At 38.0% G+C, this 72089-nt stretch overlaps 7 protein-coding genes across 7 annotated transcripts in view; 6 read left to right on the forward strand and 1 right to left on the reverse strand.

Annotated features, from left to right (window-relative positions):
• Window positions 1–720, forward strand: part of LOC121381280 — a 42914-nt gene extending 42194 nt beyond the window's left edge. The window contains exon 9 of the mRNA XM_041510526.1: window positions 426–720. Within this exon, the coding sequence (XP_041366460.1) occupies window positions 426–683 (258 nt within the window). The 3' untranslated portion in view covers window positions 684–720. The remainder of the gene's footprint in view (window positions 1–425) is intronic.
• A 4293-nt stretch (window positions 721–5013) lies between these two features.
• On the forward strand, window positions 5014–17545 carry LOC121382299 (kielin/chordin-like protein). Its single transcript, XM_041511870.1, has 8 exons — window positions 5014–5128; window positions 7963–7983; window positions 8823–8954; window positions 10680–10823; window positions 12110–12238; window positions 14005–14142; window positions 15354–15566; window positions 17356–17545. The coding sequence occupies exons 1-8, from the start codon at window positions 5062–5064 to the stop codon at window positions 17496–17498; spliced, it is 987 nt and encodes a 328-aa protein (XP_041367804.1). The 5' UTR covers window positions 5014–5061; the 3' UTR covers window positions 17499–17545.
• Window positions 17546–29003: 11458 nt separating this feature from the next.
• LOC121381666 lies at window positions 29004–29558 on the forward strand. Its single transcript, XM_041511010.1, has one exon. It carries the CDS (start codon window positions 29004–29006, stop codon window positions 29556–29558), a length of 555 nt encoding a protein of 184 aa, XP_041366944.1.
• A 33-nt stretch (window positions 29559–29591) lies between these two features.
• On the forward strand, window positions 29592–33139 carry LOC121381667 (coiled-coil domain-containing protein 177-like). The gene is made up of 3 exons (XM_041511011.1): window positions 29592–29658; window positions 30807–30961; window positions 33005–33139. The coding sequence occupies exons 1-3, from the start codon at window positions 29592–29594 to the stop codon at window positions 33137–33139; spliced, it is 357 nt and encodes a 118-aa protein (XP_041366945.1).
• A 6979-nt stretch (window positions 33140–40118) lies between these two features.
• Window positions 40119–44600, reverse strand: LOC121382357. The gene is made up of 4 exons (XM_041511943.1): window positions 44541–44600; window positions 43687–43774; window positions 41309–41477; window positions 40119–40228 (listed from the first exon to the last, which is right to left on the reverse strand). The coding sequence occupies exons 2-4, from the start codon at window positions 43760–43762 to the stop codon at window positions 40180–40182; spliced, it is 294 nt and encodes a 97-aa protein (XP_041367877.1). The 5' UTR covers window positions 43763–43774; window positions 44541–44600; the 3' UTR covers window positions 40119–40179.
• A 2095-nt stretch (window positions 44601–46695) lies between these two features.
• Window positions 46696–54297, forward strand: LOC121382170 (von Willebrand factor C domain-containing protein 2-like). Its single transcript, XM_041511684.1, has 2 exons — window positions 46696–47035; window positions 54101–54297. Exons 1-2 carry the CDS (start codon window positions 46783–46785, stop codon window positions 54247–54249), a joined length of 402 nt encoding a protein of 133 aa, XP_041367618.1. The 5' UTR covers window positions 46696–46782; the 3' UTR covers window positions 54250–54297.
• Window positions 54298–55327: 1030 nt separating this feature from the next.
• Window positions 55328–65620, forward strand: LOC121382112. Its single transcript, XM_041511614.1, has 6 exons — window positions 55328–55414; window positions 55803–55834; window positions 58629–58748; window positions 60980–61159; window positions 64158–64317; window positions 65549–65620. Exons 1-5 carry the CDS (start codon window positions 55384–55386, stop codon window positions 64314–64316), a joined length of 522 nt encoding a protein of 173 aa, XP_041367548.1. The 5' UTR covers window positions 55328–55383; the 3' UTR covers window position 64317; window positions 65549–65620.
• Window positions 65621–72089: the final 6469 nt, after the last annotated feature.

Genomic DNA, 72089 nt, shown 5'->3' on the forward strand with positions numbered 1-72089 from the left:
TAATTTGCAGTAGTTTAGAATGTCGGCACAAATTAAGATGGTTCACCAAAAATAAAACGCAGACGATAAAAATATTAATCCAGAACAGTAGTCTGAAATATGCCCGTCAATAAGAACTTAAAATTAGCCCAGCAGCTAGTTGCTTTTTGTACACACAATTTGCAAGGCGTTTGTAGAACTATAGTCCGTGCCATCATTCAATAAAAATGTTTTTTAGTAAATAATTTCAGTTTGGTTTGACGTAAGAAGAAAAGAAAAATGTTATGGAAATATTAATAAAACAAAAATACAATTTGTGTGTCCAATTTACAAATCAGTCGGCTCAGAAATAAATAATTTGTAGTAAATTCCACAGTATGAAAAAAGACTGTAAATATAATTTGATATTAATAAATATTTTGTTTCTTTTTAATATATATTTTCAGCACGAGATTGAAAGGCAGCCGAAACCTGGCGGAAAGGTGTGGATCAAAAAGAAACTGTGTCAGATACACGCCAGCCCAGTTCAGATCAAAGGTCACGAACACATCAGGTATCGCATTGTGGACGAGCTCAGGGGGTTTGACAACGTGAAGAAAACCTCCGAACGAGTCATGTCGTTCCTCATGCAGAGTCAGCAGCTCAAGGACCATAACTCTCCCATGCTTAGCACTAGCCCTGCCAATAAACTCTACCCGCCATAACATTTTTGTTTTGTACACATTTGTAAATATAGTTCAGAATATATTGCTGTGTTGTGTTGTGTTTTTTAATGTCATAGAGGGTAGTTTCAATTCCAATAGGCCCCGTTTTACGAAGCAATCTTAGCTCTTTGATTACCTTAAGTGCATACGGTAAAATTGGAATTAAGGTGATCTTAGCGCTAAACCGGCCTCGGTGGCTTAGTGGTTAGGCCATCGGTCTACAGGCTGGTAGGTACTGGGTTCGGATCCCAGTCGAGGCATGGGATTTTTAATCCAGATACCGACTCCAAACCCTGAGTGAGTGCTCCGCAAGGCTCAGTGGGTAGGTGTAAACCACTTGCACCGACCAGTGATCCATAACTGGTCCAACAAAGGCCATGGTTTGTGCTATCCTGCCTGTGGGAAGCGCAAATAAAAGATTCCTTGCTGCATGTCGTAAAAGAGTAGCCTATGTGGCGACAGTGGGTTTCCTCTATAAAACAGTGTCAGAATGACAATGTGTTTGACGTCCAATAGCCGATGATAAGATAAAAAAAATCAATGTGCTCTAGTGGCGTCGTTAAATAAAACTAACTTTTTCTTAGCGCTAAGATCGCCTTGTGAAACGGGGCCCTGGACTCCATAAGAAAGGCTATGACAATGTTACTGGTTTGAAGGTACCTCAACACGTTTTGAACTACAGCTAGTTAATGTTTGAGGCACGCAGAGTTCGACAAATACACTAGCCCTCGATCTCTGCCAGTGAATATTTGGTCTGGGCTAGTAGAAATTATCAACTGTAATACTATATTACATAGAACACTAGCCAAAGTTTCTGTGAGGGCTAGTGGAAATTATCAACTGTAATACTATATTACATAGGACACTAGCCAAAGTTTCCGTGAGGGCTAGTGGAAATTATCAACTGTAATACTATATTACATAGGACACTAGCCAAAGCTTCAGTGAGGGCTGGTAGAAATTATCAACTAATACTATATTACATAGGACACTAGCTAAAGCTTCTGTGAGGTCTAGTGGAAATTATCAGCTGTATTACTATAATACATAGGACACTAGCCAAAGCTTCTGTGAGGGCTAGTGGAAATTATCAGCTGTATTACTATAATACATAGGACACTAGCCAAAGCTTCTGTGAGGGCTGGTGACCTTCTCAAACATTTGTCAAACACTGACACATGATTATTTCAATGTATAGAGACAAGACAGCCCACTGCTGTAAGCTAAGCTACCAGTACCGAATAGCAGCGATGGATATTTTATATGCACTTTTCCACAGACAGGAACGCACATACCACGCTCGTTGATGTTGCGGTCACTAATTGGAGATAAAACTCGAAGGGTCCACTGAAGCCAATCGATCGTACAACCCATCGCACCTCGGGTAAGCGCTCTTTCATCGAGTTATATCCCACACCTAGAGTCCATAAGAATGGACAATGCAAGGTGAGGCATACTGGTTATACTCGCAGAACCTAGTTTCAACCTGTAAAACCTGAAACACCGTTTGGTTAATGTACAAACATGTAACACATTGGGATACATTTACATTAGAGTAAGAGTTTGTAACGTTGAAATTAAAATCCCCTTAAATTGTATATTAGAGCTCGTATCCATGACTATTCATTCTCAGAGGTACCTGCATTGTTAAACATGAAAAATACATTTTGTGGTATAAAAAAACACCAGGATGACCAAAAATACTTCGAATGTATGGAAATGAATAAGCAATGTCTGATTTCAATTATCAAAAATGGCTCTAATAGTGAAAAATACGCAGTAGTGTTAAAACAAATTAAGGTCTGTCACTTTAATCGAAAAAGAGCACGACCATATCTTTGCAATTGTTATGCTGGACTGAATAGTATCCGGAATGTGATTGGTTAACTCGACATGTAAACAACTTTACTAAACGTTCATTGGTTTCATCAATGCTATAATACTATACTAACAATATATTATACAATATTGACTGACAGTAACCATGAAACTGGAAACAGAATGTTTAAAGAAACACTTCAGTTTCCTTCCATCACAGTATTTTCAACTAATAGAGAGACTTTTCGACGATACAATCTAAAATACATTTTCTCGTTCAGAATATCAGTATCTGTATATTAAGTGTGTTTTTCATGTTCTTAAATTTTATTCTGCTTTTACATATATATAGTTGATCGTACGTACAGAGTAGACTAATATTAGTCGTTGAAAATACTATTTTAGTTGAAAATATGTTACAATGACAAGAAATTCAGGACAGTCGATCTCTTTTTTGTCAATGGGTCGTGCTATGGAGCAACAGATAAAACGTGGTGAGAAAAAAAATGATGATATGATTGGAGAGGGTGTCATGACCCCATTGTTGAAACTAGTGACTACACCAGTACTAGGATAGGCACATGCATATAATACAATACATGCATGTTCATTATGTGACGGTTTCATACAAGGTTTTGACATTCTTGCACATAATTTATTGGAACAGTCAGTTGTAACAATACTAGTAAATAATTATATATTTCCAGTAGGCGCTACAATACTGACCATTCCAGATGTGCAGTATGTCATTATTTTTATCATGTACATGCTATCTAAATTGAGGTTACCAAATGTTTGACATCCAATAACCGATGATTAATAAATCAATGTGCTCTAGTGGTGTCGTTAAACAAAACAAACTTTATATTTTTATTGTGGTTAACCGTGTACGCTATTTCAGGTTAAAAAGTACAAGTTCATGCTTAGAACATCCGTGCTTTTCTTTGTAGTCCTAGTGTTTAGTGAAGCTCATGAGTGTCATGATGTAACAACTTGACGAGTGCCAGAATGTTGACATTTTATTCGTTTATTTTAAATTTTACAAAATATAAATATATCTTACTAAAACGTTAACTTACCAATTCAGAATACGTTGGATTAACATTTAAGGCGACGCCATACTAGAATAGCCGATTGTAACAAGACAACATTACGATTTCATCGGTTGCTATGCAATCCACTATTTTCGTTCAATGCACTCGTATCGTGTGGCGTGGCCTTTACTCGTGTTGAAATAAAATTTGTGGATCGCCGGGCGAAACTTGCAGATGATACACTCAGAACTCAATTATACATAGCTACTGTTTCAAACAAGAAAGTACATTACTCAATTATGCATAGCTACCGTTTCAAACAAGAAAGTACATTACTCAATTATACATAGCTACCGTTTCAAACAAGAACGTACATTACTCAATTATACATAGCTACCGTTTCAAACAAGAAAGTACATTTTAACAACAAAAAATACCACACATGGTTGTTACATGTTAAAATGTTCACGACACCACTAGAGCACATTCGATTATTAATCATCGCGGCTATTGGATGTCAAATATTTGGTAATATTTCTGAGGAAAGCAGCTGCATGTTTCTGTTAATAAAATGAAGAAAGGAATGTTTTATTTAAAGACGCACGCACTCAGCGCATGTTAATTACGGTTATAGTAGTGTTGTCAAACAAAACAAACTGAGACAAAACAACTTACTTGTAAACTCCAGTATGGGCTACTATTAAAAGGTCGACGAGAAACACATTTTAGATACAGAAATTGATGTTCAAGAACATGTATTTAATATGTAATTTTAGTCATTAAAATGCTCTGTTAATCTAAAACATGTTTCCATGGCAACAAACTCAGAACAGTCTCTTAATAGTATAGAACATGGAGGGTTTAATAGACCAAATCAATTCCTATTGCTGATAATGTTAATGTTTACTAATAAAACTGATATAAGCAGCGTATCAACACATTCAGGAAGTACAGCAATAAAACGTGTGGCACCTCACGTCTAATCTACCTCCAAGAAAATCGTGTGTGTGTGTGTGTGTGTGTGTGTGTGTGTGTGTGTGTGTGTGAGAGAGTGAGTGTGTGTGTGTGTGTGTGTGTGTGTGTTACATACCATTTAAGAGATTTAATTAATGTTTTTAATACCAACCATCATTTTTGCTGAAAATTGCAGTTTAATTTTTGGGGGTACCCCGCATTAGTTTCAACCTCTGGTATATACTGCATAACAACTGTATAAGAAATAAAAAATTATTTATTTATTTATTGTCAATGTATTTGCACAAATAATCAATGTCACTTATTACTATCAATCACACCAACAGTTGTTTTAACTCCGTAAATATTTGACACGGAACTCTCTTCTTTGGTACCATGCAACCTGAAACAACTATTTATGATACAGTGAAGCCTGTGGTGCTATATTTTGACTAAGTTACTGCGTTATCTTATCTGCGCATTTTAAATATGGGAGACCAGTTATCTTCTGCAGTGAACGCGCCATCTGGTGTTTTCGTTTCTCCCCACATACCACACCCGATTTCGCCAAGATGTCTATTCAAGTATTGAGTGTTTTTATTTCATTTTATTTCTCCGCCTACGGAGTGCATATACACGGTAAGAGTTGAAAAATATTTTAATTTTATGTTAGTGAAATAATAAAACCAATTCTTTTGAGTAAATCGAATTAATAAAACTATTTGTAAACAGGAACTTCTACACCACGTGGCGTTAAAGGGATTGTCCTTAGTTTATAGTCTCTAGGCAGAATCCAAAAAAGTGGCCAAAAATGAAATTTCGTTCTACTCGAGAGTCAGTACTTTTTATGTGGGATTACTTATAAACATAAACATTACATTGAAACCGTTGCTTTAAATTTTGATTTGCATATAGGATATACAGAGAGAGAGAGAGAGAGAGAGAGAGAGAGAGAGAGAGAGAGAGAGAGAGAGAGAGAGAGAGAGAGAGAGAGAGAGAGAGAGAGAGAGAGAGAGAGGTTATTCCATGTATGGTTTGATGTGATTTTAGAAGTTAGTATATGTTTAATAGTTTAATATGTTAAACTATACCTGTGTACCAAATGATGTGCTATTGTAGCAAACGCAATTTCTCACGATTAAGATACAAATAAAGTATACATACTTTGATCCCATGTTGTGGTCACTTTGCACAGCCTAAACGTACTTAAAATCTCTAAAAAAAAATTGTGTGGTTGTTTTTGTAGTTGCTTAAATATATTATATTTGAGATTTTGTATTAATTACTGTGCACATTAACCATTTAAAGCAATAGTTTGGCTAATTCAGTGTGTGGTTGTGTTTATAAGTAATCCCATATAAACGGTATGACTTCGAAGATATTTATAATGACTTTGACTCTCTCTCACACACACACACACACACACACACACACACACACACACACACACACACACACACACACACTCTTTAATGACCTCGATTGGTTTGATTGCCCAAATGAATATTTGAGTAGATCCATTTTAAACGTTTAACGAATAGTCCTGTGCTTATAAAACCTTTAAAAGTTGAGACCCGAGGCTGTTTCATAGAGCTGACTGTTCAGAAGATTTGGCTGTTAATAACATCTGTTTCTAAAAGAGGTGGCTGTATAATAGACGTGGCTGTTTAACATACAACTCTATTTAATAGATGTGGCTGTTTAACATACGACTGTATTTAATAGATGTGGCTGTTTAACGTACAACTCTATTTAATAGATGTGGCTGTTTAACATACGACTGTATTTAATAAATGTGGCTGTTTAACATACAACTCTATTTAATAGATGTGGCTGTTTAACGTACGACTGTATTTAATAGATGTGGCTGTTTAACGTACAACTCTATTTAATAGATGTGGATGTTTAACATACGACTGTATTTAATAAATGTGGCTGTTTATCATACAACTCTATTTAATAGATGTGGCTGTTTAACGTACGACTGTATTTAATAGATGTGGCTGTTTAACGTACAACTCTATTTAACAGATGTGGATGTTTAACGTACGACTCTATTTAATAGATGTGGCTGTTTAACATACAACTCTGTTTAATAGATGTGGCTGTTTAACATACAACGCTATTTAATATATGTGGCTGTTTAACATACAACTCTATTTAATAGATGTGGCTGTTTAACATACAACGCTATTTAATATATGTGGCTGTTTAACATACAACGCTATTTTAATAGATGTGGCTGTTTAACATACAACGCTATTTAATAGATGTGGCTGTTTAACGTACAACTCTTGTTTAATAGATGCGGCTGTTTAACGTACTACTCGATTATATTGATGTGGCTTTTTAAAGTACAACTCTAGTTAATATATGTGGCTGTTTAACGCACACATATGTGGCTGTTTAACGTACAACTCTGTTTAATAGATGCGGCTGTTTAACGTACAACTCTGTTTAATAGATGTGGCTGTTTAACGCACACATATGTGGCTGTTTAACGTACACAGATGTAGTTGTTCAACATACAACTTTATTTAATAGATGTGGTTGTTTAACGTACAACTCTGTTTAATAGATGTGGCTGTTTAACATACAACTCTATTTAATAGATGTGGTTGTTTAACATACAACTCTTGTTTAATAGATGCGGCTGTTTAACGTGCTACTCGATTATATTGATTTGGCTGTTTAAAGTACAACTCTATTTAATAAATGCGGCTGTTTAACGTACAACTCTGTTTAATAGATGTGGCTGTTTAACGCACACATATGTGGCTGTTTAACGTACACAGATGTGACTGTTAAATATATAACTCTATTTTATAGATGTGGCTGTTTAACACATTACTCTGTTTAATATATGTGGCTGTTTAATTCGTTTCTGCTGGTTTGACATATGTGACTGATAGAGGTGTAAGTTTAATAGAGGTGATCGCTTGAGTAGGGGCTGTTAAGTAAAGATGTCTATTTAAAAGAGGTGGTATCTTGAGTAGGGGCTGTTTAATAAAGAGGTATATATAATAGAGGTGTCGCTTGAGTAGGGGCTGTTTAATAAAGAGGTATATATAATAGAGGTGTCGCTTGAGTTGGGGATCTTCAATAAAGATGGCTGTTTAATAGAGGAGGTCGCTATAGTAGTGGATTTATAAAATATGCCCGTTTAATAGAGGAGGTCGCAATACTAGGGCTGTTTAATAAAATTGTCTGTTTAATAGTGGTGGTTTCTATAGTAGGGGCTGTTTAACAAAGATGTTCGTTTAAAAGAGGAGGTCGCAATAGTAAGGGCTGTTTAATAAAGATGTTTGTTTAATAGATGTGGTTGCTATAGTAGGGGCTGTTTAACTCATGTTTGTTTATTAGAGATGGTCGCTATAATAGAGGCTGTTTAACAAAGATGTTTGCTTTATAGAGGTGGTCGTTTGAGTAGTATTGACTATATTTATTTATATTTATATTTATTACAATTTTAGGTCTTACAAGAAGAGATGGTGGTAAGTTATTAATATATTATTATGTAGATCTTAAGTTTGCTATTGTAAAACGTATCCTACTATAAAGATCTTTAAACGACAAAATTACATAGGGCATACATTGTTTGTTCTTTGCATTTGCATAATTACAGATAACAAAAGGACAGGAAATGAAAAAGAGAAATAGATAACGATTTGAAATCTAGTTTCCATAAAGTCTGTAAGGCGCCACACACCGCCGCACATTTGGCAACAGAAATGTTTTGGAATCTTTTAAATTCCACCCAGAATTACTTTTAAAGTTTTTAAAACACTTTGATTTCTCAACAAAGTTTTAAAATATAGTTACTTTGATTTATGTATTGTATTATACTGTTTCCCACAATTCCTTACACTGTGGTTTTACATAACTATATAAATAATATTTTCATATACTTACCATTTGTGACACCCAAATAGCCGATGTGTATTTTTGTGCTGGGGTATCGTTAAACATTCATTCATTCATGCATTCATGCATTCATTCATTCATGCATGCATGCATGCATTCATGCATTCATGCATTCATTCATTCATGCATGCATGCATGCATTCATTAATTCATTCATTAATTCATTCATCGGCAAACATCATGTACAGTATCCAGATCCTTCGCCGATCTGCGTTGATCTGCACTGTGATACATATTTTATTGAAACCAAGATTAATTTAAATAATTACTGAGACATCTTCATGTTTTGCCTTTACCATAGTTTGGCACCCAATAGCCGAGGCATTTTTCGTGCTGGGGTGTCGTTAAGCATTCATCCATTCTTACTCAGACACAGGCTGTCACTGCTAACCAACAACCTGGTTTTCAGATCTGGGATGTTTGTACGGGAACGTGTTTGAGCGCGTCGGGACAACGTTCGCCAGCAGAGACGGGTGTAACACGTGCACGTGTTCCTACACAGGCATGTCGTGCACGACCAACATCTGTTCAGGTTCAGGCGGTAAGTACTCTAGAGTAGTGATGTTCCAATCATCGATTATAATCGAAAATTGATCGGTTTGTGATGATCGATTTAAAAATCCATAATCGATTGTGTGTGAGAAAATGTTACCTATAATTGTTCCTCCAGCTTAGATGATCGAATTGTTGGGTTTGACATTTGGCTTCATATATAAATAAAAAAGAAAGAAAGAAATGTTTTATTTAACGACGCACTCAACACATTTTATTTACAGTTATATGGCGTCAGACATATGGTTAAGGGCCACACAGATAGAGAGAGGAAACCCGCTGTAATCACTTCATGGGCTACTGTTTTCGATTCGCAGCAAGGGTTCTTTTATATGCACCATCCTACAGACAGGGTAGTACATACCATGGCCTTTGATATACCATTTGTGGTGCACTGGCTGGAACGAGAAATAGCCCAATGGGCCCACCGACGGGGATCGATCCCAGACCGACCGCGCATCAAGCGAGCACTTTACTACTGGCTACGTCCCACCCCTTCATATATACATAAAGAAAAGAGATATTAAATAGTCATTAAAGGTAGTACTAAACCAAATAACTTCCGGCTGGGTCAAAGTTCGAGGTGCACCGAACTTTTGATAAAGAAGTGAACACCACAAGTCCTGTGATTGGTTATAAATGTGAGTGTGTTGGTTGTCAAAAATAATAGTTTCATCTGGGTAAAAAAAAAATGCAATTTTATTTCATCTAGTACCACTGTGTCAAGTAGCCTTGTGCTTGAAACATGTATGGGGTACCTGTAAAAAAAAGTACTCGAATTTTGTGCGGAACTAGGGTAGTCATAGACGCTACCCGTTATCTCAGAAACGAGCAGCTTGACCCCCAATTTTTTCTGATTCACTTTAAGTGTGAGGGGTGGTAGTATTTATATCCGTGGCGTTTATGTCGGTTGATACGTTGCAGGTAGGAGTTTAGCCACATATGCATGGGCGTCATTTGCAAAAAAAAAGTGGGGGGGGGGGGGGGGGGGGGGGGGAATTGGGTTCTAACAATATTTCGTGCGACTAATCGCGAGCGCCCTAGGCGTGAAGCGACTCTAGGGGGGTCTGGGGGCATGCCCCACCAGTAAATTTTGAAAAATGAAGGTCATTGTGGCTGTCTGAGAACATTATTTAGAGTAGTGCACCACCATGTACACAGAATATTTTTCTGAAATATATACTGCAATTTACATTCACATAGTTTCCATCGAGTCATTGTAAAATTGGGGAGGGGGGGGACATCAGATATTCTGTCCTCCCCACTGCTAAAAGTGGGGGGGGGGGGGACATGTCCCCCCGTCCCCTGCCAAATGACGCCCATGCACATATGTTACTATTGTCGTCTATGGGATTTGATTTGGTAGTATACACCCTAAAGGGTAAAATTAGCCATTTGTAGGGTCTAGATTCCAGTGAACACGACACTCGGTGCATGGTGCTGATAATTCAAATCCTTATGTTCATGTAATTCTAACCGATTATATAATTGAAAGTTGATCGGTTGGTGCCAACCGATTATAACCGATGATCGATGATAAAACTTCAACCGATTCCAAACACTACTCAGGTCAGGTTATATATAACACAGTAGATGTTTAAAATAGCACAGAAGTGTTAATATCTGTTTTAATTCTCCGGTTTTATTCAACTTTCATCATTAAAGGAATTCTTTTCAATATGTCTAAGTAATTGTTCTTTATTATGTTACTTAGTACTGGGAAACTGCAACATAAACGGAATTGTACAACAGGCAGGAACAACATGGCTGGCGGCAGATGGCTGTAATACATGCACGTGCACTGGAGGCCAGGTGGCGTGCACACAGTTTACATGTGGGGTCACGCAGGCACTACCGGGTGCGTGCTTATCTATCTGTCTATTTATCCATGCATCCATGCATCCATCCATCCATCCATCCATTTTGTATGTATGTACGTACCTATCTATATATCTGTCTGTCTGTCTGTCTATCAACTAAATGCGTGTGCATGTGTTTCTCTCTCTCTCTCTCTCTCTCTCTCTCTCTCTCTCTCTCTCTCTCTCTCTCTCTCTCTCTCTCTCTCTCTCTCTCTCTCTCTCTCACACACTTTCTCTTTATGAGTTTGCGTGCGTGCGTGTGTGCGTATGCGCTGTCCATTACATTTTACTTAACGGTTTAACATCTGTTACATGTTAGTTATATTTTGTGATGAATTTTTAGGATTTGTTGTTGTTTACATATTTTTATGCAGGTTTAAAATAAATGTATACGTCTTTTCGAACTAAAGCGTATTTACGGCGCTTGCGTATGTGCTTGCATTTAACTAAAGCTGGATTCATACTTCACCACCGACTCTTGTTGGCGACTAGTTGACTTGCCCAGTTTTGCTTCTGTTGAAACCAAATCCTCATTTTTTTCAGTGAATTCAGTGTGGTTTTAACACAGTTCATATTAAATTTTGGTGCGCGTTCGTTCAACGCTTTTTCGTTTACCTAGTAAAAAATAATGTTTAGTTTCACATGAGGTCGGCAATCAAAGTATGAACTGCGCCACAGAGCACAGAGCACTACTTTCAAGTTAACTTATACGTCACAGAACAATCAAAGTATGAACTGTGCCACAGAGCAACTAGTTTCAAGTTAACTTGTATGTCACAGAACAATCAATGTATGAACTGCGCCACAGAGCAACTAGTTTCAAGTTAACTTATACGTCACAGAACAATCAATGTATGAACTGCGCCACAGAGCAACTAGTTTCAAGTTAACTTACACGTCACAGAACAATCAAAGTATGAACTGCGCCACAGAGCAACTAGTTTCAAGTTAACTTATACGTCACAGAACAATCAATGCCGATTGTGGGTTTTTTTTATTAGATGGTATGGCTGGGTCGACTGGGTTATCACCTAGCAACAACCAATCATATTATCTTTATTTAAACTTTTAGTGTCTGCACTTTCTTTTCAAGATGGCTTTAATACTTGGCGTAGTGCTCAATAAGATAGTTTCTCACCAGTCCCACGGATCTGACCCTAGGCAATATCAAGGTCATACAATCGCACATGCGAACAATAAAATAATACATTTTACTTTTCTAAACGTCTCATTTTGACATTTTGCTAAAATATGTTTGAAATAAATAGTTTCTTCTTTTGGACAGTTAGCACGTGCACCACATTGGGTATCACTTATCAATCTGGTCAGACTTGGAAAGCAAGGGACAGATGCAACACCTGCACGTGCATCCGTGGACAAATCACGTGCACACAGTTCGCCTGTACAACTACAAGTAAGTAGGCGCAGGCGCGGATCCAGTGGAAGTGTGCTTGGTATCCACACACCCTCCTCGAAATTTTTAAAGTGCCCCGAGAATGCCCTTTTAACTTTTGCGCCCCCCCTCCGTGAATAGTGTAGGTTCCCGTTTTAAACGTGACGCACCTCTCCCGTGAAAACATCCCGTATCCGCTCCTGAAACGTTATCTTCATTAGTAACCGATCACACTATTATATACTCAACAACATTAATTAAGAGCCAGCCATATTTGTGGCATTTTTGTTATGTGACAAAATACATTTGTTTTTTGTTTCACAAAATCAAACAAAGCTTGCATTTTTGTACCTGATGTGCGGTCAGTCTGGGATCGATCCTCGTCAGTGAACCAATTGGGCTATTTCTAATTCTAGCCAGTGCACCGCGACTGACATATAAAAAAGGGCGTGGTATATGCTATCTTGTCTTTAGGGTGGTGCATATAAAAGACCTCTTGCTACTAATGGGTAGTGATGATTCATACATCAATGTGCGCCAGTTAAACAGAATAAAGTTAACATTTTGTATTTTTATTCATTGTTAATATTGGTAAAAATTTACTCAAACAACATTTATAAATAATCTGTCATCAAAGCTTTCTAAGATGTAATACTACGAAAACAACTAATCAAAAGGTCTAATGGCCCTTAGTTAATTTTGTTGAGTATATTTTAGTAATAAATATTTTAAAGATATTTCTCTCAAATATATAATACATCAACTGACCTGTCTTGGTGATGTTCATGCTGTAGAACATTACGGAAATAGCAGCTAACAGTTTTGACAGCTTCGCCAACTTAAATATATATTATAAATGCATAGCAATTTAATCTATTTTCTTGTACTCATTAAATATGCTAATAGACGTCAAATCGCGATACCGTTAACATATTTCTGAATTTAAACTAAATTCAAAAAAATGTACATAGAGCTACTTTGCCGTCCATAATCATATTAAACGTCATCGTATTGTTGACGCAATAGTTGTTTCCGGCAACGTCCGTAATATACGGACACTATCGAAGTGTCATTCAAAGTTTTGTTTTGGTTTTTTAATGTGTCAGTACTCTGTGAAATAGCGAATAATAAAATTTTCAAGTGATGTATTTTGTGAGTATTATAACCAATTAATAACCAAACGATATCGAATAATGTCATTCGACAGAAAGAAAATTAATATTAATAGTCCAGGTCCGAATGAAATAGGTGTTCCTACTATATATAAAGATAAAATCTGGGTTTGTGCTACCCCCACTAGAGATTGTGCTCCCTTCAAATATTGCTATGGGCCTGTAATCTATTCTAAGTTGTTAAATAAATAACTAAAAATACACCCGAGACTGCAGCTTTAAAACATTTTTGTTTAACGACACCACTAGAGCACATTGATTTATTAAATATCGACTATTGGATGTCAAACATTTGGTAATTTTTAAATATAGTCTTAGAGGAAACCCGCTACATTTTTCCAGTGGTAGCAAGGCATATTTTATATGTACCATCCCACAGACAGGATAGGACATACCGCGGCCGTTGATATACCAGTCGTGGTGCACTGGCTGGAACTAGAAATAGCCCACTGGGACCACCGACCATGATCGATCCTAGACTGAACGCGCATCAGACGAGCGCTTCACCACTGGGTTACGTATTGCACACAGCTTTCAAATGTGCTAGTCAGTCGTTGAACACACATTCCTTTTTGATCGATCTACCCGTCTAATTATACCCACGTTTAATTGCAGCGCCACGCACGTGTTATGTGAAGGGAGTGCAGATGCAGTCGGGCCAATCATGGACTGCGCCTGACGGATGTAACCGATGCACGTGCAGAAACGGTTTCAGCTCGTGCATGAACACAAACTGCAACACAAACCCGAACAGTAAGTTGTAGTTAAAAGGACAATCCTGGGTTTGTATTCAGTGTAAAAACACGTTTTTGGCCAATATAGACAGTTTTAATTACAATTAAACTTATCATATACAGACAGTGACTTGTTTGTATTTAGAATATTTAATTTCTGGCCATTCTGTATTAGTAGGTAGGTTTGGACTTCTACCAAAAATATTCTCATACGTAACAATTTATGTTTAATTCAAACCAACACCACATTTGAAGTAACTGGGTCAGAGACAATCGCGAATATATTCATTGATATATGATGCCTTATATTTCAAAATCTGTACACGTTTTACAAACCAAATATATTGTGTAGTTTAAACTACCGCTATTGTGTTTATAAACGCCTACAAACCCAGGATAGCCTAGTGCACATAATCAGGTTGTGGTGTTTTATTTCTGGTCATTTCTTCAAACCATTGATCCATGAACTGCTGGTCCTAGGTTTGTGCTAAATATTATAACCTTTTAACCGTTAACTTACAATGTGTGTGTGTGTGTGTGTGTGTGTGTGTGTGTAAATGTGTGCAAATGTGTATGGTTGTGCGCGTGTGTGTGGTTTTGTTTATGTGTGTACGTGTGTGTGTGAGAGAGAGAGAGAGAGAGAGAGAGAGAGAGAGAGAGAGAGAGAGAGAGAGAGAGAGAGAGAGAGAGAGAGAGAGTGTATATCTATCTATATCTATAAATTATATATGTGTGTGCGTACGTACGTGCGTGCGTGTGTGTGTGTGTGTGTTCAGGCAATACAGGGAGGTCACTGGCTCCTTTTCCCAGTCAGTGCATCACGACTGGTATATCAAAGGCCGTGGTATGTACTACTCTGTCTGTGGGATGGTGCATATAAAAGATCCCTTGCTGGTAATCGAAAAGAGTAGCCCATGAAGTGGCGACAGCGGGTTTCCTCTCTCAATATCTGTGTGGTCCTTAACCATATGTCTGACGCCATATAACCGTAAATAAAATGTGTTGAGTGCGTTGTTAAATAAAACATTTCTTTCTTTCTTTCCTTTTCCCAGGTCAAAATAGTATACATAGTGACATAGTGATATCCTGTAATAAATTAGCACTCCAAAATTTAATTGAAAGACGACTTAGTATATATCTGCGCAAAACCCTCCCACCCCACCCTAGTCGCTGGCATCTCCCAACGCCTGTATATAGAATATACTACCATGACTGACGTTGTTTTTGCAGACCCTAACAGCCACACTGGGGTGACGTGTTACGACAACATCGCACACCTGTTTCACCCAGAAGGACACACCTGGACCAACAAATGTGGGACATGCAACTGCAACCTGGGCATCACCACGTGCACCAACCCCAGCGTCAGTAACCACTGCCCTGGTTATTACGGCACTGGAGGGACCGGAACTGGGACTGGGACAGGGACAGGGTCCGGAGGAGGTAATATTAATTACAGATATATCATAAATGACAAGATAAAAAAAACAAAACAATTTTAGACACGCCCGTAGGAACGATATCTGGAGTGGTGGGGAACATTCCCTAGTTGGTGGGTCACAGCCCCAAGTGACGGGTGGTGGGGTGGTGGAGGGGGGCATAAGCCATATTTGTTATCTTTATTTATATACAGTAAGACAAAAATCCGGGCCTGTTATTACAAAAGGAACAATAATTTTATTTTTAACGTTTTGTGTATATAACTGTAAGATATATGAACCAAGCCAATTTTGGGAGTGGCAGTCTTCCTGCTGACGGATACGGAAATACATGTACGTATCGTTCTGGGGAGTGGCTGTTCACTACAAGGATTTCACAGGGTCATTGCTTAGAGTTAATAAGTAAAAACTAATAACTCTATGCTCCATATACTGAACAAGAAAAGAAACGCAAATCAGGGGTCTGATTAGTTTGTAATTAGAATAGGTTGATGGAGTACAGACGCTCTGTTCAGTGAAATTATAGACGGACTATGAACGGGTAATTCTCCGAAATCTCAATATGTTAATCCTTTTTTTTTGGGGGGGGGGGGGCGGGGGTGTTCAGTATACATGTACAAGAAACTAGTCCGTGCACTGTTACGAAAAGAAAGAAAAAAGAAAAAGGAAGAAAGAAAAAATAACGAGCTACTCTCGGCATACTAAGTTCAAAAATCATATGTCGTTCCCTTTTTTACTTTCGGCAGACAGGTCAAAAATCATATGTTTTTACTTTCGGCAGACAGGTCAAAAATCATATATCGTTCCCTTTTTTACTTTCGGCAGACAGGTCAAAAATCATATGTCGTTCCCTTTTTTACTTTCGGCAGACAGGTCAAAAATCATATGTCGTTCCCTTTTTTACTTTCGGCAGACAGGTCAAAAATCATATATCGTTCCCTTTTTTACTTTCGGCAGACAGGTCAAAAATCATATGTCGTTCCCTTTTTTACTTTCGGCAGACAGGTCAAAAATCATATATCGTTCCCTTTTTTACTTTCGGCAGACAGGTCAAAAATCATATATCGTTCCCTTTTTTACTTTCGGCAGACAGGTCAAAAATGCGCCCAATTTCCTTCATTCAAACTGGGGCCGGGACGTACTCCAGTGGTAAAGTGCTTGCTTGATTCGCGGTCGGTTTGGGATCGATCCCCGTTAGTGGGCCCATTGGACTATTTCTCGTTCCAGCCAGTGCACCACGACTGGTACATTAAAGGCCGTGGTATGTGCTATCCTGTCTATGGGATGGTGCATATAAAAGATTCCTTGCTGCTAATCGAAAAAGGTAGCCCATGAAGTGACGACAGCGGGTTTCCTCTCTCAATATCTGTGTGATCCTTACCCGTATGTCTGACGCCATATAACCGTTTATAAAATGTGTTGAGTGCGTCGTTAAATAAAACATTGTTTTCTTCATACAAAGTGCGCACCTTTTACCTTTGGCTTTAATTCTACGGGACATTAAAATTCCATAGCACTAAAACAAACCTCCGCCTGTTACCGGGTCCGGTCGGGCTGCTGGTGCTCTCTTGCACCTCACAGCACAGACGGTCCACTCTCCCACCCCATTTCTTTCCTTTCTTGGGCAGAGGAAGCGGCCATGTTTCAGATGCTTAACTCATTGTAACAACAACCTTATTTCTATTTTATAAATATGAACGTATTTTTAGTAACATATTCCTGTATATGTATATATTATGTGTTATATTTTCAGTAACATGTTCAGATGTATGATATATTTGTTGTTGTTTCAGTTCTAGGATCTTGCTATGATACCCAAACTAAAGTTTCATACAGTGACGGCCAATCATTCAAGGCCCCGGATGGATGTAATGACTGCGTATGCCTGCGGGGAGTTATTCTCTGTTCCAAAGGCAGCTGTGTTGTAGGCCGATAGAGAAAATGCATCGTGAAAATGTACAATAAATAGGAATAAAAAGCCAAGTTATTTGTTATATATTTTGTTTGTATATTTTCACTTGTTGTTTTCATTAGTATTCGATCCGATTATTTGAATATTCGCTCACTAATTGTATATTCGAAATATTACAGTAGTATTTTAAAATATTCAAATATCTGGGTTTTCTTTAGGTCGTAAAGGAAATAGCTAAATGAGATGGACAATGCAGTTTCTTTGAATTCTAAGGTCGGTCCTGCATACTGCTTGCCACGTGCATTAAGTCGGGAACATAAAGCATGTATTGAGTTTCATAACAGTGTATTATATGTTACGACATGCAGGTGGATGAAATTTACTAAAACATATGTTCGATAATACGGGAGGGATATATCTACACTAATCAATATATCGAGTTCACAAGATAAACAAGAATTACAACAAAAACTCTGCGATCAATTCAAACAACAGCTATTTTTGGATATTATAAATCTCTCTTCCGAGGGCCAATTTGGTACATTATTCAAACAGAAATTTTAATTCGAAACCTATTTGACAATATTTTCATATCCAAATAGATATTGGATAACTAAATTACATAAGGCATATTTAAGATTGCCACTGGAAATAGGTAGAAACCATGCTATGTAAAGTTTATAAAAGTGATATTATTAATTCAATTGTAAAAATATAAATATTAAAAACATTAGAAAAAAACAAAACAATTATAGAACTAATTTGCGTTTTTAAAATGAAAGGTATGCTCTCTTTGTATGTATGTATGTATGTATGTATGTATGTATGTATGTATGCATGCATGCATGTATGTATGTATGTAATATTGTTCTCTGGTATATGGTAATATTGTGTCTGAATGTTGTAAAATAAACCTTCCGAATCCGTTCAGTCGGCAGTTCAAACCTCGTTTCGAAATCGTTTCAAGTTGAGCACTGTTGGAATGCCAACAACAACAAACACCAACATGTGAACTGATCTGGTGGTTTCCTGTACGAGGTCTCGCCTCATAGTTACTTTCGGTCATACTGTTTTAGTGTTTTTCATAATTTTATATTGATAATTAAATAATACTATAATCCGTCCCGCAGGGAACGTCTTTTTTCATGCTATGGAATTGACTGCAAGTTATTTATTTATGTACCGATTGCTTTCTAACTTATATTTCCAAAACACTTGTACTTTTCTTCTTTTGAAACCAAACTGAAATTATTTAAAAAAATTGTTTATATGAACAAAAAAAGAAACTTCCGATTTGTACATATAGTATTTGTTGTGTTAAAGAATTCATTGTGTAATGAAATTATATAGGTAGTATTAGCCTTGAGCTGTATTATCAGGATTCATGAATTTTATCAATTATTTTTGCACTGTTAATCGTCGACAACGTGAAATTTAATTTGCACGTGCATGCATGGTTCGACATGTCCCGTGTAGTATTCGGTCAATTTGTTTTACTTGTCTTACTGACATTGTTGTCAAGTGAACGAAAACGCTTCAAAATTTGTGAAAAAAATTACGTTTTTTACATTGTAGCATTTTTAGTATGCCAAGAATACCCAATAATTTACGCGAACGGGCGATTGGCATGCTTGATGCTGGCATGTCGACAGAAGATGTTGCAAGGCATGTTGGGAGTTCTAGTCGAGCAATACGAAATCTTCGCGTAAGATTTCGAACGACAGGAAGCACCAACGACTTGCCACGTCGTGGACGTCCGCGTGTTACAACGCGTGGTCAAGACCGCTATATCATGAACACGCATTTGCGCAATCGATTCCAAACTGCTACTGCTGCTAACACACCTGGGCTTCATAATAACCGAATCGGTGGGCAAACTGTTCGTATTCGTCTGCGGGAGAACGGTTTACATGCACGACGTCCTACGTCGGATGCGTTTTAACGCAACGTCATCGTCTAAATCGTCTTAATTGGGCACGTGTACACACTCGTTGGATACGGCGACGCTGGAATACCGTTCTTTTTTCGGATAAATCCAGATTTTCTTTACAACGTGGTGATGGCAGGGTGCGCGTCTACCGTAGGAGAAATGAACGCTATGCTGACTGTTGTGTTCTTGAACGAGATCGTTTCGGGGGTGGGGGTTGTGTCATGGTCTGGGCAGCCATTGCCCATGGTTATCGTTCACCACTAGTCGTCATTGATGGCAATTTAAATGCTCAACGTTACCGCGATGACATTCTCGCTTATCACGTCATTCCTCTGTTCCATAACAACGCCAACATCTCGATTTTTCAGCATGATAATGCCACCTCTCATACAGCTAGAGACACTGTAAATTTTCTTAGGACAAATAACATTGATTTTATTGATGACTGGCCCGCTAAAAGTCCTGATCTCAACCCCATCGAGCATGTCTGGAATAGTCCCAACCCACCCGCTAACGTCAACGAACTTCGTCAAGCGCTAATTCAGGAATGGCACAATATTCCACAGGCAGAAATCAACACTTTCGTCAATTCTTTGCGCCTGCGATGCACTGCAGTGGTCAATTCAAGAGGTGGTCATACCCGTTATTAAGTGTTTTTGTTTTTTTTAACCCCTACCACACTTGGTCAAAATTTCTCCCAGTTTCTGTTAACCTATGGCCATGATTTTTGCACCAAACGATGCATCATGGAACACTCTTTAAACGCATATTTAACAATTATTCCCCCGGTTTGTTTTCATTAAGTTATGTTCAAGCAAAGTTCGCGGAAGTTTCTTATTTTGTTCAGTATATATATAGAATAATGGGACCGAACACTAGTTTTTATAACCTACAACCCAGTTTGCTTGCAACCCAGTTTGCCCCTGCGCGTGCTGTAACCTCACCGTGATGCAGGGGTATAACATCTTTGAGAATGGCCAATACAGCACAAATCCCCTTGTTTTCTTCGGGATACAATTAAAGTTTTGAGTAAAAGTCAGTATCTATCTGTGATATTTGTATTTTTGCACAGTTCTTTACACTGTGTTTTTATTTAAATCTTGAATTTTTATATTGATGTTGATCATCACTTTATTTGTTTGCATTACCATAGTTTGACACCCAATAGCCGATGTATTTTTGTGCTGGGGTGTCATTAAACATTCATTTATTCATTTGCATCCCAATTTGAATCCCAATTTGCCTACATTATAAGGTGACATCCCCAATTAAACGTGGAACACTCCATGTGTGGAACACTCCATGTATGGTTCCTATGTATAAGAAATAACTTGACAAAATAATATGACTAAGGCATATTTTATTATAAAAACGATTACAATGACCTCACAAATATTAAGCAAATATTTCGTACAAAATATTCGCAGTTCAGTCATATTTTTAACAAGTGGCTAACAGCGTCTACAAACTAAAGAAGTTGCGAGTCCTGCAAACTGGTCAACAATAGGAACTCTTGACGGGTGGACACTATTACTGTTATAAGCTGTACATCTGGTGAACGGTTTGCTTTTGTTTAACGACACCACTAGAGCACATTGATTTATTAATCATCGGCTATTGGATGTCAACAATTCTGATATCTAGTCTTAGAGAGGAAACCTGCTACATGTTTCCATTAGTAGCAAGGGATCTTTTATATGCACTATCGCACAGACATGATAGCTAACACCACGGCCCTTGGTAGACAAGTCGTGGTACACTGGAACAAAAAATAGCCCAATAGGCCCACCGACGGGGATCGATCCTAGACCGACCGCGCATCAGGGTAGCTGGTGAATGGAGCAGAAGTAGTCGATAAAACCCGCCCGCCACATTTGTTACTAGCAGGAGGGAACAGACGCGATATTGAGAGTTACAAAGTTAAATTTTGTTTTGTTCAACGACACCACTAGAGCACATGGAGTAATCACTAGCTTTTGGATGTCAAACATTTGGTAACTCGGACAGACTTAGAGAGGAAACCCGCTACATTTTTCCGTCAGTAGCAAGGGATCTTTTATATGCACCTTCCCACAGACAGGTGGTGCACTGCTTGGAACGAGAAAAAATCTAATCAGAAGAACGGTATTGAGATATATTATGTTCGGATTAATATAAATGAAATATTACAATCCCAATATATTAATTAATTATAAAATATGATAATCCCAATATATTCATTATGAATTGTGACAATCCCAATATGTTAATTAATTATAAAATATGATAATCCTAATACATTAATTATGAAATATAACAATCCCAGTATGGTAATTAATTATGAAATATGATAATACTAATATATTAATTATGAAATATGACAATCCAAGTGTTAATTAAGTATGAAAAATATTGATGTTTTGCCTTTACCATAGTTTGACACCCTATAGCCGATGTATTTTTCGTGCTGGGGTGTCGTTAAACATTCATTCATTCATTCATAATTGTAGAAAATTGATAATCCCAATATATAAATTAATTATAAACTATGATAATTTTAATATATTAATTATGAAATACGGCAATCCATATATATTAATTAAGTTTGAAATATGACAATCCAAATATATTAATTACTTACGAAATATGATAAACCTAATATATTAATTATGAAATTAGACAATCCCAATATATTAATTAATTTTGAAATATGATAATCCCAATATATTAATTAATTTTGAAATATGACATTCCCAGTATATTAATTATGAAATTAGACAATCCTTGGTGTGAGTCTTACCTTGGTATGCAGGTGCGTCACCGACTTGAGCAGGTGATCAACGCACACCCGCCCGTGTCTCTGACCTAGTTAGAGGGACCCTGCTATTCTGTCTGTGGGATGGTATGTATAAATGATCCCTTGTTACTAATGGGAAAGTGTAGCGGGTTTCCTCTCTAAAACTGTCAAAATTATGTTTGACATCCAATAGCCGATGATTAATAAATCAATGTGCTCACTGCCTAAGGTAAAGGTCATGGGAAAGTAGGTCATGACCCCAAACAGGTCCTTATACTACTGATAATCCCAATCGTCCTGGGAAACGGTATTCCTATAGATGAAACGACCACCAAATGTGATTCATGACAGCAGTCTCATTGTCAAAACATCCCTTTAACTGCCTTTTGCACACATACGATTTTGAGAGCGTAATGGTTTTGCAGTTCAGAACGTAAAGATAGCACACCAAAAGACAAAATGTAAGACAAAACACCATTTAGATCTTGTACACTTCGTTTATTGTGTAAAGGCTAACAGTTCCAAGTATCAAACACTTCAGACTATTGTCGGGACGATGTGGAAGTGATGGGCTAGCTCCTGACTCCTGAAATAACATTTAAAACATTCGTATGAGGCTACACAAATAAACAACAGTATCAAAACAGTTTTTAATTAACGTTTGAACGTCACTACTAGAGTATAAAGATTAATTAATTATAAGTTATTGGATATCAAACATTTGGTAATTCTTGCACGTAGTCGTCAGAGAAAAAAACCTCTACATTTCCCCCACAGATGAGACAGTACATACCACGGCCTTTGATGTAACAGTCGTGGGACACCGGATGGGACGGAAAATATAATAAGAGAATTGGTCTATTGGGGGTTTCCATCGGGCGAACCAAACACCTCGGGTGAACGCTCTACCGACTGAGCGAGATCGCGCTCCTTTGTATCTGCTAAAGGCGGAGTCTCGCAGTCATTTAATTACTAACAGCGGGGTCGCCTGGATTCGTGACTTGAAATATATACCCAGTGTACGTCCTTTACAGCTATCGCTCGTTACCGTAAGCTGTTTTACAACTATTTTAAATAGATATGATTATTATCATTTTATTAAAAAAATTTAAAGGAAAATGGGATCATGACTTTAAAGTGTCATCCTGTTTAAAGTTACAACCTCGCCTCACTATCAGGCCATATACTAATGCAAAATACAAATAGAATTGCAGTTTCAACAAACTCGTGTGTTATCGTCAACTACCGTCATTCATCATGGCTATTTGGGGTCTTACATAATTATGGTTCGTTTGACAACGTTGGGTAACAAAAGATTAAAAGATTTTGTTTTGTTTAACGACACCTCTAGAGCACATTGATTTATTAATTATCAGCTGTTGGATGTCAAACATTTGTCAATTTTTACATATAGTATTAGACAGGAAACCCGCTACATTTTTCCATTAGTAGCGAGTTATCGTTTTTATGAGCCATCCAACAGACAGGAGCAACAAAAGATTGACACAAGAAATCTGCGGCCGCAAAACAGGCTTCTTTTTCTTCTTTTTTTACCGAAAAGCAGCAAGGGATTTTTTATTTGCACATTTCCCTTGGACAGGACCATGGCCTTTGGTCGAAAACATCAGTAGCGGATCCAGGGGGTCCAGGGGTCCGGACCACCCCTTTTGAAAACCGTACTTACCCTTTACAAGCGACTTTCAATGCAGACTTCAGACCTTCGTATTTACTCTTTATAAGGGACTTTGCATGCAGACTTCAGATCTTCATACTTACCCTTTACAAGCGACTTTGCATGCAGACTTGAGGAGTTCATACTTACCCTTTACAAGCGACTTTGCATACAGACTTGAGAAGTTCATACTTACCCTTTACAAGCGACTTTGCATGCAGACTTCAGATCTTCATACTTACCCTTTACAAGCGACTTTGCATACAGACTTGAGGAGTTCATACTTACCCTTTACAAGCGACTTTGCATGCAGACTTGATAAGTTCATACTTACCCTTTACAAGCGACTTTGCATGCAGACTTGAGGAGTTCATACTTACCCTTTACAAGCGACTTTGCATGCAGACTTGAGGAGTTCATACTTACCCTTTACAAGCGACTTTGCATACAGACTTGAGGAGTTCATACTTACCCTTTACAAGCGACTTTGCATGCAGACTTGAGGAGTTCATACTTACCCTTTACAAGCGACTTTGCATGCAGACTTGAGAAGTTCATACTTACTCTTTACAAGCGACTTTGCATGCAGACTTGAGGAGGTCATACTTACCCTTTACAAGCGACTTTGCATGCAGACTTGAGAAGTTCATACTTACCCTTTACAAGCGACTTTGCATGCAGACTTCAGATCTTCATACTTACCCTTTACAAGCGACTTTGCATGCAGACTTGAGGAGTTCATACTTACCCTTTACAAGCGACTTTGCATACAGACTTGAGGAGTTCATACTTACCCTTTACAAGCGACTTTGCATACAGACTTGAGGAGTTCATACTTACCCTTTACAGGCGACTTTGCATGCAGACTTGAGGAGTTCATACTTACCCTTTACAAGCGACTTTGCATACAGACTTGAGAAGTTCATACTTACCCTTTACAAGCGACTTTGCATACAGACTTGAGAAGTTCGCTGTGGAACAAGCTAGGGCAGGCGCCCTCGCACTGAGCCTCCGACTCATCAGTTCCTAGCCGGTCCACGATCGTCTGCACGACAGATTTCACCTCATTGACGTGCACGAACTTCCCCAAAGCACCGAGGACTGAGAAACAGAAAGCATATGTAAAGTCTGCCCCAAGTTGAGCCAACTAATGTTTCGATAACGTTCGCAAACGATTTGATTGGTCGATGTTGCCAATTTGTTTCCCGTGAAGCACATAAACCAGTCTAGCGGACGTTTTTCTGCTCGGTCTGGCTGAATTCGCCCTTGGATGCCATAAAATATGTAACATGCCGCAGATTGTGCGATCTAGATGTCTATATAATGTTTCTATGTATTTCCACTTTTTCGATATGACACTCTTTGGCGATTGGCGACGTTTAATACTTTTTTTTTTATAAAAAAACAGATTTAAATGTAGGCTTCAAAGTTTTAATTTACAAAACAGCAGCAGCAGAAATAACAACAACAACAACGTCACCTGAAGCAAACTTTCGTTTCTGAGGTGCGCGAGTTTAAATCTGAGAGGTGTACAATACCGCACCAAAAACCACGAAGATACCGCGCATCTATGTCATGTATATGATTGTATTCGAAATCCGCTATTTAATTTACGGTACAGACATTTGTCAGAACCAAACCAGACAACTTAGGTGTTCGGGGTTCTTAAACGTTAATGTAGATATGTACTTGAAAATAAACAAAGTAAAACTTACGATCGTTAATTTAGATATGGACTTGAAAATAAACAATTCAAACTTACGATCGTTCCAACATAATTTAGATATCAACTTGAAAATAAACAAATTCAAACTTACTATCGTTCAAACGTTAATTTAGATATCAACTTGAAAATAAACAAATTCAAACTTACGATCCTTTAAACGTTAATTTAGATATGGACTTGAAAATAAAACAAAGACAAACTTACAATCGTTTAAACGTTAATTTAGATATAATCTTCAAAATAAAATAAAGTCAAACTTACGATCCTTTAAACGTTAATTTAGATATGGACTTGAAAGTAAAACAAAGACAAACTTACGATCGTTTAAACGTTAATTTAGATATGGACTTAAAAATAAAACAAAGTCAAACTTACGATCGTTTAAATGTTAATTTATATATGAACTTGAAAATAAACAAAGTCAAGCTTACGATCGTTTAAACGTTAATTTAGATATAGACTTGAAAATAAAACAGTCAAACTTACGATCGTTTAAACGTTAATTTAGATATGGACTTAAAAATAAAATAAAATCAAACGTACGATCGTTTAAATGTTAATTTAGATATGAACTTGAAAATAAACAAAGTCAAGCTTACGATCGTTTAAACGTTAATTTAGATATAGACTTGAAAATAAAACAGTCAAACTTACGATCGTTTAAACGTTAATTTAGATATGGACTTAAAAATAAAATAAAGTCAAACGTACGATCGTTTAAATGTTAATTTAGATATGGACTTGAAAGTCAAACAAAGTCAAGCTTACGATCGTTTAAACGTTAATTTAGGTATAGACTTGAAAATAAAACAGTCAAAGTTACGATCGTTTAAACGTTAATTTAGATATGGACTTGAAAATAAAATAAAGTCAAACGTACGATCGTTTACATGTTAATTTAGATATGGACTTGAAAATAAAATAAAGTCAAAGGTATGATCGTTTAAACGTTAATTTAGATATGAACTTGAAAGTCAAACAAAGTCAAACTTACGATCGTTGAGATTGCGCTTCTCGGGCACGCCAAAGGCCAGTGGGATGAGGACAACCAAAAGGAAAACTAGCTTCATCTTTGTTTGATTCTACAAATAAAGTCACTCTGCAATCTCCATTTGAGGAATATGTTCAAACACAACTATAGACGAATCAAGTAGACCCACTGCCTATAGGAATATGATTCAATGGATATGGGGCTGGGTAATAGACAAATCATGCTCCATCCCAGCTTCTTCTTTGTTTGATTCTACAAATAAGATCACTCTGCAGTCTCCATTTGAGGAATATGTCAGGTCAGGTTATAGGATTGAACGTGCACATTTAGAACAAGCTGTTGTAGCACACGCCTGTCACGCCTGTCACGCCGGGCGCAGGTGTCGACATTCGCCAGCTCCTCCGTCCAGGACAAGAAAAGTTTTGGGGTAGGTGGGAGAGGGGGTCGCCCACGCTGGCTAGTACAAGGGAGCACAAGCAGCCCTACCTGGTCGGTAGCGGGCGAGGGTTTGTTTGGTGCTATTGAATTTGCCAATGTCCCATAGGATTAAAGCGAAACAGAAAATGTTGCGTAAGTTTTTTAAAGGTAATTTTGACGCATAATTTAGAAAGGTTCAACAAAATTTTAAATGGAGCTAATTGGTTGATTTTACTTAGTTGATCGAAAGGTAGCTCCTTGCTGGAATCTTTTGGGGCCGAGTAGAGTGACACGGTATTCTTTTGGAGGAATATGTACAATAAAATATGCTTCATCCCAGTACAAAATGCTATCTACGCCGGTGGCTGGGTCTATGATTAGTATACCGAAAGGCCATGACGTGATGTCTTGTTTGTAAGAATATGCACACAAAAATCCTTTGCGACTATTTAGTAGGTTAAAGTTTGTTTTAACACCACTAGTATTTATAACACACCCCCCTCCCCAATTACCAGCAGGGATCTTTTATATGCATTTTATCCATAGGCAGGCCATCACGGTCTTTGCTATACCAATCGTGGGACATTGGTAGGAACGGTAAAACCCCAGTCACAGTATTAGTCAGCTGAGGGGTTCGATCCCACAACCCAAGCATTCCTGGTGAGCTCTCTACCGACTCGGCTAGATCCGATCCCCTATTTGGTAAGAGTAAGCTGCGTGACTGCAGCGAGTTGCCTCTCTCATCTAGACCTGTGACAATATGTGTGGCTGCAGCGAGTTGCCTGTCTCATCTAGACCTGTGACAATATGTGTGGCTGCAGCGAGTTGCCTCTCTCGTCTAGACCTGTGACAATATGTGTGGCTGCAGCGAGTTGCCTGTCTCATCTAGACCTGTGACAATATGTGTTTCTGCAGCGAGTTGCCTGTCTCATCTAGACCTGTGACAATATGTGTTTCTGCAGCGAGTTGCCTCTCTCGTCTAGACCTGTGACAATATGTGTTTCTGCAGCGAGTTGCCTGTCTCATCTAGACCTGTGACAATATGTGTGGCTGCAGCGAGTTGCCTCTCTCATCTAGACCTGTGACAATATGTGTGGCTGCAGCGAGTTGCCTCTCTCATCTAGACCTGTGACAATATGTGTGGCTGCAGCGAGTTGCCTCTCTCATCTAGACCTGTGACAATATGTGTTTCTGCAGCGAGTTGCCTCTCTCGTCTAGACCTGTGACAATATGTGTTTCTGCAGCGAGTTGCCTCTCTCATCTAGACCTGTGACAATATGTGTGGCTGCAGCGAGTTGTCTCTCTCATCTAGACCTGTGACAATATGTGTGGCTGCAGCGAGTTGTCTCTCTCATCTAGACCTGTGACAATATGTGTGGCTGCAGCGAGTTGCCTCTCTCGTCTAGACCTGTGACAATATGTGTGGCTGCAGCGAGTTGTCTCTCTCATCTAGACCTGTGACAATATGTGTGGCTGCAGCGAGTTGCCTCTCTCATCTAGACCTGTGACAATATATTTGGCGCAGACTAGTTTTAAAATGTGATGCAAGCGATTGTTTTCCCCATACATATTTACCCAAACGACCTTTTTTATACCAGTCATTAAGCCCTGTTAAGAAAAGAGAAAAACTATGTATAGAAGAAATTGAAAATACATACCTATTCCTGCAGACAATGAGAGAGCAGAAGTCCAAGTACGCGTGGTATTATATATAAGAATTCGCAGCATTGGCACATATCAGTTAGATAATACAAGCCAATCCCAAAATACAAACTGTGGTTCCCATGATTCATGTCTCTAAATGTCGCCGAGTCCTTTCGGTTTTTTCACTACTGCCATAAATGCACTTACACGCATGCACGTTGTCACACACACAGACACACGTAATAAATGGAGATGCTTGGGGTAGTCACTGTTTACGCCATGTGGCACTACATTATAATTTTAATATTCTCCAGGCAATTTTATGCAACGATTGTTTGGAAGTTATGCCGAACGGGTCATTAAAACCATCAAAATGCGTCTCTATCGCTACATGTTAAAAAACTTTACTTACAAGTACATGGATGTCCTAGAGAAAGTTGTCTATAGCTATAACCACACCAAGCATCGAATGTTAGGTCAAACACCAATCAGTGTCAACCAAACGAACGAAGAAGAGGTCCGTCTGTCTCAGTACCTGATCAAACCTAAAAAGGGAATCCACAAAAAGAAGTTTACATTTAACATAGGTGATAAAGAACGAGTCAGTCATCTTCGGGGCACCTTTGATCGGGAATACCAAGAGAAATGGTCTGGCGAAATATTTACCATTGAGAAAAGGTACTGGTCTCAAGGTAAAGAATTGCACAAATTACTGGACTGGGGTGGTGATGCCATCGAAGGGACATTCTATGCAGCTGAACTTCAAAAGGTGACTGAGAATCCTGATCAATTGTACCGTATCCAGGACATTGTGAAAAGGAGAACTCGTAACAAACAGAAAGAAGTGTTGGTCAAATGGCTTCACTGGCCTAAGAAGTACAATTCGTGGATTCAAGAAGCAGACGTTGGTCGATATCAGACAATATAAAAGACCTCAGCACATGTTTGACTTTTCATTATCATGGAAGAAATTGTAGAGACACAACCTCTGTCAAGAAGTCATTCGGGTGATACCTGGACATTTTTTGGTAAACGTGTGGCCAAATCGGAAACAGTTTTTTCTCTCAAATCATCATCATATACGTGGTGGTGATTACGTGTATCATCAACTTATCTTTCGATCGAGGTAATTCTAACTTGTGCACAGCACTACTCCGCAGTAGCTTGGGTTATTTGCTGCCAAATCACAAGATCAAAACAAATAAGCACCATGGATAAGTACATTACCATTCGAAGTACAGACAGCACGTCTTACTTTCCCGACAACACACACTGGTCTTTTAGAGTCAATCTATATGACAGACTACATCTCGGAAAAAAGTGGGTGGTAGCAGCCACCGAAATCACCATTCAGAACTGGGAAGTTTCGAGAAAATAACACAGCCATGACATTTACGTATATAATCACTTGTTCTTTGTTTAAACAAACATTAGAATGGGTTGGAAGAATCTGTAATTTTGTCTATCTTGTCCCGAAAACCACACTGCAGTTATTAAAGCGAATTAGGTATGCAATGAAATGATATTCAATATGGAAGTAGAATGCAGCTAATGATTCATTGTATTGTGCTCAAAAATAATTGTTACCTTTTTTTTTTCAAATATAAATTTTATTATTTGTTTAAAAAGTGCTCCCTAAACAAGTGTGTTGTTTCATCAACTGTCTACAGGACGCAACTGTTCTCGACTTATTCGATGTCTGTCATGGTTACACAAACAATATATTTGAATACTTGTATAATTGAACTCATTTTATTGTACAAAAAGTAGTTTCATATATTAAAACTAATGGTGACAAACCATATTGTCTAAAAGTATACCAATCGTTTATTATTTCTAATTATTTGTTTTCTATACTTAAAATTACACAAATGTATATGAACATTTCAAGTTTAGCACACCAAATAGGAAAAATATGTAGCGTAATGTAAACTATATCGTTTTAATAGTAGCTGTCTGTATCACAGTGTAAAACACCTCAGACAGTTTAATGAAACACAAATTAGCAAATTAATTCATTAACAAAGAGGATGTTTTGAAAAATATATATAGGTGAACATACATGTACGTGTTTGTTTATACAGAAAGAAATCTGGTATTTGGTAGAGATATCATAAATTACTAATTATTTGAGTTAATTATTTGATCCTTATTTCTAAACACAACTTATTTTCAGACAGCGTGGTTAAAGATACGTGTGGCAGTGTCTCAATTACTCATACTCCACTGAAGCTGGATCTGTACAACTTCGAGGAACCCCAGTATGAAGGCAGCAAGTTCGTACTGACGAGTCCGCGGTCACTTGAAGCATGTTCACGGCTGGGGACAAAGGTACGTTATTTGTAAACAAGTTGAACAATTTTGACAAGCTTAACAAAATAAGCTGGTAGCTGGTTCATTTCATCAGCCGTTATGATATCTAATTCATCTACTTCTGACCGGCCTCGGTGGCGTCGTGGTTAGGCCATCGGTCTACAGGCTGGTAGGTACTGGGTTCGGATCCCAGTCGAGGCATGGGATTTTTTAATCCAAATACCGACTCCAAACCCTGAGTGAGTGCTCCGCAAGGCTCAATGGTTCAACTGGTTCAACAAAGGCCTGTAGGCCGATAGCCTGCCACGACGTGCCCGTGGGAAGCGCAAATAAAAGATCCCTTGCTGCTAATCGGAAAGAGTAGCTCATGTAGTGGCGACAGCGGGTTTCCTCTCAAAATCTGTGTGGTCCTTAACCATATGTCTGACGCCATATAACCGTAAATAAAATGTGTTGAGTGCGTCGTTAAATAAAACATTTCTTTCTTTCATCTACTTCTGTTTTTAAATCTGTTAATATTTTAGTTTTTACAATACAGTTGTCTACAAAGTACAGTAATTACATTCCATTTTAGGAAAGTGCTCAGCGTTGGCACCTAGTACTTCGATCAAGCAGCATACCTGCTTTGGTGGAAATAGTAGTGAAATCAGGAGAGCACTTGCCTCAAGTCTTTTGAGTTGTAGGATCAACACCCCCTCCCTCCCCAATCCCCGATAGAACCATTTATTTTTCCATAATTGGTATATAAGTCTGTGGTATGTGCTGCTCTGTCTGTGCATGTAAGATTCCTTTATGCTATGTGTAAAGGAAACAATTGACTGGAGACTACATGTATGTCATAATTTTCAAATTTGTGACAGCGATTAGTTGATAAAGTAATTAATTAATACGTTCTGGTGGTGTCTTTAACTCTTATCCACCCAGCTTTCCAACGTGAAATATGTAATTTTGAACCTACATTATTCAACCTCAAATGGTAAAATAACAACTAATTTAACACTATTTTGATGTGTGTCATAGTTTAGAGGACATATTAGTGAGTCTCATTACCAAAATAGAATTAACAGAATAACTTATTAATATTTAAAAAATTTATTTGTTTAAAAACCCTACGTTTATGACAGTTTATTTTCACTTTCAACTGATGATAAATAATCCATCCATCATCTACTTCAAAGTCTGTGTTATCAGTTATTTTCTGGGAATACATCCTTTACAAATCTTCAGTTTTCATTAAATAATAATGTACAACATGTTTTAAAAGAAATAATTATACAAATAGCAAGAAATCGAACACATATGCGCGTTATGTCATTAATAACGTTTACACAAATTTAGACCATTTTTGTTTTCTTTTCGATATTGCGATAACAACTTAAATACGAATACCAGTCAACAAAATACACTCAACGTGTTCGATTGTCATTCTACTATATGCTAGCGTTCAAATAACTCCTGCGAATGTTGACAGCTGTGTTTACAAAGACCGGTCGCGTCTTGACTGCAGTCGAGATTGGGAGGAAAAGAGTTAAATGAAACAAATGAACTTTTTCTATTGTGAAACATTTCATCTTATATTAGTCTGATAAATTTACTTTTTTTTTCTCTCTCTTTTGTTTTCTTTCTTACACTGTTAACTATTTTAGCACTGTTCTCTTTCAGCCTATACCGGCCTCAGTGGCGTCGTGGTTAGGCCATCGGTTTACAGGCTGGTAGGTACTGGGTTCGGATCCCAGTCGAGGCATGGGCTTTTTAATCCGGATACCGACTCCAAACCCTGAGTGAGTGCTCCGCAAGGCTCAATGGGTAGGTGTAAACCACTTGCACCGACCAGTGATTCATAACTGGTTCAACAAAGTCCATGGTTTGTGCTATCCTGCCTGTGGGAAGCGCAAATAAAAGATCCCTTGCTGCTACTCGGAAAGAGTAGCCCATGTAGTGGCGACAGCGGGTTTCCTCTCAAACTCTGTGTGGTCCTTAACCATATGTCTGACGCCATATGACCGTAAATAAAATGTATTGAGTGCGTCGTTAAATAAAACATTTCTTTCTTTCTTTCAGCCTGTGGATCTCTTTTACAAACCTCTGGCAGAGTTTCAGGAGGAACTGCTACCTCAAGATATTCCTCTGAGAACCATCTATAACATTTACGATGAGCAAGAGCAAACCAGACTGAGTCAGTTCAATTTAGTTTGATAATTTTACATTGATGGACTCGTTACTTTACCTTATTGGAAACACAAATCATTCATTTCCTTTTGTTTTTTACAATAAGTAAAAGTTCATTTTAAAAATATGTTTATATACCTTTTGCCATTTCAATGTGGTTCTGTGTAGAATCAACAGAGTAAGAATATAATAAATTTGATTGTGAATACCAGTATATGTATTGGATTGCAGTGATTAATTTTTATACAAGAAATAAACATAACGAGTCAGTGAGGAAAATTGGGTGTTTCACAGTTTGAGATGGACCAGGATGGCATAAAACCCAGTTTAACATTTCAGTCAGTCTGTTTTTATGTTAGACTATTCAAAGTTAATAATGTATTACCACTTTGTTCCATTGCAATGTCTTTTAGTGATCTTCCCTTGGACAAAGAAGTTGCTTTATAACATTTTAATTGCCAAATTTTTGTCTGCTCATTTGAATTTCATTTTTGTGTTGTGGTAAAATGCTGTTGTCAGTTATCAGCAGTGCTTTCGTGTTGAATTAAATATCACTGTTAAAAACAGTATTTGCCTTTTAGGAAATTTGCAGCTGTGCAGGGAAGAAAAAAACAATCTCATTGATAAGGAACTCTCTAAACAAGATGGCCACAGTAATAAACCTAGTGTTTTGATCAGTAAGGTTTTGTTAGGTAAAGATAATAATATCTTTTAAAAAATTTCATACTTTGTTCATGAAATCCAAAACTTAAATATTGTTATGTATCTTAGTCAGTAAATACAAACAACAAAATACATTCCATTTGATATTAATGGGAATTATTACACTTTGCGAATCTTCAGCTGATGAAGAGACAGCTGTTTTTTAGGGGTTGACGTACTAAGAACAATATGTTATACGCTTATGATTAAGTGTGTTTGTAGGTGCAATGATGTCTGGCTTTTCCGCTTGGTTAATGCATGGTTTGTTCTTTCTTAATTTTGATGTGGGTTAGGAGTAGGCTGCAGTAGAATGATTTTAACATTATTTTCAAGACCGTATCTCTGCACAATGCGGAGTTGATGGGCATTTAGCAAAATAGGTGGGGGGGGGGGGGGGGGGGACGTAGCTCAGTGGTACAGCGCTCGCTTGATGCGCGGTCAGTCTTAGGTCGATCCCCGTTGGTGGGCCCATTGGGCTATTTCTCATTCAGCCAGTGCACCACGACTGGTATATCAAAGGCCGTTGTATGTGTTATCCTGTCTGGGATGGTGCATATAAAAGATCCATTGCTGCTAATCGAAAGGAGTAGCCCATGATGTGGCGACAGCGGGTTTCCTCTCTCAACATCTGTGTGGTCCTTAACCATATGTTCGAAGCCAAATGACCGTAAATAAAATGTGTTGAGTGCATCGTTATATAAAACATTTCCTTCCTTAGCAAAATAGTGGTTGATTCCACGAATCTCCAACTAGTGCCTCGTCTATAGGTGGATAGCCACTCCCGATGAGATTCTTTACTGGACAAAACATAACCTCTTGCACCGCCACAAAGAGGACTGCCGGTCCAGACTAGTTTACTAAACAAACCTAGACCAGGGGAGTAATCTATGACTGATCCAACAATGAATAAACAATCTGCTAACACAGAGTACGAGTATCAATGTGAAGGAAGCGGGGTTCTTTTTATCCCGTTATCCTGAACACGTGTCACAATGAAATAACAGCCGCCGAGGAAAACAGTTTGTTTTGTTTAACGACACCAATAGAGCACATTGATATATTAATCATCGGCTATTGGATGTCAAACATTTGGTAATTTTGACATATAGTCTTAGAGAGGAAACCCGCTATATTTTTCCATTAGTAGCAAGGAATCTTTTATATGCTTCCCACAGACAAGGTAGCATATACCACGGCCTTTGATATACCAGTCGTAGTACACTTGCTGGAACGAGAAATAACCCAATGGGCCCACCGACTGCATCGGTCCCAAACCGACCGTGCATCCAGCGAGCGCTTTGCCATTGGGCTACGTCCCGCCCTTTAGTCAAAGGAATATTCCTTATTATAGACTTACTGTCGTGGGCATGGCAAAAGTCAGTGGGACAAGAACAACCAAAAGGAAAACCAGCTTCATCTTTCTTTGATTCAAGAAGAAAAAACAAACAAATCAAACAATTTAAAGGGACATTCCTGAGTTTGCTGCACTTTTTAAGATGTTATTGATTAACAGAGACTTTTTAACAATTGTAATTACATATCAAATACATTTTTCTGCATAAAATATTAGTGGCTGTATATTAAACGTGTTTCTGATCGTTCTAATATTTGTACTAGGTTAAATTTCATCTTATTTCCTAAAATACTGTTTTTTCGTACGTACGAAATTATTTGAAGACAAACTCCAGTTTGGGCTTGTTACAAATATTAAGACGACCAGAAACACATTGAATATACAGACACTGATATTCTAAACAAGAAAATATATTTAATATGCAAGCTTAATCGTAGAAATATTTTATTAGTCGGAAACATCTTACAATGCAGCAAACTCAGGAATATCCCTTTAAGTAAAACGCATCATGAAACACAGTTAAGTTTTATTTGAAACTGTTACTGATAAAACATAGTTTAAAGAGTCTTAAGGAGATTTCAGATTAAACAGAAATTATGTTATCATGAAAAAATATTATTCATAAATATTCACACGAAATTACAAAAAAATTGTGTCTGAAATGTAAGCAAAAGATAAAAACTAGTTGGACTCACCCGTTGACTTGAAATGAAGACTTATTCATCAGAATAACCTAATTATATAGGTATTCAAGCGTACGCTATGACATTTTAACTTATAACCACGAAACCCATATTCTGATTTTCCCACGAACATGATAATATTTTTCATGAGAGTAATATAATTAAAGAAAGAAAGAACGAAATGTTTTATTTAACGAGGCACTCAACACATTTTATTTACGGTCATATGACGTCAGACATATGGTTAAGGACCACACAGATATTGAGAGAGGAAACTCGCTGTCGCCACTTCATGGTCTACTCTTTTCGATTAGCAGCAAGGGATCGTTTATATGCACCATCCCACAGACAGGGTAGTACATACCAAGGTCTTTGATATACCAATCCTGGTGCACTGGCTGGAACGAGAAATAGCCCAATGGGCCCACCGACGGGGATCGATCCCACACCGACCGCGCACTGGGCTACGTTCCGCCCCTATAATTAAAGAGATATTAAGAAGTAACCTATCATCCCAAAATAGATAACCCAAAAATATACATGCCATAACCACGTTTCTAACCGATTTAATGTTTTAGTTTACCTTTCTTTGAAAAATTATAAAGTTAATTTTAATATATTGTTGTACTTACATCTAATTACGGCAACACATTTTACCTCTCTGGTTTGTTTCACCAAGGTAACATTTAGTGTTTTGTGAGAGAGACAGAGTGATAATTAGAGAGATAGATAGAGAGATAGAGAGAAAAAGTTATATATATATGGACTCCATCATATGTGGTCATGTGGGATAGAAAAAGAACACCCGAGGTGGTGGAAATTTCGACCCTGGGACGAGGCTTGTCGAAATCAATATTGCCATCGTTAAATTACATACATACATACTTACATATATACTACTCAAAAGAATTTAAGGGTCAAAAATGTATAACCAAATAAGTTTCAGAGTGTATTAGATTGATGATGTAAACTACACCAACATTTTTATTTATTGTTCCATATTTACAAAAACCCCACAAATAAACGTCACTGTATACAAGAAAGTCACATGACATGCTGTCAAAGTTGAAGGTTGTCAAACATGGATTTTACACATTAGAACATTCGTTTAATAGTGTGTGAATCCACCCCTGGCGCGAATACACTCGACAGATCGTTGCCTCATGCTGTTGATCAGACGTCTGAATAACTCTTGGGGAATGGCCTGCCACTCTGCCATAAGAAGTTGACCCAGATCATGAAGGTTGGCCGGAGGGCATGGCTATCCCGAACTCTCCTGCCTAATTCGTCCCAGGCGTGCTCTATTGGGGCCAAGTCAGGCGAATATGCTGGCCAATCCATCCTGGCGATACCTTGTTGTCTGAGAAAGTCCGGTACCACCCTGGCGCGGTGGGGTCTGGCATTGTCATCCTGCAGAACTGCCCCGCCGTCAATCTGCTGAAGGCCTGGGAGAACCAACGGCCGGATAAACTCATTCAGATAGCGGATTCCATTCAGATTGCCATCCACCACATAGAAGGGGGTCCTGTGGTGGATAGAGATGCCGCCCCACACCATGACGCTGCCACCACCGAACCGGTGACATTGTCTAACGTTAACGAGCGAAGCGCTCCCCAGGACGTCTGTAGACACGAACCCGACCGTCGTTGAACTGGAGACTAAACCTGGACTCATCAGTGAACATCACTCAACCCCACTGAACACGTTGCCACCGCAGATGAAGCGTGCACCAGTGACGTCTGGCCGTTCTGTGACGTGGTAGGAGTGGTGGTCGAACAGCCTGGCAACGGCAGCGTAGATTATTGGCTCTCAAACGATTGCGCGTAGGTTTGACCTTTCGTATGTTGAAAAAGTCCGCAGATTGTCACGTAATCGGCGTGCAGTGGTTGTGCGTTGACGTAGAGCCATATTGGTGATGTAGCGGTCCTCTCTATTTGTAGTGCTTCACTTCCCGAACGTGGACGATTTCGAACAGTTCGTTGCTTGGTACCGTGAGAGAACGACAGAGTGATAAAGTTAGAGAACATAGATAGAGAGCCATAGAGAGCCAACAGAGCCCTTATATTTGATAGTCACTCCATCATATGTGGTCATGTGGGTGTGCATAGAAAAAGCTACAATTATACGGAGGCATGGTGGAAAAGCGTGCGACCCTTTGGACGAGGCAAGTTGTCGAAATCAACCTATCGCTTTCGCCCTAATTTACGTGCAAATGTAAGCATTTTCGCCATAGAACAGTCAACAGTGTCACATATTTTAATTCATTTACATACCCATACGTACATAACATACCATGCGTGAAAGGTATCATGGCAAAGTTGTTGGCGATTCGGTGACATAGGTTCGAGTCCCAGCAACGGCGCGGGACAATTTGTGAGGCCACACAGACACACACACACACACACACACACATACATACATACATACATAACCCGCTACATTTTTCCATTAGTAGCAAGGGATCTTTTATATGCACCATTCCACAAACAGGACAGCACATACCACGACCTTTGACATACCAGTCGTGGTGCACTGGCTGGGACGAGAAATAAACCAATGGGCCCACCCCTCGTGGTTTATAACCTATGGTTGAATCTATTTATATCGGTGTATGTATGTATATTATATCATATTATACTAAAAGGCAAAAATTATTGTGACATGTTTGGAGTCATAAATTTGTGAATGGATTTATGGATGTAAACCAGAGAAAATGTTCATGAAACAGCTCGAAGAAATGCAACCAAACAGCGAGTGCATGCGTTGTGCAAAAAACATGGAATATTCGGGAGAAATCCTGTCCAGTGTTCACCAGAAAAGGCCAGACATTCAGTAGCAAACCATTGCCACTCTGTGTCGCCCTCAGAAGTCCAGACGTCAGAAAATCACCATTAGTGAACTGTTTGATGTAATTTCGTCATGCCGCGCCTTAGTGAAACTGACAGATGGCTGGTCAGAGGGATGCTTGAATCTGGGACCTCAAACGTCGCACGTCAATTTAACGTCCACAGAAACACCATATGACACTTATGGCAACGATATCAACAAAACAACCAGGTCAGGGACCAACCGGCCTCGGTGGCGTCGTGGTTAGGCAATCGGTATACAGGCTGGTAGGTACTGGGTTCGGATCCCAGTCGAGGCATGGGATTTTTAATCCAGATACCGACTCCAAACCTTGAGTGAGTGCTCCGCAAGGCTCATTGGGTAGGTGTAAACCACTTGCGTCGATCAGTGATCCATAACTGGTTCAACAAAGGTCATGGTTTGTGCTATCCTGCCTGTGGGAAGCGCAAATAAAAGGTCCCTTGCTGCCTGTCGTAAAAGAGTAACCTATGTGGCGACAGCGGGTTTCCTCTAAAAAAAAACAGTGTCAGAATGACCATATGTTTGACGTCTAATAGCCAATGATAAGATAAAAAATCAATGTGCTCTAGTGGCGTCGTTAAATGAAACAAACTTTACTTTTTATATCAGGGACCGTCCCCGTAGCAGCCGATCACCCGTGACAACCCCTCGCCAAGACACATGGCTGATCCTTCCTCAGATCTAGAATGGCATTCCCAGGAACTTTCTCCACCATTTAGTGGCCTCAATATGACGACGATGCCAGGCCTGTATCAGTGCTCAAGGTGGACACACTCGCTACTGATTGTGTGAACTTCGCTCTGGACCCCCTCAAGTGACGTGGCTCATTTGCATATGGCAGGTGCGCCCTTTTTATGGACTGTTGCTCGTTTCCATACCTTCGGACATTTCCCTTTCCATGTTATAACGTTTCATACACGGCAGTAAAAACTTATCATCAATTATCTTAGTCTTTTGTGTCACAATAACGTTAGCCTTTTAGTATATATATATATATATATATATATATATATATATACACACACACACACACGTGTTATATTATATTATATAAGTCTAATATACCAGAATAAATACAAAATAATTGCCTGTTCGTCGGGATAACAGGCACAAAAAATAAAAAATCTCCCAGTCCGTGGTATGTTGACTGGCAAAACGGTACGGAAGTATTTCGACCCCTGCACTTTTATACGTTTCAGTGTGCTTATTTCCCAACAACAATGATTAATATCATTTTAATAAATATGTACACCAAAATGAATGAGTAACTTGACAGTACGGAGTTTTTTTGTGTTGTTCTCTGCAACACGTCTCAGGCATTTGGTCTAATAATTTGACACTAAATAGTGCATAAGACTAAGTATGCACCATGAAACGCTAAATACACAACAAAGCGCCATTTACATTTTTAGACGGTATCTCGTTTATTGCATAAAGCTCAAATATTTCCAACTGACATCTTAGTTTGTGGATGGGACAATGTGGAAGTGGTGAGCAAGCTCCTGGGATCTGAAATGACATGGACATTTTTATACGTGATTTTGCAACAAAACCAACAACAACAACAGCAGCAGCAGCAGCAGCATAATCAGTTCTAAATATGGGTATCATGATACATCTACCTCACGATACGATATATATATATATATATATATATATATATATATATATATATATATATATATATATCGATATTTGATTCAAGGTGTTTTCTCCGTAAAACAAGAAGTTGAAGCTTCGGTGAAATAACTAAAATAAACATGATAAAAGTGAAACCGTTATTAAAAACAGTTAAATGTGGAAACACCACATTAACGACATGGATATTGACATAAGCAGGTACATATTATCTATCCACTTAAATACTTTTCCTTGATGGAAATAATTGTCAATTGCTAAATAGAGGGAAACATCTCCGCCCTGTACAACAAACAGCAGGTTATAATTCTGTGTAATAATGACTGGTAATGTATATAATTGGAGATGCATATTATATCATGTTAGAAAATTGAGCGAGTGCAATAAGATACTAATGCATCGACATTTCTTATACTCAGTAGCTTAGGTGTAAATCTAGGACGGTGTGCATTAATCTTAAATACATTTAAACATCCATCCTTGATAGATGATCTATTCTTCAGATAGCTTAGGTGTAAATCTAGGATGGCGTACTTTAATCTCAAATAAATATGGCCTCAGATTACAGTTATCTTCCCATTTGGTTGTCCAAAATCCGGAAATTTGACCGCGCAAGTAGTCTGCTGTTTGACTGTGATTATTTCATGGCAGACAGCTATGAAGTGGCAACTGTTTGACTGAAGTGACAAGGGATAGCATGTAGTTTGTAAACATGTGTAACTTGTTGACATTGAAGACTTGTTTGTGGTAATTCCGGCCCATGCAAAAGTAGTGCTTTTTGAGTAAAATGGGTGTACTCCGGCCTGGTTTAGAGGGTGCCCCATGCAGGCAAAGGTACATACAAAACTTCACGGGCCTGCTGATATTAATAAAAATGTTATAGCCACTAAGGCTATATAGAAACATATAGCGAAATTAATTGTGGTCTGAGGCCATATTTGTTTAACTTACCCTTTGCATGCGACTCTGCAGGCGGACACCCCGATGGAGTTGTGGAACAGATTGGGGCAGGCTTTCTCGCACTGTGCCTCACTTTCGTCCAGTCCGATATTGTCTACGATTGTCTGTACGACGGATTTCAGTTCACTGATGTGCAACCAGCTTCCCAATGAAGATAAAACTGAAAAATGAGACAAAAGCATATTTTAAAAAGACAAATCGATAAATAAAAAGGAGCTTACAGAACCAGAACCCTGATCCATAGTGTCAGGAAGATAACCGTGATACCGACACTGAATTCCATCTTACTGACGTTCAGTTGAATATTACATAATATTATTTGTACTTTATACACACATTACTACGCTAATAGTGAATTCGATTTGGTCTACAAGGCCAAATATTCCCGCACGATACAACCTTCCTACATTTTATATAAGACTGCCACTCCCCTGGAAAATACACCCTTCTATTTTTTCTGTAGGAAGACCGCCACTTCCCAGACAATACAACCTCCCTGTGTTTAATGTAGGACTGCCACTCCCCAGACAATCCAACCTTTTGTGTGGGACTGCCACTCCCTGGACAATACAACCGTCCTGCCTTTTATGTAAGACTGTTACTCCCTCGACAATACAATCTCCCTATCTTTGCATGGGACTGCCACTCCCTGGACAATACAATATTCTGCCTTTTCTGTAGGAGGACTGCCATTTTCCAGACAATAAAACATTTCTACCTCTGTGTGGCATTGCCATTCCCCAGACAATACAACATTTCTACCTCTGTGTAGGACTGCCATTCCCCAGACAATACAATATTCAGCCTTTCTTAAGAGGACTGCCACTCCTCGGGGGCAATACAAGCCTCGTACCTTTTCTATAAGACTACCATAGTCCTGGACGATACAACCTTCCTACCTTTCTGTAGGACGCCTCTCCAAGGCGATACAACCTTGCTATCTTTTTTCCGTATGAGGATTTCCACTCTCGGGACGATACAATGTTCCTACCTTTTCTTCTGTTTGGACTGTCACTCTCCAGGAACGATACAACCTTCTTACATTTCTGTAGGAGTACTGCCACCACCCAGGACAAGATAATCTTCCTACATTTCTAACAATACAACCTTTCTACCTTTTTCTGTAGGAAGACTGTTACCCCCAAACAATACTACCTTTTTCTGTAGGAGGACTACCACTCCAAGACTGACCACACGTTTCATGAATTGTTGTCCCTGGTATATTATCCGAGGGGAAATACATGTACACCCCTTGCTGTTGACGAGGAATAAGATCAACCGTCTCGATTACCATTGTGACTTTTTTTTTAAACATACATTTTATTTTTGCCAAAAAATATATATTGTATAGGTATACATACATATTTATGTATAAAATAATATAATGTGCACATTGCGGGGAATGGTATGTAGCATCGGGTTACATTCTATAGTAAATGGGTAATACATGCATAGCAATAATATACAATATAATAGCATATGTCATGTATCAATGTTGTCTGTTCTATGCGTGGTAGCAGTGTTCAAATACTTACACAAATTAATTAGCTGTTTGAATTGTTGCTGGACAGCATTTGCGTTAATTTAAATGTTGATGGTTTATTATAATAAAAAGGTTTAATATATTTATCTCTTATGTTACTGTAGAAAGGATACACAAGAACAAAGTTATATTCGTCTTCTACTACATTCATATTGCATAGACTACACAATTTATTATTCCTGTCAATATAGTGGTATCTGCCCGTTTCTATAAAGAGATTACGGGACGATAATCTATATTTGCTCAAAATATGTTTGTATTTCAGGGCAATAGGTTTCTGAAGGTAAGGTTGTAAGCAATACTTATTAACAACGAATTTGTATAACAGACATTTTGGAGAATTGTTGAATACAGCATACATAGATTGGATAAATTGATCAGTCATTCTCTGTTTGAATAGTGATATAAATGTTTTGCGATTTTCTACATTCTGATTATACCATATGTAGCCAAAACCATTGGTGAGAAGCAGGTCTCGTATTTGATTAACCCAGTAAACAGAACGTGGTTTTCTTATGCACTCGTCATATAGGGTATTATAACACTCTTTCAAAATACAATTATCTGTATTCAACAAATTTATCCAATATTTAACAATACGGATGTTCTTACTTATTTGCAAAAGTGATCTACCTAATTCAAAATAGAGCACCATATTAGTAGTGCTCTTTTTCACGCCTAAAGTACGTTTACAGAATTGTAAATGTAGATCTCGTGACTATTTGCTTTGTTAAAACTCCAAACTTCACAGCCTAATTTAAAATACTGCTAACATATGTATCAAACAGTGATAGTAATGTTTCTGCTGGAGTGTCATTAAACTTACTGTCGTGGATGTTGCGCTCCTCGGGCATGGCAAAAGCCAGTGGGACAAGAACAACCAAAAGGAAAACCAGCTTCATCTTTGTTTGATTCTACAACAAAGAAAAGAAGAAACCAAATCACTTTTTTTTTTATAGATATATAAATAGCACATAAACGCAGTAAAACTATTACTTGTAAAACAGTTTTATGGAACGGTTAAGTAAATGTCAACTTAAAAGGAATTGTTTTTAATGAAAATGTTTCAAATAGTAAAATCGTTATTTTAAAAAACTTGGTATTTGATGTCTATGGGAGATATATGATCCCTTGATGTGTTTGGTAGGAGTAACATATATGGCGTTTAAATTTTTTTCTCATTCCCCACTGCGTGTTAAAATAGACACGTGTCGTTAAACAAATAGTGTATTTTTTACATTTTAATCTACCTCTCGCGGATTGCCTAATGCATTGATAATACTTTCGCTTCAAAAATGATATATTTGCCCAGTATTCTAGTATGAAGAATTAGATTAGATTAGATTAGAGTATGAAGAAAGCATGTAGTAAAGTACTTTCTGTGAAGGTACAACACGGCATTGTCGGCTATTGATAACCGTAAATAATAATGAACACATTTTAAATAATAATTAAATAAAACACAAAACAAACAAACAAACAAAAACCATGACGGAGGACCTATACGTTTCATAAAGGCAGCTGACATAATCGCTCAAAGCGCTTACATGCACGTTTATCAAAACTTTTGTGTTTGTATTTTGCTTTAGTAAATGATATTAAATTATGGTGCTGCGAGAATGTAGCTTTATGGCAATTACATGTTTTTATTTAACCAAAAAAACAAAATTGTTTTCTTACCTGTCGTTCAGCAAGAGCGAAGAGTGGACGAGCTACACAAGAATCCTGTTATTATAGAGGCACCAAGAAGAAGTGTTTGGCGTCTTATCAGATAACCATATTCTCTTTTCCCACGCTTTAACAAGTATCGTGTTAGTAACGTCATAGTTGACACGTTTTGATAGTGCACACAAAAAAAAATACAACTAAAAGTGCCCCCCCCCCCCCCACCCCCTTTTAGATATAGCCAACGTTTTGTTTTTAGCTTTATTTCATGCTTCTTTTAAGTACACTAAAAGTAGTAAGGGGGCCTATATGGGGCCATGACTTACTTTCGTTACCTTGATCTACTTTCCATATGACCTTGACCTACTTTCCCGTGACCTAGACACGATCCGGTGTCCTACTGACCCGACTCTGACCTACTTAGGACAGCCCCCAAATAATAAAAAAGGTATTTTTCTGGTATTTTTCATTCGCTCGCCAAAAAGTCTACAGATCAGATCTACGTTCATTTTACTCCAGAGTTTGATGATATTCACCTTTTTGTGTCTTATTGCACTCTATCTAGAACGAAGAAGACGGCACCGGGGTATTCAAGCAGTATTAGTAGTAGCAGTAGTGACTAAGACGATGTCTTGGTCTGGAAATGTTCAGATATCAAACTTCATGGATCAAACGGATGCTGCATACAAAATGGGGATAAAAATGAAGACGGCGAACTCGTTGATGAACCTGCAGATTAAACGGATGCTGCCTGTGAAACATATGCTGCCTATGAGGACGACTGCTATTCAAGACATTTGTATGCCCGGATGCTGACGTATGCTTGGTGGCCCATGCAATTACGTCAAAAACCAAAAGAACTTGCCAAGGCTGGTTTCTACTACACGGGAGACCACGATGCCATCACTTGTTACTGTTGTGAACTACGCGTGTACCGATGGAAGCAGACAGACGACCCAGTGATGGAACATTAAAGACTCTCTCCAAGATACCCTTATGTAAACAACGTGTTCAGTCATTAAAGGGATAGTAAACTCAAACATGAGCCTTAGGTGTTGGAAAGATGCATACCCGGACCACCAACACATACTGACACTTTAAGAAATGAATAGTTAATTAAAAAAAACGTGATTATTCCTGCTAACTGGGGGCAGCTATTTTCTTTTGTTTTTCTTGCGTCCGGAATTCTAGCTTGGGGCGAAGTGACGTAAGCTCCGACCAACTTGCAAAACAACATAAATGACTTGATAATATAATAAACTATATAACTAAATATATTTCAATTTGCATTAATAGATAGAAATGGGGTTAAAGTATTTTTCTCTCTTAAACAAATCCAAAGAAACAATATTATTAGGCATATTGGTAGGGTGGGTACGTTGGAGGAAACACGACCACTCTGATACCCAAGTGATAATTTTCTTTTCTTTGGGACTACGTAATTGGTCAGTGTTGTGATTTTCGATGGGAAAATCTTCTTAATAAATGTTTCAGACACTTGTGTGCTATTTTGTCATGTTGTATATGTATGTTGTATATGTATGTTGTAAATAAAACTGTGAATAACAGGTTTTGTTTTCTTATTTATGCCCTGTGTTCCTGTGTGCGTCCCTGGGCGTGTCCCTATGGTTTTGATTCGTGGCACTGGTAGATGGTATGGGAAATATTTTGACATTTTGAACCCAAGAACTATTACACGGGAATTAGGGAGAGGTGGGACAGGTAATCAATCATGGGCTATTGGATGTCAAGTATTAGTAATTTTAAACATATAATTTTTTGAGAGGAAACCCGTCACATTTTTCCATGATTAGCAAGGGATCTTTTATATGCACCATCACACAGACCCATATCACGGCCTTTGATATATCAGTAATGGTGTACCGACGGGGATCGACCCTAGACCGACTGCGCATTAGGGAAGCGCTTTGCTACTGAGCTACGTCCCGCCCCCGGGATAGGTATGCTCATATTTTATTTGTGAAGGGTCTTCTAGATTTCATTTTATGCGTGATGGGTCTTACAATTTTGAGAATCGTTGGGACTGTTTTGCAAGATTTTAATTTTTTTGGAATAAGGATTATTTTTGTTGATAATATACCGTTCTTAAGGCTGACATTTTATGATGAGTATACAACATACACACTTGGTCACCTTGTTTTATATGTTGTGACTTACTTTTCTCGTGGCGATTATCTATATACGTTCTAGTGCTTTTTACTAGGGTTTGCTTTAAAGACTGTAGTACCTGTTCAAAATGGACGCATTAAAAGTTTTAATTTTTTCGGCGATAGTTCTGATCGCGGGTGCAAACGTTCTGCCGCATGCTACTCACTGTGAGTACAACAACAAAATCTACCAGGCGGGTGAGCACATAAGCAAGAACCCGTGCATGCCGTGCACGTGCACGCCCTCGGGCAACGTCGCCTGCGCCATAATAGACTGTGCACCTGTCATGTGTGTGGACGCTGAACATCATAAAGACCAGTGCTGTCATGTCTGCCCAAACGGTACGTATTTTAAAACAGGCGATAAAATATATTGCGCATTGAAACTAACGAATATCCAAATGTGCTTTGGTTACCGCGAAAAGACAAATATGCTGTCCTTACGGATTGTAAACTGATGACGAGTGTGTTCTGTATTGTGACTGGTTAATTACATTCTTTTTTCGAGATCAAATAGACAATAACACCCGGAAAGCTAATGGCGTCATTAGAAAGTTAGATTGTAGCCAGGGGTTTATTCCCGATTCTGGCATTCCCGAATCTGGCAGTGAGATTATAACACCTCTTAATTGGACACGCCAGTTGTTCCATTTCTGGCAGTTTATTGCTCACCCTTACTAATTGGTGTTCCGTCACCTTAATTGATGGCCCATCACCTTAATTGATGGCCCATCACCTTAGCTGGTGTTCCCGGTACCATTGACGATTAATCGTACCATTGACGGTTGACTATTGATCAGTGATCAAAGCAATAACAAAGGCAATTAATTACGACAATATATTTATTATGTACTTTTGTTAAACAGTATTTTGTCCACAATTTGAAAGCACATTCAGTCACACTTTACACACGAAATGTCCCAGAAAGCACTCCACCGCAAGCTGACAAGTAGGAAGCCGTGTCCCGGGTACACGTGACGTACTCCAATCCCAGCTGGATGAGCTTGTGCTTGTCTTCTTCGGTGCGGTGGGACTTCCTTGGTTTCTGTCCACCTTCCAGCTGCAGCAGATGGGCTTCCTTGTTGGCATTCTCTGACTTGAACAGGAGAATCAGCTCATATATGTTCAGGTGTGATTTCACTGCTCTCTTGGCCAACCTGCTGTTTGTAACCATCCACAACACGAGGCACTGGAAGAAACGCTAGTCCAACAAACATACGGAACCACTTGCGTACTTCCTCACTGGACCTGTAAGCAGGGGAGAGGCCCAATCCTTGAAGATTCCGAAACAAGGCTTGGCCGAAGTGGAATAGGCATCCCTTCAGATGTGTAGATGGCATCAAATCACGAATCACATTGTGCACTGCGATTTCAAAATCCACGATCAAGTTCATCCCAGTAGCTTTCGCCTTAAGCAAGTTCACCAGTCGTAGATACGTTGATCCCTTCTTGTCCGGTAACAGACAGAACAGTTCTGGCACACACACATGGGTCAGGTGAGAATGAATCACATACAGCTGGTAAAAGATCTTCGGACAGATCTTGAATGTACCATCCAAATTTTACTGAGATATAACAAACATTAATTTTCTTGCAATCTCTATTCCGGCTCACCTCTGCTCTTCGCTGCTCATTAAGGTTAATCTCGTTAATCGCCCCCTCTGTTCTTCACACATCTCGTTATCCCCATGCGTCTAAATTGGCCTTAATTGCTCACGCCAGTTTTCCCATTTCTGGAAGCGGATTAGAACACCTCACCGCTTACCTAATCTGGAGACTGCCAGTTTTGGGAACATACCGTAGCGAGGTATTTTTTTCAAGAAATACCAAATATACAGTTAGTTCCGTTGAAAAACGATCGTTTACAATGGACATAACCATACTGAGTTTTTAATATTTACGGGTGTTATTGTCTATTTGATGCCCGCAAATGTTTCATATTTGACCTCAGGCTAACGCCTTCAGTCAGAAATAACATTTGCGGGATCAAATAAGACTCGCAAATCTAAAAACTCCATATGGTTATCTCCTAATTTAAAACCGGCGAGAACCAATATACGTTGCTTACAAATATTTGAAATCAGTTATAACCGTGATTTCAATCCACGATGGAATCGATTTTGCGTTGTTTACATATGTTCTCAACCCTCACCCCTCCACTTAAAAGTTGGCCATTAGTTTATCACCACTATAAAGGAGGAAAATAAATAAAATATAACTTGGTCAGGAAATATCCCTAGTTTGTAGCCATTTTAAAAGGTTTTTGGCAAATAAAATATTTTTATATTATTAAAATTATAATTTACTTACATTTTGTTGCTAAGAATATTTGCGTTTCGGGACATCGTAATGTTTTGTGGTATCTCAATATCAATTTTTGTTTAAAATTATATCGTACGTTCGGATTTATTATTTCTCCTTGAAGTAATTCGGCAAAAGCGGCTAAAGGTCATTCCAAATGTATTGATCAGTATAATGCTTTATATTTAAAACATGCTAAGGTAAGATAAAGTTGTGATTTTTTGTTACAAAAAACCCCCAGGAAGTCCTGGTATGGCGCAAATACCAGGATAGACAACATACGAGGGATTATTGTACAATGCGTATTTACAGTGACAATGTGACAACAGAAGCTCTTCGGAGAATATATACACACATAATTCAAAATAGCTATACACTATTTTAAATGAAGACAAATGGTGACAAGACGATCAAATAGCAGGCCCGTAGCCAGCATTTAGAGAGGGGGCAATGGGGTTCGACTAGGTATTTACTGGGGCCTTTTGGATAGGAAGTTGCCGAGCTTTTTATGTGATGGGGGGGGGGGGGGGGGGGGGGGGGGGGGCATTAGTTTATCACCACTATAAAGGAGGAAAATAAATAAAATATAACTTGGTCAGGAAATATCCCTAGTTTGTAACCATTTTAAAAGGTTTTTGGCAAATAAAATATTTTTATATTATCTCTGAATTATCTTTGAAAGCCTAAAACGCGTTTTCCTGGCATCTGGAACTTAAAAATTGATATTTTGAAACAATGATTTTCGACTATTTTGTAGATTATATTTTTGTTACTATGGTTATTATATTTTTAAAGATAAAGTTAAAGTTTATTTTGTTTAACGACATCACTAGAGCACATTAATTTATTGGATGTCAAACATTTGGTATTTTTTTGCAAATAGTCTTAGAGAGGAAACTCGCTGCATTTTTCCATTAGTAACAAGGGATCTTTTATATGAACTATACCATGACCTTTGATATACCAGTCGTGGTGCACTGGTTGGAATGAGAAATAGTCGGAACTATGATTAGTTCCTTTAATATTTAAGATATTATCAAAAACGAAACACATTACCATAGTAATAATTGTATCATCACGAATCACCACCAACACCTAAGAGTACAGGTGCAATTGTCCTCAAACGTTTTCTGCAAAAGGTATTGCATAACGTATTGCATCCAATTTAATTTTTTGTAACTGATGCGTCATATCATCAAAATGGCATCTATATGTTGGCCGTAAAACGTTTTGAAATACTTGAAAATAATCGACATGATAAAGCAACTTGTATGCCAAAATGACAGAATAATACTGTTTGGTATATATGGAAGCCAGTGTCGATTTGAATCCCTATGTAAAGATCAAGGCATGAACAGGATTACTTTTTGTTGTTAAAGATTTTATTTGCAACTTCGGTTGCTAAATCAATGGAAGGTGAACTGCTGTCATTGTCATGTAATTATCGAATGCTACGAGGTCATCAATATAGCAAAAGGTACAATTAAAATGTTTTGCGACGTGTAGTTTCCTTTGATTTTGCCAGATTAGTTAGAAATTTCGAATCCAGCAGCTTTGGTAAGGGGAGTGCAGTAGTAACAAGGCCTGTATAGAATCATGACCTACTTTCGTGACCTTGACCTTGATGACGTCACGGCCTTGTCACGTGACCTCGTCCTACTGACCCGGCCCTACTTAGACTGACCTTGACCGTGATGACGTCACGGTCTTTTCACGTGACTTCGTCCTACTGACCCGGCCCTGACCTACTGTGCCGTGTGCAACGTCCTACTGACCCGACCCTACTTAGACCGGCCCTGACCTACTTAGACTGACCCTGACCTACTTAGACTGGCCTACTGTGCCGTGAGCAACGTCCTACTGACCCGACCCTGACTTACTTAGACCGGCCCCTGACCTACTTAGCCCGCCCCCGATCCGTCGTACTTAGCAACGCCTGTGCTATCCTGTCTGTGGGAAGTGTAGGATTCCTTGCTACTAATGGGAAACTGTAGCGGGTTTCCTCTCTAAAACTGTCAAAAGTATGTTTGACATCCAATAGCTGATGATTCATAAATCAAGGTGCTCTAGTGGTGTCGTTAAACAAAACCACTTCTAAGGACTCAGCCCGACGCGAGGTAGTGTGTTTAATTTTAGCGCACTGAATGTTGAATGGTTATCACTGCTTACATTTTATTGTTGGTGGCAATACTGAACTAGAAGATACATTCTTAAAGGCGTGAAATAAGAAATGATTTAAATTGGTGTAAAATAGAATTCTCGTCCCACTATGTCTCCCGCGTTAGCGCATTCACAAGATTATTAAATTATTTTAACATACCCAAAGAACGTGCTTCGCCGTTTGCATATATAATGGTTTAAATGACAGGTTTTGTTTACATGTGTGAAGTAGTCAGCTGTGAACGACTTCGCGTCCAGCGCTGAGGGTACGTCGTTCGTATCTCATGTGGGGAAATTATATTTTTTTCTATTATTTTTAAAACAAAATAATAATTTATAGTTTGTTTTTATTTTACTTATTTACTTACTTATTTATTTATTTGTTTATTTATTTATTATGTTACGAGGTGTTTTTTCAAGCAGCCTCTAATAACCCTGTGGGGACGGAACGTAGCTCAGTGTTCCCTTGATGTGGGTCGGTCTGGGATATATCCAGCCAATGCTCCACAACTGGACAACGGCCGTGGTATGTACTATCCTGTCTGTGGGATGGTGTAGGATCCCTTGCTGCTAATCGGAAGAGTAGCCCATGAAGTGGCGACAGCGGGTTTCCTCAATCAATATCTGTGTGGTCCTTAACCATGTCCGTATAACCATAAATAAAATATGTTCAGTAAATAAAACATTTCCTTCCTCGTAAAATAAAGATTAATTGAACACAAATATTTTATTTTATTTTAGTCATAGGAAAAGAAAGACATATTTGTCTCGAAGAAAGGAATGTTTGTTAAGAAGAAAGGCATATGCGTTAAGGAGAAGAAAGGAATGTTTGTTAAGGGAAGAAATGAATGTGTGTGTGTGTGTGTGTGTGTGTGTGTGTCTGTGTGTGTGAAACATCCCCAACCCATTGCTTTGAAGAAAGAACGCGTGACTGCAACTCAACGCTCCGACCTAAACTATGATCTTCTAGCTGCATTTTAAGCACAAGTATTTCCCTAGAGTACAAGCCTTTTTACAGGGCTTTTTAATTACCAAATGGGTAAATACATTGGTCGATCTAGGATCGATCCCCGTCGGTGGCCCATTAAGCTATAGCCAACTAGTGTATTATGTCTGGTATATCAAAGATCGTGGTTTGTTCTGTCTTGTACACACAGCTCTTGCTACTATAAAGTAGCGGTAGAAATATCCAATCACAAATCTAGTCATAGAGTAAAAAACACAAAAAACAAACCGCAATGGTTTGGTTTTTCATTTATTTCTAAATTACAAATCACTGACACATATATAAAATGGACACACACTGGGTTACATCGAGAGGCCTTAAGGGCGACATGTGAATAATATGAGTGTTCATTTCTCTTCATCGTCCTCCTCGTCGTCGGTATCGTCGTCGTCTTGTTCATCCAAATATTCGCCGATCCATGAACGATACTGATTTAATTTACAACGAATCTGTGGTCTCACATCTTTGTCTGGATTCACAAACTGTGAAAATTTTCTGGTGTTGGGACCTTTGTCAAAGTAATGCATATAGGTCAGAAAGCGAGAGTACGTGTCTTTAAATAACTTCCATTGCAATGTCTTCATGTTTCTTTCAATGGCATCTTGGGACATGTTTTTTCTTCGTAGCATTTCTTCTTGCTTTCGATATAGTCATGATTGATGTCGAATTCACGTTCCACCATGAGACGAATGCCTTCGTTTTCCAGGTCTTTTTCATTTCCCTCTTCGCACGTTTTAAATCGCAGATGTCGCAGCAAGTCGCTTCCGTCTTTAAAGACCAGACCACACGTATCACGCAAGACTGCATCCTCTTGACTTTTTTCAGATAGGGTTCTACCTCATCATCTTCTTCTTCGTCGTCACTTTCGTAGGCGGGTATGCCTGGTAGTTTTCTCTTGAATGCGCTCCTTTGCATAATTTGCACGTAGAGCTCTTTCTTCGACAGTGGTTGCACGTCTTCTGAGACATTCGCCGTTACGCTCGTGCTTTTATACCATTCGGACGGCCCCGTCTCTAAACCATTAGGCCGAAGACGCCAATGTTCGGGCGTGGTCGGTTTCAAGTCCACCAAGAGATATCCGTAGGGCCTGTGGGTAGCTTCCTCAAACCGCTGCATGAAATGACGAGTATTTCCAGGAAACATCTGCTGTGCCAAGGTTAGGACTTGCTGCTTGTCGATAGGGTTGTTGAACAGTGCCAGGTAATGACAGTTTCTTCTCTGTGTCGGGTCCTTGCTGTCATACAGGTTCTGGTGGATGGCAATCACAGAGAGGTTTCTGTGGTGACTTCCTTCCGTGAACAGGTCGGTGATGCGAGGGTCTTTTCCAGCTGTAGACATCAGGTCGTCCAACACGATGAGATTTCTGACTCTTGAATCTAAATAACGACCCTTTTCCAAATTCTCGGGTATGCCTTGAACAAATTTCACTCGAGCAACCATTTTGATCGTATCATAGAGGGGTTGCCATCGTTTGTAGAGCCAGATGATGCGCTGGGGAGGCGGCTGGATGTTACCATCCCTTAGCAGTTTGTACAACAAAACTGTCTTTCCACACGACGTGGGTCCCGACACGATCATGGTGAACGGATGTAACAATCTTAGGGGCTGCTGCTGCAGTCACGGAAAGTAGGTCATGATTCTATACAGGCCTTGTTACTACTGAGTGCTAAATGGTGAAGACAAGCAAATATTGTTTTATGGAAGTTGCAGTTGGTAAAATCAAGTATTTCTGCAATATTAAAAAAGAAGAGACAATAAAGTGGACCTCAGGTTTTGCGGGAGGGTTCGGACTAACCCCCGAACCCTCCCCACTAAAAACGGGCCTTGATAACAGAGATATAAGATTTGTACGAGTCTGTATTTTAATTAGTATTTAGTGATACTGGAGATGTCTGTCTATGGTTTATTGAATTTACAGATGTCCGTTTTGTGTCTTTCAGGACCAAACTGTAAAGTGGGTGACACGATCATCCCTGCCAACAAGGACTACCAGGTTGATGCCCACACCACGTGCAGGTGTTCCATGGACTTCTCGCATATGTTTGGACCAAACGCGCATAAAGCGATATGTACGAAACGTATCACGTAATTCAGACAGATGAACTACATTGTAACAATTAAAACGAAATTTGTAAAATGTCGCTGTTTTGTTGTGATGTATTTGTATAGGACTTGTACATAAAGGGAAACGAACGTCTGTTTAATGGCTGCAACAATTGACCCAGGATAATGATAGGCCACAAATTTAAGGGACACTAAACTATTTCTACGATTAAACTTACATATTAAATATATTTTCTTGTTTAGTGTCTGTATATTCAATGTGTTTGTGGTCGTCTTAATATTTATAAGAAGTCTAATCTGGATTTTATCTTCAAATAATACGAAATTTTGTTTTTAGGAAATAACAGAAAATTTAATCTAGTACAAATATTAGAACGACCAGAAATACGTTTAATATACAGCCACTAATATTTTATGCAGAACAAATTTATTTGATATGTAATTACAATGGTTAAAATTTCTCTGTTAGTCGATAACATCTGTAAAATTGCAGCAAACTCAGGAATGTCCCTTTAATGCGCGAGACATAAGCGTACTAGACGCGCGTGTGTGTGTGTGTGTGTGCGTGCGTGTGTGTGTGTGTGGTGTGTGTGTGTGTGTGTGTGTGTGTGTGTGTGTGTGGGGGGGTAATGCTGGAGCAAATTATCAAATTCGAGCAAAAGAATAGAGATAATCGGGCAAAATGAGCTTGCCTGAAACCTTTTCAAAATGTATTTCAGCATTCTACACACAATATTATTTGTAACCATGTAAAATTGCGTAATGATTCGTTTGCAACCTTATGTAGCTACTTGGCAGCAATGCCAAGATAGATAGATAGATAGATAGATAGATAGATACATACATAGATGGCTAGATAATATATATGGCAGTCTTCTCAGCCAATCAAGGTCTCACTAATGAGAAGAATATGCTCTGGTTATAACTTCCAGTTCGTTTTCAAGTGATATAATTATATTCGAAATCTGTATTAATGTTTGACCTTTTTTTACATTTGCATACTTGCTCACCTTTCTGTTAGTCCTATGTGAACACTATATCTGTCACCTGCTAATTTCTCATTGTTTTTTTTTTAATCTTTTATCTGTTCGGGCTTTTTTCTTGAAGCACCTGATATTGGATTTAGTTTTCTTGTTCAGCTATCCACGCCTTGTTCAGGATGATTAGTTTTGTGTTCCTATGTCTTGTTGGTAATTTTGCTCTCTTTGATTACATACGTACGTACGTAAGTACGTACGTGCATACATACATACATACATACATACATACATACATACATACAGAATATAACATAAAAAACCCCGAATAATCGATTATAAAAATAATAAGTATCGTCATAACAAAGATTTACAACCAGACTCGGGTAGGAACATAAAAGCCGGCACTGCTAGGCGAAATGGTGATCAGTTACGCTATATGCCACTAAATATTTGGGGTTTTATTTTCTGAAATGATAAGTATGTGTGTGTGTGTGTGTGGGGGAGGGGGGGGGGGGGGGGCATTTCTTATGCTATCTATATCAGAATGTCAGAATATATTTGAATTTATTTACAGCTTTGTTATTTTTCTACATTTAAGGATCGGTGCATCTAATTGAAGGAGTCGTTACCGTGAGTAGTTTTATAAATACGTTACCGTGATAGGTTTTTTTTCTTCAGGAAATACATTACAGCGAGTAATTTCATATATAGGTTAACGCGAGTAATTTTAGAAATACGTTACCGTAATTTTATAAGTGTAATTGTGCGTGTGTTTGTGTGTGTATATGTCTGTGTATGCGCGTGTATTTGCCTGTGCGTATGTATTTGTATGTGTGTGTTTAGCAAAATTTCGCATATTAGTTGGATAACTTGTATTGTGCCCAATCCTTTTGTGTGTGTGTGTTGTGTGCTGTGTGTGTGGTGTGTGTGTTGTTTTATGTGTGTGTTGTGTGCTGTGTGTGTGTGTTGTGTGTGGTGTGTTGTGCGTGCGTGTGCGTGCGTTGTGTTGTGTGTGTATGCGCGCGCGCATACATACTTTTAGACTTGAATTGTTTTCTTACAATATACATGCATAATTATTTTTGACCAATAGATCTGTGTTTTGGAAGATAAATATTTTAAAAATTTGTTTTATACACATCCGTATTTGTTATTTTTTTGTTTTATTGGTTTGCCATGCAAGGGAAATAAGTACGGAAGCTGAATATCCGGATTAACGAACACATTTATATAGAGAAGAGTATGTATTGTATGTCGGGTGACCATATGGTGGGATTTCCTGACTACTGCAATAGAGTATCATTGGACGTAAGTTGCAGCTTTGTTTGAATAAACTTCATCAATGGGCAACTGACAATGGCTTTAGATTCTCAAAGGCAAAAACAGTTTGTATGCATATCTGCCAGAAAAAGAGGTCCCCACTTAGATCCACAGTGAACAAAAATCCAATTCCAGTTGTGGAGGAGACTACATTTCTGGGGGTTATATTTGACAGGAAGCTATCCTTTGTGCCCCATCTTAAATATGTTAAAAAGAAGGGCTTAAAAACTCTCACTATTTTAAAAGTTATTGGTATTAGGGAATGGGGAGCAGACCGCAAGGTTACGCTTCCTCTGTATAGATCTCTCCATTGTATATGGCTCGGCACGCAAGTCTTACTTGCAGATACTAGATCCTATACACAACCAGGGAGATAGGCTTTGTCTTGGTACATTTAGAACATCTCCTGTAGAGAGCTTGTATGTTGATGCACACGAACCTTGTTTGGGTGCTAGACGTGCAAAGCTTTCTCTACAGTATACTACCAAAATTAAATTATTACCGAAACATCCTAAACATAATGCGGTGTTTGATAATAAATATATGAAGTTGTTTGATGCAAGGCCAAATGCTATTCGTACATTTGGTCTTCGCATTCAGCGATTTTTGTCCATTTCCAACATTGATTTATCAGACACTTTGAAACCTCCTTCATATTTTGTTTTACCACCTTGGTGTATTTCACCACCTAAAATTTTAATATTATTTATTTGTGATATTTTATTTTTGCACAGTTCTTTATACTGTGTTTTTATTTGTCACTTTATGTTTTGACTTTACCATAGTTTGACATCCAATAGCTGATGCATTTTTCTTGCTTGGGTATCGTTAAACATTCATTCATTCATTCATTCATTCATTCATTCATTCATTCATTCATTCATTCATTCATTCATTCATTCATTCATTCATTCCTGACTACTGGACCGGATTATCGCGGTTTCACTGCATATATATGATATGCAATAAAAAATATGTTTTAAGTTAAAACAACAGTTGTACGTAATGGTTACTGAAGATTAGTGTCTAATTAGTGTCGTAAAATAATTTCTAAGGAATCATTCAAAAATGTATCAACATGTTACAGTACAGCTAACAGTAAGTAAATCAAGACCGTCATCAACTGTTGTTAGAAAGATTCATTGGATATAACCATTGTTTTATTGATGATAATGATGATGATGGTAATGTGTTGATGATCCTGAATATAGTATACCTTATTTTGGTGTTCATGTCCATATAGTCCAAAACATAATATGGCAAATATTGAGTAGTATAACTTAACAACTACGTTGTGCAATCTAATTAAAATTAGCTCCACAGTTTTACATTACATGTTTTCAAATTATTTTTAAATCACTGGCAGGATTCTGCAAGTAAGGTTTTGATTGGTGGACATGAGCTCCAACTGGCTGGTGTTAGATCCACATGTAATAGTGGAGCTAATTTTAATTAGATTGTACGTTGTGTTGCATTAGGTCTCTGAAGTGCAAATGAAAAGGATACTAGTAGTTATTTAAAAATACCTCTCAGCAAACCTGAAACTACGACTATTTGATGTCCAATACATTATTACTTCGATACTTGGTAGACGAAAAACCCACTGACGCCAAACAGGATACATTTTCCAAAAATTAACAGTCTCTTTTATATATATATATATATATATATATATATATATATATATATATATATATATATATATATATATATGCGGTTCGGCTAAAACATTCGATATATATGGGACAGGTATTGGGTAAGGCTCATATAAACTGGACGCGGCGCGTGCGTGCGGTGGCTGGCAACATGCGTGTCGAATGTTTTAGCCGAACCGCACGGACGCGCGGCATCCAGTCTATATGAGCCTGTAAAATCCGAATGCACTGTACAAGACGATTGATCCTGCGACACATCGCTTTTCAGGTGAGCGCTCTCCCAGTGACCTAACTCCCGCCATTCATTAAATTAAGAGGACACTACGTACCCTGTTTTTACTGGAATTTGTTTTTACAATAAATCATTACAATCGCTTGCTTCCTTACTGTGCCAACTAAAAATTATCGTACACCATACATGCTAATGTATTAATTGATATTTGTTTCAGGGAGAATGTCCTCGCTTACCCTGCCCTAATACTAGCTTCTGCTCGAAGACTGCTCCAACATACTTCCTCCACAATGGGATGAAATGTAAGGGGTGTGACGAGTGCATCATGTCAGCGCCGGTAAATGGAGTTTTCTCCAATTTCTCTTTTTTTCTCCACAAATCACGCACATTGTAGTGCTACTAATCATATGTTTTATGAACTGCCGTTTTGTAAATAAACGACAAAAGGTTAATCATAACCACAATAGCAACACAAATATACAATATTTATAATCAAATTCTACAGGAAGAAAGGCATGGATGTTTTGTTCAATACACCTCATTCTTGTTATTGTGGTGCCAAATATACATGTGTATAGGCTCTTTTACACATATTCGTTATGCCTCTTCTAGGACGTTAGAGAAAAATTGTGATTATCACAAGGGCGTAGCGTGATCTGGACCTGGGGGGGGGGGGGGGGTCGAATATGAACCAAGTGGACCCTTTTCCTATTTTGGTTTTGCACCACCAGAAACTCCATATGTATAAACCTGTATGTTTTAGCTCTGTAAGCGGACCACCCCAACCTCCCCCTCCCAGCCTACGCCCCTGTTATCATTTATAGATAATATATGAATAATACATAATAAATAATGCATAATACATAGTACTGATAATATGAGGTTTTGGAATTGACGTTTTGTTGTGAAAGTCACATTTCACCCATCTGATTTTGTGCGAAGCTTTACAGAAACAATAGTATTACTGCCTACTATCTATATTAAACCGTTGAACACGCCTAGTGATTATAAACAACAATCAAAGTTCGAGTGGTTAAATGTACAGAACCGGTTTTAAAACTCTTGCATTTTCTAATCATCCGGTTAAATAAAGTCACCAATTACCCTCATATATTACTCAGCTACAAATTTAACTAATTAAATGGACAATGAAAAAGCTGTCATTGCAATGCAACATGTTTTTGACACATCAAGTGAAATACAACCGTTTGTTTGCAGACCTGCCAAGTTTCGTGCGCTTCTTGTAAGATCGACGAATATAATTCCTTGCTCTCGCATCCACACGAATTTTGCCCTGTGCATTCTTACGCATAATCAAACTCCTAAATGAGACTACCGGCCTCGGTGGTGTCGTGGATAAACTGGTTAGTACTGGGTTCGCAGCCCGGTACCGGCTCCCACCCAGAGCTACTCAATGGGTCAGTGGGTAGATGTAAAACCACTACACCTTCTTCTTTCTTACTAACCACTAACAATTAACCCACTGTCCTGGACAGACGGCGCAGATGGCTGAGGCATGTGCCCAGGACAGCGTGCTTGGACCTTGATTGAATAAAAGCACGAAAATAAGTTGAAATGAAATGAGACTGTCCTACGTTTGCTGCTATTGTAACGTGTTTTTCTGATCGTCCTAGTGTTTGTGCTATCCTAGCCCGAGTACTCTCATTGTGATAGTAGGACGAATCTTACACAGGTACAAATCATATTGCAATAGTACAACACATCTTACAATAGTCGAAACATGTTACAATAATAGGGAACATTACAATAGTAGGAACATTTTTACAATAGTACAAAACATATTACAATAGAAGGATTTTGGTTTTATAATAGTAGGAAACATATTGCAACAGGAGGAAGCATTTAACAATAGTAGAAAAACATTTTACAATAATATAAAATATATTACAATAGTAGAAGCATATTACAACAATAGGAACCAATAGACAATATTAGGAAACATTACAGTTGTACTAAATATCGTATAATAGATGAAAACGAGATAGTAGTAAGAAACATCTTACAAAAGAACAAAACGTATTACAATAGCTGAAAACATCTTACAATACTACGAAACACATTATATAATATACCAAACATCTTACAACAGTAGGAAACATGTTACAATAGTAGGAAACATTGTACAACAGTGGGAAACATATTACAATAGTAGGAAACATTGTACAACAGTGGGAAACATATTACAATAGAAGGAAACATTGTACAACAGTGGGAAACATATTACATAGTAGGACACATTTTACAAAAGTAGGAGACATTTTATAACAGTAGGAAACATTTTGTAATAGTAGGAGAGATATTACAAGAGTAGGAGACATATTACAAAAGTAGGAGACACATTACAATAAGGCCAGACTCGGTACCGTCGTTTTACACACAAGTGGAACTGTATTAATTATTTTCCATAAATGACCCATCCTATAAATCTTAACAAAGCTACACCAAGCGTGTAATAAAAACACCTTGACAGGTTTGTTTGCCATTAGGCAGATACATATACAAACGTAATCTACGAAAGTTACAGTGTATGCAATGGTTTCATTGTAGTCGAAGAAAGCTGTATCTGGAGTGACTCAGCTTCTACACATCTGTCCCATGGTCATGTGCACGATGCCTCCACCGTGTGACGTGCCCCTGGAGATGCACCATATGAAGCTCGGAGATCTCGTTTGTCCCACGTGTCAATCATGTCCACAGGGACACGAGACAGGACCGGCTCCTGTGACGGTAACGCCTTTTTGATATACATGTACATTGTGTATGTATATAGTTTACAACATTTCAATCGCATTCAGTCAAATCTGTGTGCCAGACTATAAAGGTTTTTAAAAATATATTTTATATTGGTTTTGTGTGTACACGTATGTTTCTCTTTTTTTTTTGTTAAGCTGTGATATAACATAACAAATACAACTATAAATATATTCATAGATGTTTCAGTGGTAGATCGAAAGGGTTTAATAAACCAAAGGTGATATATATATATATATTATATATATATATATATATATATATATATATATATATATATATATTATTATTATTATTATTATTATTATTATTATTATTATTATTATATATATATATATATATATATATATATATATATATATATATATATATATATATATATATATTTATATATTAATGAGCTTATATACCAAATACTATTCGAATGATATGTAAAAAAACACCCACAAATAGCCGAATCTACAATTGATCCGTTTACAAAAGGCAGATCCAAAATTAACCACGGATGAGTGTGTAGTTTATAACTAGACTTACCGGGCTGTCTATTGTATTTACAAGAGGCAGTTCCATAATTAACCACGGATGAGTATGTAGTTGATAACTAGACTTACCGGGCTGTCTATTGTATTTACAAGAGGCAGTTCCATAATTAACCACGGACGAGTATGCAGTTGATAACTAGACTTACCGGACTGTCTATTGTATTTACAAGAGGCAGATCCAAAATTAACCACGGATGAGTATGTAGTTGATAACTAGACTTACCGGGCTGTCTATTGTATTTACAAGAGGCAGATCCAAAATCAACCACGGATGAGTATGTAGTTGATAACTAGACTAACCGGGCTGTCTATTGTAGCTGATAACTAGACTTACCGGGCTGTCTATTGTATTTACAAGAGGCAGTTCCATAATTAACCACGGATGAGTGTGTAGTTTATAACTAGACTTACCTGGCTGTCTATTGTATTTACAAGAGGCAGTTCCATAATTAACCACGGATGAGTGTATAGTTGATAACTAGACATACCGGGCTGTCTGTTGTATTTACAAGAGGCAGTTCCATAATTAACCACGAATGAGTATGTAGTTGATAACTAGACTTACCGGGCTGTCTGTTGTATTTACAAGAGGCAGTTCCAAAATTAACCACGGATGAGTATGTAGTTGATAACTAGACTTACCGGGCTGTCTATTGTATTTACAAGAGGCAGATCCAAAATTAACCACGGATGAGTATGTAGTTGATAACTAGACTTACCGGGCTGTCTATTGTATTTACAAGAGGCAGATCCAAAATTAACCACGGATGAGTATGTAGTTGATAACTAGACTTACCGGGCTGTCTATTGTATTTACAAGAGGCAGTTCCATAATTAACCACGGATGAGTATGTAGTTGATAACTAGACTTACCGGGCTGTCTATTGTATTTACAAGAGGCAGTTCCAAAATTAACCACGGATGAGTATGTAGTTGATAACTAGACTTACCGGGCTGTCTATTGTATTTACAAGAGGCAGTTCCATAATTAACCACGGATGAGTATGTAGTTGATAACTAGACTTACCGGGCTGTCTATTGTATTTACAAGAGGCAGTTCCATAATTAACCACGGATGAGTATGTAGTTGATAACTAGACTTACCGGGCTGTCTATCGTATTTACAAGAGGCAGTTCCATAATTAACCACGGATGAGTATGTAGTTGATAACTAGACTAACCGGGCTGTCTATCGTATTTACAAGAGGCAGTTCCATAATTAACCACGGGTGAGTATGTAGTTGATAACTAGACTTACCGGGCTGTCTATCGTATTTACAAGAGGCAGTTCCATAATTAACCACGAATGAGTATGTAGTTGATAACTAGACTTACCGGGCTGTCTATCGTATTTACAAGAGGCAGTTCCATAATTAACCACGGATGAGTATGTAGTTGATAACCAGACTTACCGGGCTGTCTATTTATTATAATCCTTAACATGCATTTGCGGTGGGGTAGGTAGGCTGAGGTGATAATCGCCTGGAAAAGTATAACTAATAATTGTGACGTGTTTCATTAAATTAATTAAACAATGGATGTTCGCTGGGGTTTTATTACGGCACCTGTTTCAGAGGAGTGTACCTCCAAAACTTACCTCTCGATCAGCTACTGCCAACAGACCCTTTAACCATGTATCTCGAATTCACTACACTACTAGCACATATAATTATTTTTCAGACCTCCCCCTCCCAAAAAACCCCAAACAAAAAACAACAACACACACCCTAAAAAAAAAAGAAGAAAAAAAAAAAGCCCAACCCACAAACATGTTTCGTGTGAATTACGAATACCTTAAAACATGTTTTATTTTATAAAATAAATAATTTGTAATGTAAAATTGAAGACTGATTTAGTTGGGGTTTTTTATAAATAAATAAATAATTTTTAATGTAAAATTGAAGACTGATAACCCGTACGTATTGGTATGGTTCGCTGTACTGCGGCCACTAAAATAGACTCGCCCGATATTTTTAGAATTTGTATGCTCCCAAATAACGTTATAAAAGGCGAAGTGTGATTGGTCAATATTTAAATTATTATTTACAGACGAAATGTTACCTGGACATTGGGGACTACGCAGTGTTGTTAGTTTTAAATCACTGGCAGGATTCTGCAAGTAAGGTTTTGATTGGTGGACATGAGCTCCAACTGGCTGGTGTTAGATCCACATGTAATTGTGGAGCTAATTTTAATTAGATTGACCAAGCAGAGTCACGCACCCACGTTAGGCGCAAAAGCCAGTTCAGCGAGTAAGCACCAATGCTCAGGGCGTTCTAAACAGACCGTTATAACCGTTGTTATGATCCTTAACTATTTATTAACAAGTCCAACAAAACTCACGTCTACAGTATAGTGACATAACAGTTTATAACAACCAGATTATTGAAATTTGTTCGTCCATTGTTTTGTTTTTTCATGGATGTTACCAGATCCGTCTGAAGAAGGACGCCTCCCCCATCTTGGCGTGTCCTAAGATCCTGTGCATGGTCCCTAACAACCACTGCTCCGTGCCGCTGCAAATATCCAAGATGACCTTCTTGGGGCATGAATGTGCCGGATGCCCCTACTGCCCTACTGACCGTGTTTGAAGTAAGTTGGATTTCCTTACACATGCATGTGAACAGTGGTGTAAAAACATTCAGAATTCAGCTCATAGTGCAGGCCACGTTATTAGCCCGCGTACTCTGCCGTACGCACAATATTTTACGCGAACCGCCGTTCAGTTCGCGTGTCGGTTACGCAAAATTTTATTTACGCGAACCGCAAATCGGTTACGTCGTGACCTGTAGACGTTCAGAAATTAAAATTGCAAACTGCACGATTACAGGAAGTTTATTCATGCAGACATATTACTAGTATTCCGATAGACTGAATAGCATTCTGACAAATGTTTTAGACTGGATACTTGATGCGCAGCATTCTGCAAACCAGTAGACAACGTTATATTGCAACAGTTGTAACTTGCGACCAGTCTAAACCTAGGGATGTGGTAGGCATTTAAAAATAAAAGCTAAACTGATTTTAAACAGGTGAAACCTCTGTACCATACCTATATAAAGGTCATTTGTTTTAGCATTTCAGATCAAATCCAATCTACAGTAAACTTTGTGAAAATTATTGTACACAAAAAAAAGCTGAAATCGCATAAAAAGCTGGAAAATGTGACCCCTGTAAAATGCTCAGTATAGAGTCGAGCCAAAGTAAATGTGCATGGACCGCTGGGAACGGCTAAATTATCTGCTTCTATTTTATCTCTAAAGGAATATGTGTAGAAAACATTTTGTTTCAGTACTGGGGCTGATATTTAGTCCTTTTACAATATTGTTAATTTTAGCAATCATTAAAGAAACTGTTTTATATAACGTTTTCTTTTGTATTTTGTTTTAACTTTATGTCTCAGAGAAAAATTATGTATTTAAAATATAATTTTAACGTAGCTGTTAGGAAACTGATCAGGTAACCCACGGGTTACGCAAATATAATTCACGTAACCGAACAATTGAATACCTAGGTAAAAGCCACGTGAACTGACTTTCTGTTACCTCAGATTTGCAAATATTGTCCCCTGAGAGAGCTAGACGGACATTTATAAGGGTATGTCGAAAACATGTTCGATTAATGATATGTTGTCTTTTTTTGTTGTTAAAAGCAAATTTCTACTTGATTTTGTATAATCATGTCAAAAGACGTATAAAAACAAATAGCGTGGTCTTTAACAATATGTTCTACGCCATATGACAATAAATAACAATGAGTTCATTCATTCTTTCTCTGCATACCTTTACCTCATTTTAGTTAGTATTTTGAATGTATTTTTCAGACTGTTGTGGAGTGCATGCTGAAGAATGTTGTATCTTAGTAGTCCATATTGAAATAAAAGATTGATTGTCAATCAGTGTTTTAGTTATTTTAAAGGGACAGTCAACTCAAATATGAGCCTTATGTGTTGGAAAGATGCATACTCTGACCACCAACACATACTGACACTTTAAGAAATAAAAAATGTGTAATTTTAGAGTTAATAAAAAACATTGATTATTCCTGCTAGCTGAGGGCAGCCATTTTGTTTCGTTTTTTTTTTTTTTTTTGTGACGTCCGGCGCTATAGCTTGGGGCGAATTTACGTCAGCTCCGACCATCTCCTGTATGCACAGTGTAAACAAACGCTCTAATTTACGACAAGGTGCTTCGCTTTCATCAACTTGACTTGTAAAACAACATAAATGACTTGATAGTATAATAAACTATTTAACTAAATATATTTCAATTTGCATCAATAAAACGAAATTGAGTTATAGTATTTTTCTCTCTTAAAAAATCCAAAGAAAAAATGCATATTATTAGGCCTATTGGTACAAAAACGACCACTCACGATACCCAAGTGATCATTTTCTTTTCTTTGACTAAGTAGTGATTTTAAATGGGAAAGTCTACTTAATCAACGGTTTTACAGAATTATTTACAGTAATAAAGCAGGAGGGCTGATAATGTTCATTACGATTTTAGGGGCGTCCGCGCGGTTATCACATAATACCCTGTGATCTTAAGAAAAAAAGGCACGTATTTTTAGTGTGTCTAGTCAAATTGATTGGGGACCGTCTAAATATACACCTGCCAATCAGGAAACACAGGTACAGGCCCCGGAAAGAAAATACCAATTAACTATGAAAACACTCCGATTATTATTTCAGTATGTGGGTTGATTTATGGAAAAAACGTAATACAGTTATTTCGACACTTTGACAATGGTGGTTTATTTTGTATTGAAAAATAACATATACTTATTGCTGGCTTACTGGCATGGACATTATTACAGAACATTGCGATGCATCCGCAAAATCCAGGTACGTTTTGTTTCTTCATTCTAACCACCGGCTCGCCAGAGGGCGTATTCACTGGGATGGTACAAAATAGCTGCGCCCGTTATATATAATAGACGTCACATTTAACCGTTTTATTAATTAACTATAAGATTATACTTGTTGATATTAAGCAATAATGTGCATTATATATCATTGAATATGCATACCAGACCAAAAGCCTCGCGCGAGAGCATCCCTTTAAGATAGTTTTCCACAAACCATAGTTTCAATGAATAACAAGACAGTGCTTGGATGATAAAGGCCGCAGCTTTTTTAAAGGGACATTCCTGAGTTTGCTGCAACTTTTAATATGTTATCTACTAACAGGCCCTTTTTAACGATTGTAATTACATATCAAATATATTTTTCTGCATAAAATAATAGTGTCTGCATATTAAACGTGTTTCTGAACGTTCTAATATTTTTACTAGGTTAAATTTCATTTCAAACATTATTTTTTCGTACGTACGAAATTATTTGAAGACAGAATCCAGTTTGGGCTTTTTATAAATATTAGGACGACCAGAAACACATTGAATATACAGACATTGATATTCTAAACAAGAAAATATATTTAATATGTAAGTTTAATCGATTAAATATTTTATTAGTCGGAAACAACTTACAATGCAACAAACTCAAGAATGTCCCTTTAATACAACTAAGGAAATATGGTGTGCACACATACATGCAGTATCCCTAATTCGATGGGTAACTACCCCTTAATGGTGAGCCATAGCAGGGCAGCTCTTTCCAACATGTATATGCATAAGTGGGTATGTAACGCTGCTTATCTACCTACCGGTAATGGGCACAGCAGCACCCAAACTACTCCCTAGTGCAAAACAGCAGAGTATACCAACTACAAGTAAATGCAAGGCTGTAAACCAAGGCAAGTTTCGGCCCTATACCAGAGCAATAGGAAGCATTTGCCAGAGCATGTGAGAACTACCAATGAATTCCAACCAAAACACTCCCAAGGGTAAACCAAGACATATTTTTGGCCCTATATCAGAGCCATAGGGAGCATTTATAAATGTAATAATTTACATTATATTAAAACCAAAGCTTCATGTGTATGTTGAACCTCCCTCCATATCCTGCCACACGGAGCTGTCCATACAATTCCGCCGCCAGTCATCTCCCGAACCTACCACTAAAATTAATACCCAACTCCACATTTAAAGCTGCAGTTCCTGGAATAGATGATCCTTACATGTAAGGGGGTGTCAATAATTATGTAACGCTCTAAGGGGAGAGGAAGAAGTCGGTGTATTCGATTTACGTATCATTTATCAAGACTATATGTTATTTATATTCATTACATAGACCTAAAAAGGTGGGGGGGGGGGGGTAATTGCGCGGTCGGTCTAGGATCGATCCTCATCGGCGGGCTCGTTCCAGCCAGTGCGCCATGACTGGTATATAAAAGGCCATGGTATGTAATATCCTGTCTGTGGGATGGTGCATATAAACGATCCCTTGCTAAAAACATTTTTTAGCGGGCTTCCAAGGCCCGTGTGCAGGGATTTGAGCGGGGTTGGGGGTTACAGACTGTGCTGAGCGAAGTTTATATGGCGTCATGCTCCCCCTGAAAATATATTTCAATTTTGTTTAGCTTGGGCAGGTAAGTGTTTCGACCCCCAATATCCTCCCCCTTCACATATACCCGTTTCCTGTCTAAGATTTTATGTAAAAATTACCAAATGTTTGACATCCAATAGCCGATGATTAATAAATCAATATGCTCTACCATTTATGTCGTTAAACAAAACAAACTAACTTTACCCTTTCCATACGAAATAATATTTATTTGAATTTGATTATAACACTCGTAAAATTAAGAAGTAAAAACGTCCAATGTTTGCTTTAGTATATTTTATATATAGTCGAACCTGCTCTCACGGTCACCTGTACATAACGGTCACCTGCCTATAACGGCCACTATAAATCCCCCAATGCATTTCCTTCCTTATTTGACCTGTACATAACGGTCACCTGTCCATAACGGCCAGCGGTCACTATTTTTCAACAAAATCACAGGTTGAACCTGCTATAACGGTCGCAAGATGATCGTCGTGAAGACGTTTTTTGGTGTATTTTTTTTACCCTGGTTATGTCTTTACTTTTTCAATCATGTTAAAAATTATAAATTAAATGTGTTTATATGGCCATGTCTGTAGCTTTGAGTTTATTTTCCATCAAAGTAAAGTTCCATTGTAATTCTCTGATCGTAATTGAAAAGCAAACGGACACTCAATAACTTCCGTGACACGCAGTTACTGGTTGTGTAATTCGATTGGTTCTCAACATCCTCACTGAACAGTAGACGACTTCCCATTGGCTGTACATAATGTAATCTGTATGTATGGTCACTCTATTGAGTCTCGAGAAACAAAACAAATGAGGTGTTATGTTAAGTGTCTGGTTGTTTCTAGCCAGACATGTTTGATAAATAAACATGAATTTCTGAAGGCGGCGGTCATTAAAGATGCCCCGTGTTAGGATTATTTAATGACTCATGATCTTATTCAGGTGTAATCAACGGTCATACTCCACTGAAGAATTAGCGGTGACATGAAACAAACAAATGAGTTAACATGCCACATGGGTAATAACCTTCAATTAAACAAAATATCTTCTGACATGGACAGTCTCGTGTAATAAAAAAAATCTTATTTATTTATTTCTTCTTTCTTTATGACAGTTGTGATATGTTTTAATATATGGGTTCTAATTTTTAACCTGTATATAAGAGTCACCTGTCTATAACGGCCACTTTTGTTAGGTCCCTTGGGTGACCGTTATATACAGGTTTGACTGTATAAAAAAATATACATGCTCAATGTGTTATACAAACTAAACTTTGAAAGTTCTACTAACACTTTATAAAATATTAATTCGTACAGCGCAAGATTTCTCATTTCATCTTTTGAGACGACCCCTACAATTTCAAATCCGCAAACACAACAGGCTGTCGTTTGTGCTTTGCCGAGCAATGGCGGCATAGGCGACGAATCGAGCGTATACTTTTGACGATATCCGTTGATAGCGAACACACACAAGTTTTTTAAAAGTGCATTTGGGCTTGTATTTCATATTTGTACATGATGTTGTAATATGGTAACCAGAGACATGTAACATTACATAAGATACCGTTGTGGAGGAAATAATGCCAGCTGTTCACCGATTAAGTGCATTCCACCGTCCCACTTAAAACCACGCTGCCCAAGCCAGGAAATGTTCACTCGTAAATGATCCAGTTGCAAAGTTCGGTTTAACTGAACAGCTGCTCTCTTGGAAGCTCATAACACAATGGAGGAACCTACTATCCATATATCTGAAAACCTCAATGTTATTTAAACAAGCAATATCTATATCCATTCATGTAATTGTACACACCAACATGACCTACATGTTTCTATACAAAAGAAGTTGCACATGTACCCAACCACATTTTCTAAACCCGAATATACTTTTTGAATGCATTTGATGTCCAACGACCCATAACCTGAATTACTTCAGAAGAAATTCCCCGCATCGCCAAGAAACCCAATAAGTCAACAACCTTTCTTAATACTGCAGTAAACTGATACCCAGTGAGAGGTTTTCCATTACAATGGATACACACATAACTGGCGCTAGCTGGTCTAACCAGCAGGAACTCTCTCATGTTCCAAACTGGACATACCAAGGTGCCAGGTATTTGCGGAATATGTATTGTTGTACCGTGCCCTCTTTGATCAGTTTTGGAATATCTTAAAGAGACAAACATATCCGAATCTTTGCCTGTGACCAATTTTACGTCGGTGAAAATTAAAGGCCGATGCGCTGCATGTATGATACTATAAACTAATTTACAGGCCAAAAAATGCCAAGCAATATACAGCCCTGAACAAAAAATGTCATACCTAGATGAACAAATATGTGCCAATTGTGTGTGTATTTGCATCAGAATATAAGAGTGATTGGGGATCTAGAATGTAGAATCTGGTTGTCCACACAATCTCTTTATGCCTTCTAAGGCTTTTCTTACAATGAAAACGAAGTTTGGTATTCCCATCCCCGTAGTCTATGCTTATAGCTTCGTGGAAACAATAAATTAGGGGATAACTGGAAAGCTAATAGTGTATTATTAAAACAGAAAAAAAATCACAGCACACTACTAATATTAAGGTGATGAATTAGTCTCCAGCTGCCATCTTTCTTTGGTACCAAGCCTATTGGTGATAACCTTAAATTTGGTAATGGACGACCAACAACAGGACCAGCGATTCTACCTAACTGTTCTTTTAAAACTTTTTGAAAAGCGAAAACTTCATTATCCTGGATAGATAATAAATTATTACAAATAGCTGCGGTTCTCAATCCATCATAATGTAAATAAAACCCGTTAGTAAAACCCTCCACTAATTCTTTAACAATTACACGATATGGGTGACTTTCAAGTAAATGATTTAGCGTGTTTGCGTTTATTGGGATAGAACCTCGGTGCTGTAGATCGAACTGCTCGTCTCCCAAAGAACCTGGAATTCATGCCCGTTATGAAGACAATAAATTCATTTGTCCATTGTTCAATATCATTTATTTTGGTGATGGATGCTTTGTTTTGCATCGCCAAACGACCATCCCGTAAGGAAATGCATTTTTCAAGATCGTCAAAGGGCATGGAGTTGGATAAAAGTAAATTTAAATCTATAAATTCACCATTAATTATATTTTGTCTTATTGTATGGGAGATATTAATTCCCAAATCCTTGGTAATACTGGCAACTTGTACAACATTACTATTTATATTCATTTTTATACTATCAATCTGACTTGCATAATTAAATATACCAGTAGCAGGAGCCAGTGACAAAGATTCTACAATCTGCGGCATTAATTGTTGGGCAACTTTTGCCAGTTGCTCTTCAGTCAGATCTAAAGTTGGCTGTTGTGATGTCCCTGGCTCGGCCGTTGTAGTCGCGTGTGCTGGCGGCTTTGGTGCTCGTGTACGTTCTCCCCTGGACAAAGCCTTTCCCTTTTTTCCTTTAATTCCTTTTGGCATCTTAAGATAAACACTTTGATAAAAAGATATTGTTCTCTGTGTATTACCGACAATAGTTTAAAACGCTGTTGTTGAATAATTATAATAATGTTAAAGTTTACTGTTGACTTAAAAGAAACCGATCCACGTTGTAACACTGTTCTTCATTTTAAGAAATAATGTACTTGTTTTCACCGATCCACACTGTTTTTGAAATAACATCGTTGTTCTTTTCTCTAAAAAGAATCTGATTCACTGTTAAAAGTTCAAACATGGTAAACATTACATACAATGTCCTTTAAAAGTTGCTAAAATGTTCTTTCTTTAACAAAGAAGCTGATCCAATAGCAGCAAAATTATTTTGTTTATAATAAATATTTCAAAATAGATTTTGTTTTATATATATTAATGTAATCGACTAGCCGGCAAGGCTTGAAACGTTTTATTTTAAAACTTAGATACCTGGAGCCA

The sequence above is a fragment of the Gigantopelta aegis genome, chromosome 9, assembly GCF_016097555.1.
Source record: "Gigantopelta aegis isolate Gae_Host chromosome 9, Gae_host_genome, whole genome shotgun sequence".
Taxonomy (NCBI): domain Eukaryota; kingdom Metazoa; phylum Mollusca; class Gastropoda; order Neomphalida; family Peltospiridae; genus Gigantopelta; species Gigantopelta aegis.

Excerpts from the sequence above, each read along its gene's own strand:
- LOC121382299 (XM_041511870.1), top strand. The coding sequence starts at position 5,062 with ATGTCTATTCAAGTATTGAGTGTTTTTATTTCATTTTATTTCTCCGCC. Across the intron at positions 10,824-12,109 it reads GGTCACGCAGGCACTACCGG|TTAGCACGTGCACCACATTG; the intron begins GTGCGTGCTTAT and ends TCTTTTGGACAG. Across the intron at positions 14,143-15,353 it reads CTGCAACACAAACCCGAACA|ACCCTAACAGCCACACTGGG; the intron begins GTAAGTTGTAGT and ends TTGTTTTTGCAG.
- LOC121382112 (XM_041511614.1), top strand. The coding sequence starts at position 55,384 with ATGATTAGTTTTGTGTTCCTATGTCTTGTTG. Across the intron at positions 55,415-55,802 it reads TGTGTTCCTATGTCTTGTTG|GATCGGTGCATCTAATTGAA; the intron begins GTAATTTTGCTC and ends TCTACATTTAAG. Across the intron at positions 55,835-58,628 it reads TAATTGAAGGAGTCGTTACC|GGAGAATGTCCTCGCTTACC; the intron begins GTGAGTAGTTTT and ends TATTTGTTTCAG.
- LOC121381666 (XM_041511010.1), top strand. The coding sequence starts at position 29,004 with ATGCGTCTCTATCGCTACATGTTAAAAAACTTTACTTACAAGTACATG.
- LOC121381667 (XM_041511011.1), top strand. The coding sequence starts at position 29,592 with ATGGAAGAAATTGTAGAGACACAACCTCTGTCAAGAAGTCATTCGGGT. Across the intron at positions 29,659-30,806 it reads TGATACCTGGACATTTTTTG|ACAGCGTGGTTAAAGATACG; the intron begins GTAAACGTGTGG and ends ACTTATTTTCAG. Across the intron at positions 30,962-33,004 it reads GTTCACGGCTGGGGACAAAG|CCTGTGGATCTCTTTTACAA; the intron begins GTACGTTATTTG and ends TCTTTCTTTCAG.
- LOC121382357 (XM_041511943.1), bottom strand. The coding sequence starts at position 43,762 with ATGAAGCTGGTTTTCCTTTTGGTTGTTCTTGTCCCACTGGCTTTTGCC. Across the intron at positions 41,478-43,686 it reads GGAGCGCAACATCCACGACA|TTTTATCTTCATTGGGAAGC; the intron begins GTAAGTTTAATG and ends CTCATTTTTCAG. Across the intron at positions 40,229-41,308 it reads TGCAGAGTCGCATGCAAAGG|ATCCCAGGAGCTTGCTCACC; the intron begins GTAAGTTAAACA and ends ATGTCATTTCAG.
- LOC121382170 (XM_041511684.1), top strand. The coding sequence starts at position 46,783 with ATGGACGCATTAAAAGTTTTAATTTTTTCGGCGATAGTTCTGATCGCG. Across the intron at positions 47,036-54,100 it reads CTGTCATGTCTGCCCAAACG|GACCAAACTGTAAAGTGGGT; the intron begins GTACGTATTTTA and ends TGTGTCTTTCAG.